Raw genomic sequence first — 70071 nt, 5'->3', positions numbered from 1 at the left:
CCCCACCACGTTGGAGGAGCTACACTGGACCGGGCTGGCCTTGTTAGGGGGCAGACGGTACCTTAACATGATGTCTTCATCTACAGCAGCCTCGGCCAAGTGTCAAGTGAAGAGATTTAGTTTCTTGATTCTAGTTTTTTCAAAAGTAGATCATCAATACTGAATATATATGAAACGGTCCCAGTACTCATTTCCACGCAGTAGTGATGTGTGTGTGTGTGTGTGTGTGTGTGTGTGTGTGTGTGTGTGTGTGTGTGTGTGTGTGTGTGTGTGTGTGTGTGTGTGTGTGTGTGTGTGTGTGTGTGTGTGTGTGTGTGTGTGTGTGTGTGTGTCTCCGACACCCAGCGCTGTGGCCATAAAGCCCCCCTCCTCTCATTCAATCACTGTGCAGTCTCTCGCAGTAATCGCTGGTAATTTTGCCGTCGTAACCATGTTATAGCCTTATATTTATCTTCTAATAAAAATCAAAAAATATATGCCCTCAATATTACCCCAGTGGTATCATATATGGTAGCTAATATCGATATTTTTCAAGATATCGTTTCCATGTTTGTATCCTAGGTTAGAAAGCCCCGCATCGTGACACTTGGGTCCAGGGTTGTTCCTGTGCCTTCAGATAGATAGCCTTCTTTCAGGACCACGGGAGGGCATTGGGTGGTGGTGGATGATGATGATGAAGATGGTCCATGTTCCTAACCAAATCATCTGTTCTTTCTCTCTGACATTTCTCCTCTTTTTTGTCCCTCATTCCCTGCCATCCTCATCTCTCTCTCTCTCTCTCTCTCTCTCTCTCTGTCTCTCTGTCTCTCTCTCTCTCCCTCTCCGTCTCTCTCTCTCTCTCTCTCTGTCTCTCTGTCTCTCTGTCTCTCTCTCTCTCCCTCTCCCTCTCCCTCTCCGTCTCCGTCTCTCTCTCTCTCTCTCTCTCTCTCTCTGTCTCTGTCTCTCTGTCTCTCTGTCTCTCTCTCTTCCCCCCCCCCCTTCCCGGGTCACTTCCTGCGTGCGGCGGCCCACTTCCTGCGTGCGGCGGCCCTCTTCCTGCGTGCGGCGGCCCTCTTCCTGCGTGCGGCGGCCCTCTTCCTGCGGGTGCAGAGGTGCTGGTGGAGTACGAGTACGAGGCGCTCCACGAGGACGAGCTGACGCTCCGCCCCGGTGATGTCATCGTGGGCGTGCGGCGGGTGGAGGAGGAGGGGGGCTGGATGGAGGGGGAGCTGGACGGACGCCGGGGGCTGTTCCCCGACAACTTCGTCAAGGTGTGTGTGTGGGGGGGGGGGGGGGGGTCTGTCTGTCTGTCTGTCTGTCTGTCTGTCTGAACGAACCTCTGTCTGTCTTTCTGTCTGTCTGTCTGTCTGTCTGTCTGTCTGTCTGTCTGTCTGTCTGTCTGAACGAACCTCTGTCTGTCTGTCTGTTAAAGAACAAGTTTGTCAGTCTGTCTGATAAAGAACATGGGTCTTGTCAATCAGTCTGTCTGTCTGTCTGCTAAAGAACATGGATCCGTGTGTCTGTCTGTCTCTCTGTCTGTCTGCTAAAGAACATGGATCTGTGTGAAAAGGAACGTGCGTCTGTCGGCCTGTCTGTCTGCTAAAGAACATGGATCTGTCTGTGATAAAGTGTGTGTGTGTTTCTGTCTGTCAGTCGTTCTGTCTGTTAAAGAACATGAGTCTGTCGTTCTGTCTGAGGACCAGATGAATAGTGACGTGTTATGAGGACGACTGCAGCGTTAGCGCGTGGGTTGTTCAGTCTATTGGAGAGCGTCCGTCTGGTGATTGGATGACTTTATCTGAGGATCTGGGGAACGTTTCACCGATCATCTTCAGTCAAGAGTCACGACTGAAGAGTCGTTTCCTCTCCTTGTCGCTGTCATCTTGATGGAGGCGGGAACTCGTATTTATATTGTTTGTTCCTTCTTTCAGTCTATGCCCCTCGCTCCCTCCCTCCAGTGGGATAGGTACTCCACTAATGGGCCTGTTCTTGGTGATCATCATCGCTTATCCATAAACCTCTGGCTGTGATGTCATAGCTGCTCTTTGCTCCCGGATATTCTTCTTCTCTCTCTTTCGTTTTCTCTCTCTCTCTCTGTCTCTCTGTATATACGTGTGTGTGTGTTTTGTCTGGTATCGTTGGATAATGTCTGAAGACGACCTCTTGTATTTAGAGCTGAAATGTCCCAGCCTCATTCCAGCGGATGAACAGGTGTGTTGTGTTGTGTTGTGTTTTGTCCCGTGTCTTTCTGCGCTGTGTGTCTTGGTTTCTGTGGTTTAGGGTGATGTGTGTCTGGGTTAATGTGTGAGAACACTTTATGTGTGTGTGTGTGATAGGTATAGAATGCATTTCCTTTTCAGCAAGGGAGTATTGCTAGTTAAGTATTGTTAGTTCAATATTGTTTTGTGTACTAGTTTATCATTAGTTTGGTATTGAGGCTTGTATTGTTAGTTTAGTACTGTAGAGTATTGCTAGCTTAGTACTGTTCTGTAGAGTATTGTTAGTTTAGTACTGTAGAGTATTGCTAGTTTAGTACTGTTTTTATATTGTTTATAGTAACTTGAGTGTTTTCGTCTGCGGTCCCGCCCACCTGACCTCACCTCTGGGAGTCTGGACCTTGAGCCGTTGCCACGGTGACACGTGATGAGTCATGTGGAACAAGCCTTGTTGGGCAGCGGGTTGCCAGGGTTACTGTTTGCTTTGGGTGGGAGACGGGGCAGTGGGATGGGAGACGTTGAGTTCAGGAACGCACTTGGCCGACATGCCTCCCGTTTGCCGGTCAGGAGTTCCAGAACGACCTGGGACCACGGGAGAGACGTCTCCGCCCACTGGTCAGGATACCGTAGACCTCTGAAGAATAGGCCCCGCCTCCGAGGCTCCGGGGCCCTCGGTCAGATGTCTATGGGTAATAACACGGGGTTCAGAATGATAAGACATAACCAACTCCGTAGGTGGCGAAGAAGTAAAAGCTGCGTCACGTTTTAAACGACACACTTTTTCTATCTATTGGATAGGATTGTCTGTGCCGTTAAAGTAGTAAAGGATTATTAAAGCTACTTTAACGGCACCGACAATGAAAAACCCAGTAGATAGAAAAAGTGTGTAGTTCATAACGTGACGCAGCTTTTACTCCTTTGCCACCTACAGAGTTTGTTATGTACGCTCATTCTAAACCCGTGTTATTACGCATAGACATCTGACCAGAGGTCTATGGTGTCGTTTAAATTAACTTAACTGAACTCCTTTACAAAGCATGAGCTGTGAATCACGTAGGGTAGTTGAGCTGTCAATCATATAGGGTAGTTGAGCTGTCAATCAAGTAGGGTAGTTTAGCCGTCAATCACGTCAGGTAGTTCAAACTAGGGATCGACCGATATATCGGTTGGCCGATATTATCGGCCGATATTCGCGTTTTTTACGTGTATCGGTATCGGCCGATACGCGGCCGATTTTTCGCCGATTTTTTTTATTTATTTTTTTTACTTGTTCTACCTCACCTGTTTTTACTATTAGTTAAATATAGTTTTTTATATTGAAGTTCAATAAATGTTCCTTTTTTTTAATTGAGACTTGTAACATTTGTTATCAGTGTAATTTTTATGATTGAGGGAGCAAAAAAAAAAAAAAAAAAAAATAGTATCGGCTCTAAATATCGGTATCGGCGTATCGGCTAAGGCTGATGAAAAAATATCGGTATCGTATCGGCCCTAAAAAATCCATATCGGTCGATCCATAGTTCAAACAGCCTTTGGTCTTGCGTCTGTACCCTCTGACGAATCAGGAGCATAAACCAACAAGTGTTGGGCGTAGTATTGGCGGCATATCCATGCCAAAATTCACGAGCAAAAACGTCTCAGACATCCGGGCACACATCATTATTACGAGCACCTTGACTGCCCTCCTGAGAGGCGATATTCCTCTGCTGCTAACCCAGCAATAAAGACTGAGAAGGAAACGATTTGTTGGACGAGCACATAAAGTGTTTTGCTGCTCGCTCTGATGTTATTTCTGCTCTCGCGGTGGTTATTGTTATGGCCCTAAGTGGGCGGACCCAGACACTCTATCTCTAAACGTCATTGGTCGCTGCTGTAACCTATCTTGTTGATTTCTCTGATTCCCGAGAATTTTGTTCTATTGTTCTATTTAATTTTTACTACAATATACATGAACACAGATGGCACTGATCAGTGAGATTTTAATAGACCATTGCTGTCATCATTACACCAAATAACTACGGCACTGGCTACAGCGGGTTAGTGCAGTATTCATTTCTCTGATGCATCCTACATTTCAATATTTATAATTCCTGGTCTGTTATATTATTATAACTTAACAATATAATCGGTCTGTTCTATTTACTCAAGTACTGCTCATCTTCAAGGCTGGCTATGGTTCACTGGCCCTGATAATCCTGCTCTCAGTAACGCTTGGTAACATGTTTTATTAAGAACTGCCAGTGGTCTGTGGTGCAGCGCTGGGCTTTATCGTTCTCCGCCGCGTGTTCTGAGACGCCTGCTCTGAAGCAGTCTTGGCTAATGTGGGCTTGATGTTACCCTAGGTGTCAAAGAGGGGTTTGGACCTGTCTGGCCGCATGTGATCAATCACAATCGGGGATACAACAGGAGGCAGAGCGGGTTGACTTAGAATCAGAAGGTTGCTAGTTTGACCCCAGCTCCTCCAAGATGATTGTTGAGTTGTTCCTGAGCAAGACACCTTACCCTGACTGCTCCAGACGAGCTGGCTTTCGCTGTGTGTGTGTGTGTGTGTGTGTGTGTGTGTGTGTGTGTGTGTGTGTGTGTGTGTGTGTGTGTGTGTGTGTGTGTGTGTGTGTGTGTGTGTGTGTGTGTGTGTGTGTGTGTGTGTGTGTGTGTGTGTGCGCACACTGGCATGGTTGACTCCGCCATATGTGTATGAATGGTTGTATGTTGCTTTGGCCAAAAGTGTCTGCTGAATGTTGTACAACGTCCACCTAGTACCATAATGAATCCCCGTGCGAGGAGAAAGAATATCAAGGCGTGCGAGAGAACACTTTGTGAGTGCGAGAGCAGAGTCAGCATTTGTGCACAAGGTGGCGTCAGTTTGTACTGCTTCTCTTCATGCGCAAATTAAGGATTTTTTTACTCTCAGGCGATTTACGTACAGGGAAAGGGCTTTTCCCTGTACGTTTTGTGCAGGGACGTGGCGACATATTCAAGGATCATTACCAGGACAACCGAGACAAGGCTCCATGTGGCGTACCTTCCACATCAAACTACAGCACTGAAAATGTACACAAAGTTGCAAACCCTTGCTTGGATTTGTAGTTGGCTCTGACTCCGCCCCCATGCCACTCTGACTCCGCCCCCTGTCGCTGTGTGTTCTCCACGATGCGTTAAACACTCGGGACTTCAAGGTTTCAGGTTTTGAACTCTCTGTTCATCTGTCTGACCTTTGACCTGTCGGCCGTTCCTAGGAGCTGAAGAAGGAGGAGAAGGTGGAGGCCAAGTTGGAGGCCAAGGTGGAGGCCAAGGTGGAGGCCAAGGTGGAGGCCAAGGCGGAGCTGTGCCAGGCGCGGCGGCGGGAGAAGCAGCCAGGGACGGTGGCCAACATGGTCCAGAGGATGAGCCACATCCCCATGGGCGGGTTCCAGCCCCACGGCCAGGCCTCCAAGAAGAGTAGGTTACACCACCCTAACCCCTCCACCTCCAAGAAGAGTAGGTTACACCACCCTAACCCCTCCACCCATATCCCTAACCCCCTCCCCCTCCAAGAAGAGTAGGTTACACCACCCCAACCCCCTCCACCTTTAACCACACCCCCACCCTCATCAGACCTCCACTCCTAGCCAGATATCCACATATGATTGATGTGTGTGTGTGTGTGTGTGTGTGTGTGTGTGCGTGTGCGTGCGTGCGTGCGCGCCAGTACCATAACGTGTTCATAAATGGAGGCGGTCAACATGCAGTGTAACCAGTTAGTGAAGGGAATCCATTGTCATGGCTCAAACCTCGAGCACAGAAATAGCCGCGCAGGGTATGACCACACAACACTCTGCTGATGTTGGAGGGGTCATGGTGCGTCTCAGTGTCTTAGAGCGCTAAATAGAGTGGAAGTATCACAATGAAGACAGCACTGTTGACTCATCTCTTGGAATCTCCCTGACCCGCTGAGGATAAAGCCATCCCACACTGCCCCCTGGTGGAGGCTGTGGTCTGCTGCACTACCACAAGCATTACAGCACACCGCAATATGAGGAAGTGGCAGGTAGGGGTTAGACAGTACAGAGACAGGTCATTAAGGAGCAGGTAGGGGTTAGACAGTACAGGGACAGGTCATTAAGGAGCAGGTAGGGGTTAGACAGTACAGAGACAGGTCGTTAAGGAGCAGGTAGGGGTACAGAGACAGGTCATTAAGGAGCAGGTAGGGGTTAGACAGTACAGAGACAGGTCATTAAGGAGCAGGTAGGGGTTAGACAGTACAGAGACAGGTCATTAAGGAGCAGGTAGGGGTTAGACAGCACAGAGACAGGTCATTAAGGAGCAGGTAGGGGTTAGACAGCACAGAGACAGGTCATTAAGGAGCGGGTAGGAGTAAGTCTGAGTGAGTCTGTCTGCAGTAGTAGTGAAGTATTATTCAGTATTATAGTTTGGCTCAGTGGGGTTTGTCCTCGGTGAACTTCACCTTGGCAAAAGCCCCACAATGCACTGCGGGTGAATGTGCAAACACGCCCGTGCGGGGTTGAAGTGGTAGAGCCGGTTGCGGAGATGTGTGGAGAAGGGGTGGAGCTGTGTGGGGAAGGGGTGGAGCTGTGTGGAGAAGGGGTGGAGCTGTGTGGAGAAGGGGTGGAGCTGTGTGGAGAAGGGGTGGAGCTGTGTGGAGAAGGGGTGGAGCTGTGTGGAGAAGGGGTGGAGCTGTGTGGAGAAGGGGTGGAGCTGGGTGGAGAAGGGGTGGAGCTGTGTGGAGAAGGGGTGGAGCTGTGTGGAGAAGGGGTGGAGCTGTGTGGAGAAGGGGTGGAGCTGTGTGGAGAAGGGGTGGAGTAGGGGTGGAGCAGGCGTCTGAGCGCCGGTGTTGTGTCTGCAGAGCCCCGTCCGCGACAGTGCAGGGTCCTGTACGACTACGCCCCCCAGAACCAGGACGAGCTGGAGCTGGCGGTGGGGGAGCTGGTGGACATCAACGAGGAGGTAGGACTCGACCCGAGGACGCACCTCACTCCTAGCACCCTGCCCCCTTTAGCCATGGAGCTGCGTGGCCTCGTAGCTTAGCCTCGCAGCTCAGCCACGTTGCTTAACTGTGTGGTTGAGGTTCTGGGACTGGAGCCCTAAGTCCACGAACTACCTGTAAACCTGTCTGTCTGTCTGTCTGTCTGTCTGTCTGTCTGTCTGTCTGTCTGTCTGTCTGTCTGTCTGTCTGTCTGTCTGTCTGTCTCTTGTCTGTCTCTTGTCTGTGTGTGTGTGTGTGTGTCTGTCTGTCTGTCTGTCTGTCTGTCTGTCTGTCTGTCTGTCTGTCTGTCTGTCTCTTGTCTGTCTCTTGTCTGTGTGTGTGTGTGTGTCTGTCTGTCTGTCTGTCTGTCTGTCTGTCTGTCTGTCTGTCTGTCTGTCTGTCTGTCTGTCTGTCTGTCTGTCTGTCAGGTGGAGGAGGGTTGGTGGAGTGGCTCTGTGAACGGCAGGTCCGGTCTGTTTCCCTCCAACTTTGTCAAAGAGCTGGAGGACGAGGAGACTGCCGAAACTGCTTCGGCATCAGACGAGATAGGTGAGACACACACACACGGACACACATACACACACAACACACACCTGGACACAGACCAGGTGAGGCAGGGACAGCAGAGGGGACATCAAAGCTAAGCTGGTGTTTGAATGCAGGCTCGTTCCTCAAGGCTAGGCTGCATGTGCTAGCATGCCGATGCGTTCAATCCGCATTCTGTTGATCCAGCAACGTTCCACCTTCAACCCCCGTCCCCGCCCGTGGTTTACAGCTGTTCCAAGGCCTCTCTTGGTATTTACGTCATTTAGTTTCTATTTGCCTGTAGTGTGTGTTAACGGCCTCTTCCTCTGTCTGAGCTGTTTGTTGGTTTATTAGCATGCAGCGCGTTCTCTCTGTGTGTCAACAGTATGCATTAACAGTGTGCTGGAGGTGTGGTCCCCAGAGAACAGGTAGAACACGCAGGTAGACAGGTGTGTGTGGAAGGGTTGTTAGTTTATGGGTCCCTTAACAAAGCTTCTTCCTCTCGCTCTCTCTCTCTCTCTCTCTCTCTCTCTCTCTCTCTCTCTCTCTCTCCTACTTTTCCTTCTTCTTCTCTCTCTCGCCTCCTTCCCCCTCCCTCCTTTTCCTTTGCATCTCTTCATCTTCCTCCCTCGCTCCCTCCGTCCTTCTTTCCCTCCCTTCCTCGCTCTCGCTCCCTCTCTCCCTCCCCTCCCTCCCTCCCCTCCCTCCCCTCCCTCTCCTCTCTCTCCCTCCCCTCCCTCTCCTCTCTCTCCCTCCCCTCCCTCCCCTCCCCTCCCTCCCTCCCCTCCCTCTCTCTCCTACTCCTCCCTCCCCTCCCCTCCCTCTCTCCCCCTCCTCTCCCTCCCCTCCCTCCCCTCCCCTCCCTCCCTCCCCTCCCTCTCTCTCCTACTCCTCCCTCTCTCTCCCTCCCCTCCCTCTCTCTCCTACTGCTCCCTCCCCTCTCTCTCCCTCCCCTCCCTCCCCTCCCCCCCCCCCCCCCCAGATGGTAAGGAGGTGCTGGACCCCTCCTCCCCTGGCCCAGGTAACGGGGTCGTTGTTCCCCCTAAGAAGGTCCTCGGCTTCGGCTTCGGAGACATCTTCAGGGAGGGGTCTGTGAAGCTCCGGACCCGCCCCCACAGTCCGGACAAGGAGGAGCGCCGCGACAAGGTGGGTCCTGGGGTCCCGTCTAGATTGGGTAGTCCTGGAGGTCAATCCGGTCCAGATTAGATAGTCCTGGAGGTCAATCCGGTCCAGATTAGGTAGTCCTGGAGGTCAATCCGGTACAGATTAGGTAGTCCTGGAGGTCAATCCGGTACAGATTAGGTAGTCCTGGAGGTCAATCCGGTCCAGATTAGGTGGTCCTGGAGGTCAATCCGGTCCAGATTAGGTGGTCCTGGAGGTCAATCCGGTCCAGATTAGGTGGTCCTGGAGGTCAATCCGGTCCAGATTAGGTGGTCCTGGAGGTCAATCCGGTCCAGATTAGGTAGTCCTGGAGGTCAATCCGGTCCAGATTAGATAGTCCTGGAGCTCAATCCGGTCCAGATTAGGTAGTCCTGGAAGTCAATCCGGTACAGATTAGGTAGTCCTGGAGGTCAATCCGGTACAGATTAGGTAGTCCTAGAGGTCAATCCGGTCCAGATTAGGTAGTCCTGGAGGTCAATCCGGTACAGATTAGGTAGTCCTGGAGGTCAATCCGGTACAGATTAGGTAGTCCTAGAGGTCAATCCGGTACAGATTAGGTAGTCCTGGAGGTCAATCCGGTACAGATTAGGTAGTCCTGGAAGTCAATCCGGTACAGATTAGGTAGTCCTGGAAGTCAATCCGGTACAGATTAGGTAGTCCTGGAGGTCAATCCGGTACAGATTAGGTAGTCCTAGAGGTCAATCCGGTCCAGATTAGGTAGTCCTGGAGGTCAATCCGGTACAGATTAGGTAGTCCTGGAGGTCAATCCGGTACAGATTAGGTAGTCCTAGAGGTCAATCCGGTACAGATTAGGTAGTCCTGGAGGTCAATCCGGTACAGATTAGGTAGTCCTGGAAGTCAATCCGGTACAGATTAGGTAGTCCTGGAGGTCAATCCGGTACAGATTAGGTAGTCCTAGAGGTCAATCCGGTCCAGATTAGGTAGTCCTGGAGGTCAATCCGGTCCAGATTAGGTAGTCCTGGAAGTCAATCCGGTACAGATTAGGTAGTCCTGGAGGTCAATCCGGTCCAGATTAGGCGGTCCCGGAGGTGCCATGAGGTTTCATAGGCTAGCTGGTTCATTGACGCTATGTGCTGCATGCTAATACGCTATCTCCGTGTTTAGTGTTCTTTTCTGTAAAACGGCTCTTTCATGTATAATGTGTGTTGTGTATATATGCTAGCTCCTTCCCTAGCATTCTGCGCTATAGGCTAGCTACCTTATTCCTGCTATATGCTAACCGTAGCTAACATTAGCTCTGTTTTCTGGAGCTGCTTCCCTAGCGTTGGATGCTATAGGCTAACAACAGCAGCATGACAATACTGTTCTGAGTGTCCTCCTCTCTCCTCCCCCACAGCACTCACACACTGCTGCCCCTCCCCCCTCCCCCCTCCCCCCTCACTCCACTCTCACTCTCACCTCCATCCATCACCTCCCCCCCATCTCCGGCCACTCCTCCGCCCACCTCGTCTGTCTCCTCCACCTAGCCTCCCCCCTCCTCCTCCATCACCTCCCCCCTCTCCTCCCCCCCTCCTCCTCCATCACCTCCCCCCTCTCCTCCCCCCCTCCTCCTCCATCACCTCCCCTCTCCTCCCCCCTCCTCCTCCATCACCTCCCCCCTCTCCTCCCCCCCTCCTCCTCCATCACCTCCCCTCTCCTCCCCCCTCCTCCTCATCACCTCCCCTCTCCTCCCCCCTCTCCTCCATCACCTCCCCCCTCTCCTCCCCCCTCTCCTCCATCACCTCCCCCCTCTCCTCCCCCCTCCTCCTCCATCACCTCTCCCCTCTCCTCACCCCTCCTCCTCCATCACCTCCCCCCTCTCCTCCCCCCTCCTCCTCCATCACCTCTCCCCTCTCCTCCCCCCTCCTCCTCCATCACCTCCCCCCTCTCCTCCCCCCTCTCCTCCATCACCTCCCCCCTCTCCTCCCCCCTCCTCCTCCATCACCTCTCCCCTCTCCTCCCCCCTCCTCCTCCATCACCTCCCCCAACCTCCCCCCTCTCCTCCCCCCACCTCCCCCCTCTCCTCCCCCCTCCTCCTCCATCACGTCTCCCCTCTCCTCCCCCCTCCTCCTCCATCACCTCCCCCCTCTCCTCCCCCCTCTCCTCCTCCATCACCTCCCCCCTCTCCTCCCCCCTCTCCTCCATCACCTCCCCCCTCTCCTCCCCCCTCCTCCTCCATCACCTCCCCCCACCTCCCCCCTCTCCTCCCCCCACCTCCTCCATCACCTCCCCCCTCTCCCTCTCCTCCTCCCTCCCCACCCCCACCTCCTCCACCTCCTTCCTCTCCTCCTCCACCTCCTCGTTTATGTCCTCCACTCCCTCCTGCTGTTGGGTTTACCTTCTTCCTTATAGAACCATCAACATAGAAACTCACCCTATAGAACGGGTCCTCAAAGAGCCCATAAACATGGAACCAGGTCACATAGAACCATTGCACATAGAACATGTATGCATAGAACCGGTCCATATAGAACATTTCCATATACAACTGGTCAACATAGAACCGGTCCATATAGAACATATCCACATAGAACCGGTCCATAAAGAACATATCCACATAGAACCGGTCCATATAGAACATATCCACATAGAACCGGTCAACATAGAACCGGTCCATATAGAACATATCCACATAGAACCGGTCAACATAGAACCGGTCCGTATAGAACATATCCACATAGAACCTGTCCGTATAGAACAGATCCTGGAGCCAGTGAATCCTCCAATATGATGTCACAGGTCTCCCCCCCCCCCCCCCCCAATCATCCAATCATAAATGAGGATATCATCTCCATCTGTGTGGTTTGCTTCATTCCAGCCAATCCCATCCTTACCATCCGTTGGCAAGCCAGGCCCCGCCCCCGCCGCCCCGCCCCCGCCCGCAGACAGCAGAGCTCAAGGTAACCGTGGCGACCAGAGACGGGATGCCGTCGTCTCCGTCATGCTGCCTGAGAACTGTGATGGATTGGTCCAACAGTACACTGTGTATAATTGTATTTATTTTTATCGATATCTGTTTTTGAATAATGTTTAAGATCCAAGTCTTCCATGACCTTAAAGCGATGCGCCCAGATATCCCTAAATCAGTTTGCCTGTCCTACCTGGTTTCAAACCAGTTGTTGAATACCAAACTCTTCTTTTGGGGGGTACAGTGGAAATACACTAAGAGTGTCGGTAACAATACAGCAGGACTATAGTTTGTCTACAGACTCGTGGATGATTCCGCACTATTTTCGGCACTGTGTATGTTGGGTTACCTGTGATGCCAGCTAACCGGTTAACCTCCGCCGAGATGAGCCAACACATGTAGCCCATTAAGCACGCTCCTTAGGATCAGTTATAGTAATTAGTTAAAAGTTATTGGTTATATCTGCTAGGAAGTGATCTCATTAATTTGTCAATTCTCTCACTCTTTCTCTTTGTCGTCTCTTTCTCACCCTTTATTTCTCCCTCTCCTCCCCCCCCCCCCCCCCCCCCCGCCCCCCCAGAATACTGCAAGGTGACCTACACGTTTGACTCGACCAATGAGGACGAGCTAAGTCTGAAGGAGGATGACATCATCCACATCCTGAGCAAGGTGCGCCCTGGGGTCAAAGGTCAAGCTCATAAGGGTGTTAAAAACAAACCAGGCTACTTGTTCCCATAGCAACGCGAAGAACGGATCTCAAGGCCGAGGTACCATGTAGAGCCTTATGAAATCTGTTTTATTTACGTCAACAATTTAATAATATATAACGGTACATTATTAACGATGTAAGATTTAGAACTATGGAACGATGGTTAACTAGATGGAGACAGCTCGTCGTTTGGAATATCACAACTTAAAAGCGGACCGCCCATCAAATGACGATGTTCAGAACGATCTTCTGTCAAACGGCCGTTATCGGTCGGTGCAACACACCGGTTAGGTGAGTCTGCCGTATGGTGCATTCATATTCAGGCAACGCGCTCGCCTGTTTGAAACGCTTCACTAGAGAAGAGCGTCGGATCTCTTCTAAAGGGTGTCAGACTCGCTGCCCACTGACACAAAAGCCCTGGATAATGTCTCGTCTTGAATTTGCGCATGTGCTTGCGATAAACAGTGGCTTGAGGAGGAATGCTGTTGTAACACAGAGCTGTTCCTAGTTCTTGACACGGGCTGCAGACTTTAAGTGGTCGACACATCCATTGTTATGAGTCCGATCAATAGTATGTTGACAGGATGGAATGAGACAGTTCCTCCCCGACGCAATATATATCCCGGTATTGCCCTGTTACTCTTTTGTCAGATTACAATTATTAAATCATCTAGGTTACTGCAATAATCAGGCCTTCCTTTGAGGATTATTATTTTTAAATTCAGGTAAATTACGGAAAATTATGCAAATTATGCATTTTCCATATGACTCAATTTCTAGTACAGATTTCCGCAATTTCCGCATCATGTAAATCGTAGGGCCTTAATCATGGTCTTTACAGCTACAGGTTTGACATGAAGGTGTACACTAGGGATGGGTCGGTGGCGAATGATTCGTTCACAACGAACGAATCCCGAAGGTGAACTACGAGAACTGATTCCCAAAACAAGAGAACTGATTCTTTGATTCTTTTTTTTTTTTAAACATAGAACAAAAATATGGTCATGTAAACAAAATATGCAAACGAACAGAGCTCCGTCTCCCCGCAACCTTATATTGATTAAGTCTAAAACGTTTCAAAGATTCAGCCAATGAGAGTACTACAGCAGGTAGCAATCGCGTCGCCATGGCACTCGATTAGGCCACAAGACGCCATTTAATTGTTACTGCACCCCATTATGAAAAAAAGGCACGTATGTGCTTTTATATACATGCTTAATATTAACATTTAACCTGGGTAATTTCGCCAGAACATGCCAAATGAAGTAACAGACCATCTGACTCAACGAACGAATCCAACAAACGAATCAAACAAAGGAATGATGATAGTGAACGGAACTGAAAGAACTGATTCCCGGAAAATATAGTTTTTTCCAATCGCTGCTGTACGCTGACTGGAACCAGCAGCAGGTGGTGCCCCCCCTGGTGGCCACCTGGTGTAGCACACGCATACAGTAGAGCACAGTTAGTACCGTTTGGTTTAAATGTTAGCTGATGTTAATGCACACAAGAACAAAGGCTGGCATTAGCATGTTAGCGTCAGTAAACAGACAATGTCTCGGTTAGAATAAATAAAAAAACATAACACCATGCTACACGTTCCCTGAAGAAACTCTTCCAATCTCTTATCTCCTCCTAATTAATCCCCTCCCGTACTGCTTTCTCTGTTCTCCTCCTCATCTTCTGCCTGTCTCTCTCCTCCTCCTCCTCCTCCTCCTGACTCTCTCCTCTTCCTCTTCCTCTTCCTGACTCTCTCCTCTTCCTCTGTTCTCTTTCTCCCCCTCTTCCTCCTGTCGACTCTGTCCTCCTCCTCCTCCTCCTCCTCCTCCTGACTCTCTCCTCTTCCTCCTCCTCTTCCTCCTCCTGACTCTCTCCTCTTCCTCTTCCTCTGTTCTCTTTCTCCTCCTCTTCCTCCTGTCGACTCTGTCCTCCTCCTCCTCCTCCTCCTCCTCTTCCAGGACACCGGTGAGCCCGGCTGGTGGCGAGGAGAGATCAACGGGAAATCGGGCGTGTTCCCGGACAACTTCGTAGCCATGGTTACCGACGCCGACAAGGAGGTGAGCCAATCCGATGGCTTGCTACGGTGTTTCAAGCATGAGGGGGCGTGGCCTTTTTTTAATGATCATGATCAACGCTTTAAAAAAGGTAGGGTAATTATGTTGGAGTATCTCGATTAGGCCACGCCTCTCTTCAGCGCTCCCTCCAAAACCACGCCCCCAAAAAATCGGAGACTAGCTCGCTAGCTTTAGCGGTAGCTCTTCCTAGCCTTGTAGAAGACTCTCCTCATGCACAACGAGCACAGTGAGTGTGAACAGATGGGCTGATCACAGTCCTGTCTAAAACACATAAGACAGTAAGCCCCCCAACCGACCCTGCACAACCCAACCCATCACTTCGGACTTCAACCTATTCACCTTCCACCAGCCTACACTCGGTATTCTCCCTACCCAAACCCACAGGGTTTATTTAACTTTTAAGAATCTATTTATTCTCGTGGATGATTCCTAACTATTTATTGCTGAGGTATGTCTTGTTTGTGTGTGCCTGACCACAAATGAGTTCTTTGATCTGATGGCCGACCTGAGCTCTAACCCCGCCTCATCCATGGTGGTGTGGTTCTGCCCCCAGGACCACGCCGTGAGGCCGTCGATGACACCCCCATCATCATCATCATCATCGTCATCCAAGCAGGAGCCAGAGGAGGTGAGTCCCCGGCCCCCTCAACATGGTGTTCTGTTACTGCCTTGCTCAAGGGCACCCGGGCATGTTTAACCACCCCATGGGAGGGACTGGAGGGCAGGGTGACCCCAGGGTGACCCCAGGGTGACCCCAGGATGACCCCAGACCGCTCAGTCAGCCCTCTCCACTCACTGCCTACTGCTTTAATGAGTGCATCTCTCTCTCTCTGTCTGTCTGTCTGTCTGTCTGTCTGTCTGTCTGTCTGTCTGTCTGTCTGTCTGTCTGTCTGTCTGTCTGTCTGTCTGTCTGTCAGAAGCCGAAGAAGCCGCCACCCCCGTCTAAACACACTGGTGAGTCTTTTTTTGCTGGTCTAGCAACGCAACCATCAATTCTCTTTTCTTGTCACAATGCTCCTGTTGCTAAGCGACGGCACAAGGACAGTATTGATCAAACGCTTTTCTTGTGGCCCTGCAAAATGGCCTCTTGATTGCTTTCTATCTTTGGGGGCCCTCATGTGGCCTGTTCCATAAGGAAACCCAGCTTAAGATGTTATCTTTCATAACGTTAAATAAAGTTTCAATCTAAATCACTTCACACCGCAGAGAGGTGTGTGTGTGTGTGTGTGTGTGTGTGTGTGTGTGTGTGTGTGTGTGTGTGTGTGTGTGTGTGTGTGTGTGTGTGTGTGTGTGTGTGTGTGTGTGTGTGTGTGTGTGTGTGTGTGTGTGTGTGTGTGTGTCTTGCTCCGGTCACCTTAGAGCCACAGGTGACTAGAGTCAGACCAGGGGCCGGTTGCACCAACTGGGCGTAAGCCTGGTCGTAACTACGCCTGGTCGTAACTACGCCTGGTCGTAACTACGCCTGGTCGTAACTACGCCTGGTCGTAACTACGCCTGGTCGTAACTTGGCGTTCTAAGTCCAACCTAACCGTTGCACCAACTGGGCTTAGCGTTCTTTTCACTAAGACCAGGCGTAAATCCTACGCCTGGTCAGGGGCAGGCGTAGAGTAGAAATTCCAGGCTGTTTCTATAGCAATTAGATCCAATCCAATGCAACTGCTCAGTACGCTTCACTAAACTGCATTTATCAGTTGCGAATGTTGTTTTAACTATGTTTATATGTTTTATATAGGCCGACAAATTAAACAAATCTCTCCTACAGTCTCAAAACAACTCAATTTAGCTCCGTGTCATTTGATGATGTTCAATGCATTGCTTCTGTCAAAAAGAACCATTCCCGTCTAAATGCCTGCTCGTCGTAAACCAGACATTACAAATACATATTTTAATTATATTCATTTGCAGTGTTTTATTGTTAGGCATTAACACAATTGATGAATGACAATGAGTGAACGAATGAATTATTTATTTCGGTGTCCAACAGCATGTCAAGTAAAATAGTAAACAGCTGTTGTCACGAGGTATCCTAGCAACGCGGTGATATGCGCATTCCATGGAACATTCACATGGCCGCGCATGGCTAAGACCGGGCGTAGTTAGGACCAGGCGTAAGTCCCGTTGGTGCAACCGGCGTTAGTTCCATTCTAACGCCAGGTCGTAACTAAGACCTACTTAGCAGTTACGACCAGGCTTAGTTACGCCCAGTTGGTGCAACCGGCCCCTGGTGACTAGAGTCAGACCAGGTGACTAGAGTCAGACCAGGTGACTAGAGTCAGACCAGGTGACTAGAGTCAGACCAGGTGACTAGAGTCAGACCAGGTGACTAGAGCCAGACCAGGTGACTAGAGCCAGACCAGGTGACTAGAGCCAGACCAGGTGACTACAGTCAGCCATAATTGTCTCTGGCTTCGATCTGATCCTAAATCCCGCTTTTCAATGTTTGGCTCTTCAGCGCTCCGACCCGACATTCCCAACACCGACCGGAAACCGCAGTTTGCCCGGTCAGAAGACAGAGGTACGTCTCCCCCCCCAGCCCTCCCCTGTCTCACCCCTCCCCTGTCTCACCCTCCCCATGCCTGCTTTAAACATTGAGTTGAACCTCTGAATCTGCCGTTATACAATGTGTGCGGTCGCTTTGAGTCTCAGAGGAGAGCTGAGTGGGGTACGACTCATACTTAACGGGGGTTTCGAAGGGGCTGTTTTCAGGCGTATATTGACCCGGTTGTTGCATGAGTCATCCATTGCAAGTATTCCAAGCGTGTTTTCAGATCAATATCTAAATGATCACACGACATCCCGATCCTATCTGGGTCCAGAAGGCCAGGAGACATAGCGCCAGTGTTCAGCAGAACGTTCAGGCCGACCCCTGATGTCTGCCCTGAGTCCATCCCAGTAAAGTGAAAGACTCTCTGTCCGGGGGGGCACAACATTCGATGCAATCTTTCCTCGGAGGAAATTGATTCTGAGTTGGAAACACTCAAAACACATCGTTCATGTGTTCGTTTATCACACGCTTTTTAGATGCACATTAGATCTTAATCAGATGTGTTTTAGCCATTTCTTAGTGCTATTATTCGATATGCACTACATGGGTAGTAGTCATTTATTCCAAGTGTATGAGACGTTAATTTAAAACATTTAATGTAGCCTATTTGTTGTTTAGACAGCACAGTGGTTCTCTACATTTTTTGACCTATCTATTTTGTGTTTGAACAACAGCAACAGGAAGGAGGAAAACGGGGTATGAAACAACATTTGATATTTTGTTCTTGCTATCAGCCAATAAATGAAACCAATAAATTAATATAGGCTATTTATTTCAGGTAGCAAAACCAATGAAAGTTTATAATCCCCCCCCCCCCAAAAATGGAATCACGTTCCAAGCGCCCCCCTAGGTTGTCTATCAGTGTCTGTGCACACAGTAAAGCGTGTATGGTTACATGTCCGGTGTGCAGACCAGTCGGTATCACACTTTTTCATGCTCATAGTCACCCATCGAATCGTGTCACTAAAAAGCACATTACCGGCTTGGACTAGTAGGTGGAAGAAATGGCTGCCGGCGGCAACATGGAGGCTGACGAGCTGGTGCCGGAAGAAACACAACGTCAATCACACGGTGTAAAACATGCTAGCTGGAAGTCGCTACTCCACACAGCATCACGGCAAATTTACATGAGTGCCTTAAACGGCCCAGAGGAAAGAAGGTCAGCTCAGGTCACTCTCCCGGACCTCGACAGCCAACGCCGTGGCGAGGCTGAAGTGGAGGCGGAGCCGTTTCCACTTGAGCTGGCGCTCCACTCAGCGCAGAGGAGCCTGTGGTCAGCACACGACTGAGCCCTCCTTCAGATCCACAGAGCGAGGTGGTGACGAGGACCTGGAGGTGAAGGGCCTCTGCCTGAAGACGTCCTGTTCTCCGAGGATCCGACCCGAGGGAACCTGGCCTGTGCTATGGCTCAGGCCTTCAGAACGCCTTCTTTGAGTTTGTTTTATTGTTCTGTTTATTTAATTCAGGTGTACTGTTGTGAAAATCGGTTTGAATGGCAGAAATGCCTTTATTTTGAAAAAGAAAGTCTATATATTTATTTAATTTGGGAAAATATTGTTATTTTGCAACATTACTGTACACATTTCTTAGTTTTTGTAAATTTTTAGCAAAAGTTTATTTGAATGTTGGAGTTGAGAAATAAACATTTCCAAATCATCCTTAATCTGTGTATTGTCCTTGAATAACCAAGAAGTTTGACTCATTTGTTTATTATATAGCAGGGTTACTGTAACCATCGCTAACCACAATAGGCCTTTTTGACGTGTGTGTGTGTGTGTGTGTGTGTGTGTGTGTGTGTGTGTGTGTGTGTGTGTGTGTGTGTGTGTGTGTGTGTGTGTGTGTGTGTGTTCTCCAGTGGACCTCAAGCCCTCCAAGCCCGCCGCCCCCCTGGTCTCCAAGAAGCCCCTCCCCCTGCCGCTGAAGCACCGTCTGAGCGGGGCGCCCCCCAAGAGACCGGACAAACCCCTGACCTCCATGACCTCCAGCCCCGCGCTGACCCCCAGCACCGCCGTGACCCCTGGAACCCCTCCCCCCACCGTCACCAAGTGAGACCCCCACTACAGGAAGACATGGACCTCAAACCATTGACCCCCGCCAGAGCCCTGCTTGGGAACAGTGCTCAGGTTAGGGGTGGTTAGTTAGTAGGGTACAGGTGGTTAGTTAGTAGGGTACAGGTGGTTAGTTAGTAGGGTACAGGTGGTTAGTTAGTAGGTTACAGGTGGTTAATAAGTAGGTTACAGGTGGTTAGTTAGTAGGGTAGTGGTGGTTAATTAGTAGGGTACAGGTGGTTAGATAGTAGGGTAGAGGTGGTTAGTTAGTAGGGTACAGGTGGTTAGTTAGTAGGGTACAGGTGGTTAGTTAGTAGGGTACAGGTGGTTAATAAGTAGGTTACAGGTGGATAGTGAGTAGGGTACAGGTGGTTAGTTAGTAGGGTACAGGTGGTTAGTTAGTAGGGTACAGGTGGTTAGTTAGCAGGGTACAGGTGGTTAGTTAGTAGGGTACAGGTGGTTAATAAGTAGGTTACAGGTGGTTAGTTAGTAGGGTACAGGTGGTTAATAAGTAGGTTACAGGTGGTTAGTTAGTAGGGTACAGGTGGTTATTTAGTAGGGTACAGGTGGTTAGTTAGTAGGGTACAGGTGGTTAGTTAGTAGGGTACAGGTGGTTAGTTAGTAGGGTACAGGTGGTTAATAAGTAGGTTACAGGTGGTTAATAAGTAGGTTACAGGTGGATAGTGAGCAGGGTACAGGTGGTTAGTTAGTAGGTTACAGGTGGATAGTGAGCAGGGTACAGGTGGTTAGTTAGTAGGGTACAGGTGGTTAGTTAGTAGGGTACAGGTGGTTAGTTAGTAGGGTACAGGTGGTTAGTTAGTAGGGTACAGGTGGTTAGTGAGTAGGGTACAGATGGTTAGTGAGTAGGGTACAGGTGGTTAGTGAGTAGGGTACAGGTGGTTTGTTAGTAGGGTACAGGTGGTTAGTGAGTAGATCACAGGTGGTTTGTTAGTAGGGTACAGGTGGTTAGTGAGTAGGTTAAAGGTGGTTAGTAAGCAGGTTATGGATGGTTAGGTATGGTACCAAGTAGGGCTGTAACGATACACAAACTCACGATTCGGTTTGTATCACGATTTTTGACCCACGGTTCGATACATCCCACGATTTTTTGAAATTTAAAAAGCATTTTATTTAAACAACACTTGTATACCAATTAACTTAATGTAACATTTAATAACAAATAATTTGGAACACTGAACAGATTTGAACAGAAAGAATACTATTAAAGTATAGCTAAATGAATAAGACATAACGTGTGGGAGGATGCTTTTTTCAACTGTTTGGTTGGTTTAGTCAAATATCCTTATTAGCACTTCTTATTAGGCTATGTAGCTTAAATAATGACATAATCAGGCCGTATAGAATGCAACATGTTTAATAGCCTAACTTTCAATAGATGGAGAAAAACCTGAAGGTCATGAACGTCGCAATAACGAGGCGTTACGAGTAGCATATGTGTGTGCGCCAGAATGGCAATGTGCGTATGCGTGTGTGAGTGACGTCAGCGAGTGAGTGGACGAGCGAGGAGAGCGAGCGGTAGCGCGTGTGTCTAGTGAAGAAGCGAACGAGTCCGGTAGAATAAAGTACCCATCCTGTCAATAATCGGTGGCCGCTTCATTCCGACCTATAAGCAGACAAACTGCCAGTCAAATCACACAAAACACTAGAGACAGGATCACACAGGCCCCCTCTGGATAAATGTCGTTCATATCGCATATGAGCACTTCGACGGCTGTGGAGAAATGCGATCCTCCGTAGCCACGGAGGATTGCAGTCATACTTACGGCATCGATAGGAGGGGGCGCTGTCAGCAGACTATTATTTAGACAAATTATTAGCAAATTTCAATCGGACAATTTGACCGCAGAGTTAGAAAGGGCGTATTGCAGTTCTGCCTTCTCACACCGCGAGACAGGATCGTGGCTTTGAGTATCGCGATTTTCGGTTTGATACGCGTATCGTTACAGCCCTAGTACCAAGGCCTCTTCTCTTCTGCAGACACAATGGAGAGGTGGGTTCCCTGAGGCCCAAGTCGGACCTGGAGCCTCTGGTCTTCCCCAAGCCCAGGACCACCTCTGGAGACTGGGCTGAGAAGAGTCCCGAGAGCGGTAAGGAGAGGAGACATCTAGCATCACAGACTAGAGCTAGCATCTAGCATCAGAGACTAGAGCTAACATCACAGACTAGAGCTAACATCTAGCATCACAGACTAGAGCTAGCATCATAGACTAGAGCTAGCATCTAGCATCAGAGACTAGAGCTAACATCACAGACTAGAGCTAACATCTAGCATCACAGACTAGAGCTAGCATCTAGCATCAGAGACTAGAGCTAACATCACAGACTAGAGCTAACATCTAGCATCAGAGACTAGTGCTAGCATCACAGACTAGAGCTAACATCTAGCATCAGAGACTAGAGCTAGCATCACAGACTAGAGCTAGCATCACAGACTAGAGCTAACATCTAGCATCATAGACTAGAGCTAGCATCACAGACTAGAGCTAGCATCTAGCATCACAGACTAGAGCTAGCGTCTAGCATCACAGAGTAGAGCCAACATCACATACTAGAGCTAACATCTAGCATCACAGACTAGAGCTAGCATCACAGACTAGAGCTGGCATCTAGCATCACAGACTAGAGCTAACATCACAGACTAGAGCTAACATCTAGCATCAGAGACTAGTGCTAGCATCACAGACTAGAGCTAACATCTAGCATCAGAGACTAGAGCTAGCATCACAGACTAGAGCTAGCATCACAGACTAGAGCTAACATCTAGCATCATAGACTAGAGCTAGCATCACAGACTAGAGCTAGCATCTAGCATCACAGACTAGAGCTAGCGTCTAGCATCACAGAGTAGAGCCAACATCACATACTAGAGCTAACATCTAGCATCACAGACTAGAGCTAGCATCACAGACTAGAGCTGGCATCTAGCATCACATACTGTACAGAATGTAGAGATAACCTCTAACATCACATACCTTCTACAAACTGGAGGTGAGCTCTAACATCACATGCTCCCCGCAGAGGGACAGATTTACTTGGTGCTCTGCTGATTGTAATGGGTTTTCTGGAGGCCATTCGATTTCTCAGAACTTGCATAAACATCACTGATTGATGCCTGGTTGCGCTCCTCAGAAACTCTGCTCGGGTTGAAGAGTGGGTTTATTCTCGGCCAATGGCATGCTCTGAATGTTGTTTGGCCCCGGGGTAACGGCGTCAGCTGGCCCCGGCCGTGCCTCCCTGCGTCTCCTCATTACCCCACGGCCTCTTATCTGCTCCTCATCTGCACTCCCGGAACAGGCCAGCGTCTCTCCGGGCCCCCCACTGAGGACGTCATGTGACGTCCTCATTGGGGGGGGGGGTCTCAGCAGGAGGGATGGTAGCCCCCCCCCCCCCCCCCACTGCCTGACTCGCTCAGATCCCCACAGCAGGGGGTTAGGGTGAAGGAAGGGACGGAGGACTGGGTTCGCAGGTCCCAGTGCAGCATAACCATGCATGTAATCACGCATGATTACATCGTGAATGTAATGCCATGATTAGATCACAGTTAAACTGGATCTGTGTTCAACCGGCCTCTGGCTAGTTTGCTGCTAGCCTCCAACTTGCCTCCAGTTAGAGTCCAACTAGCCTCCAGCTAGCCTCCAACTAGCCTCCAGCTAGCCTCCAGCTAGCCTCCAACTAGCCTCCAGAGAGCCTCCTACTAGCCTCCAACTAGCCTCCAGTTAGACTCGAACTAGCCTCCAGCTAGCCTCCAGAGAGCCTCAAGCCAGCCTCCAGCTAGCCTCCAACTAGCCTCCAGCTAGCCTCCAGCTAGCCTCCAACTAGCCTCCAGAGAGCCTCCTACTAGCCTCCAACTAGCCTCCAGTTAGACTCGAACTAGCCTCCAGCTAGCCTCCAGAGAGCCTCAAGCCAGCCTCCAGCTAGCCTCCAACTAGCCTCCAGAGAGCCTCCAGCTAGCCTCCAACTAGCCTCCAACTAGCCTCCAGCTAGACTCCAGCTAGCCTCCAACTAGCCTCCCACTAGCCTCCAGCTAGTTTCAGAGAGAGATGGAGGTAGAGAATCAGTTGGAGGTTTAGAGAGAGAGAGAGAGAGAGGGTTGGAATGGACGATGGAATCATTCGTCTTCGCCTTCCCATCGTCTTATAAGTATTCTGTCTCTTACTCTCTCTCAATCCGTCTCTCCCCATCTCCCTCCCTCCCTCCCTCATTCCTCCCCCCCCCCTCTCTCCAGACCTGATGAGTTTTGATGCTCTCTCGGCCTCTTCAGAGAAGCTCTCTCACCTCACAGCCAACAGGCCCAAGATGCCCGGTCGCAGGCTCCCAGGGCACGCTGGAGGACAGGTGCGCGCACACACACACACACACACACACACACACACACACACACACACACACACACACACACACACACACACACACACACACACACACACACACACACACACACACACACACACACACACACACACACACACAACTGCACTCAGTCACACAGACAACTACAATCACTCACTCACTCATACACAACCTCACTCTCTCTCTCTCGCTCTCACGCGAGTTAATTGCTTGTATGCTACATTTAAATTAGGAAATTCAGTAAGAACAAAGACACAATGTAGGGTCCAACACCGTTCTGCAACCGCCAAGGGACCCATACAGGGCAAGCATTCACCGATAGTTCAAACCAATCAATTCAACTCGCACTCAATTAAAACATAACTGTGTTAAAACGCTGATTAGAAAGTCCCTTGGCAGTTTGAGTCCAGCTTGTTTTTATCTCCAAAAAGCTCAGAATGTCTTCAGTTTGACCACTCCTGCCCATGCACCTGTTAACCAACACTAGCAGATACCTTTACTCCAGTATTGGTATTGATTTATTTAAGGTGGTTAGTTAGTAGCTTACAGGTGATTAGTTAGTAGGGTACGGGTGGTTAGTTGGTAGGGTACGGGTGGTTAGTTGGTAGGGTACAGGTGGTTAGTTAGTAGGGTACAGGTGGTTAGTTAGTAGGGTACAGGTGGTTAGTTAGTAGGGTACAGGTGGTTAGTTAGTAGGGTACAGGTGGTTAGTCACGGTACAGGTCTCTTCCCTCTGGCTGAAGGGGCCGTCGGTTCTTCCGTGGGATCAATGAAAGAGTCAACAAGGTTATGGTTATGCCTATATCCGGGATCAATAAAACGTGCGACACGTTTATGGTTATTCCTCCAGCTGAGATCAATGAATCACGAGAAACGTGGCGCTTCACGCCAAATTTGTACCGGGTGCCAAATTTGTACCGGGTGCCAAATTTGTACCGGGCACGTCATCAGCTGTCCGTTGCCTGGCAACGGACAGCTGATTACGTAAGGGTTGTCCGTTGCCGGGCAGGTTTGAAAAAACATTCGCGCTCATGTTGCCAAAGACGAAATAACATTATACAGAAAACGGCTCGGTAGATAACACTTGTTTTTACTCTATATTTGTATTGTATTTAATTGTTTAATCAAATTTAGCTAGTAAACTGAGTGTTTAAAGCAGGTCAAGGACGAAATAGCACAATACAGATAACGGATCGCTAGATAGAAGGTTCACGAATGTTCGTGAACCTTTCACGTCATTCACCGCGATCGTCCGTTGCCAGGCAGGTTTGGAATGGATTACGTATGGATCACGTGCCCAGTACAAATTTGGCACCCGGTACAAATTTGGCGTGACAGCGCCATGTAGCTCACGTGGTCACCGGGAGGTTGCCAGTTCGATCCCCGGCTCCTCCTAGCTGGGTGTGGAGGTGTCCCTGAGCAAGACGCCTCACCCTGACTGCTCCCGACGAGCCGGCTGTCGCCCTGCGTGGCCGACTCTGCCGTCGGCGTGTGGTTGAATGGTGGTCAGTCACTTTGGATAGGGCATCAGCAAAATCCCCTAAATGTAAAATGTAGATGTTATGGTTCCTCCTATTGCAGAGATCATTGAAACGGTCCCCGTGTTTACAGTTAAGTGAAGCCTTCCTCTACTGAGGTCGGTTCGAAGGAAGAAGGAAAGGCCTTAATTATCCTGACGGAACATAATTACGGGCGGCCTGAGGACAAAAGGTTTGGAGGCGCGTGATCGGCTTGCTAGCTGCCATCAGACAATAAGGTGTGTGTGTGTGTGTGTGTGTGTGTGTGTGTGTGTGTGTGTGTGTGTGTGTGTGTGTGTGTGTGTGTGTGTGTGTGTGTGTGTGTGTGTGTGTGTGTGTGTGTGTGTGTGTGTGTGTGTGTGTGTGTGTGTTCTCAGGCCAATAAGGAGGTGGAGGAGGAGCAGGAGGAGACCAAGCCGAAACTATCAGACACCAAGAAGGTACAGACGCATCCTCTCCTCCCAGATGCCTCCTCTTCTCCTCTCCTCCCAGATGCCTCCTCCATCCTCTTCTCCTCTCCTCCATGATGCCTCCCCTCTCCTCTTCTCCTCTCCTCCATGATGCCTCCTCTCTCCTCCTCTCCTCGTAGATGCCTACTCTGCTCCTTCCTTGCCTCACTTTTAATATTAACGGCTAACTTTGTGCTATTTATTTTGTTTTGTTTTTAAACTGCTCCGGCAATTTAGATTTTTATGATCCTTGACAATGAGCTCACTCTCTCTCGCTCTCGCTCTCTCTCTCGCTCTCTCTCTCTCTCTCTCTCTCGCTCTCGCTCTCGCTCTCGCTCGCTCTCTCTCTCTCTTGCTCTCTCTCTCTCTCTCGCTCTGTCTCCGTCTCTGTCTCTCTCTCTCTCCTCCACACAGCTTTCTATGAGCTCCATCGCCGGCCCCCCAGCAGGGTTCCTGAAGCCCAGCCCGGCCACTACAGAGTCCAGGGAGGGGGGGGGGTCTGCGCCCTGGGCCGATGCCCCCTCCCTGGCCTCCCCCAGGCGTGAGGCCCCCCCCAGGGGCCGGCTGGAAGCTGAGGACCTGGGCTCCCAGATGGAGGAAATGAGGAACCAGATGAGGGACCTGCTGATGTCCGTGGACCTCATCAAGAACCAGCAGACGTAAGGAGAACCGGCCCGGAAGGTCTAGAGTGACTAGAAGGTCTAGAGTGAAGGTCTAGAATGGCTAGAATGGCTAGAAGGTCTAGAGGGACTAGAGTGACTAGAAGGTCTAGAGTGAAGGTCTAGAGGGACTAGAAGGTCTAGAGTGAAGGTCTAGAATGACTAGAAGGTCTAGAGGGACTAGAAGGTCTAGAGTGAAGGTCTAGAATGACTAGAAGGTCTAGAGTGAAGGTCTAGAGGGACTAGAAGGTCTAGAGTGAAGGTCTAGAATGACTAGAAGGTCTAGAGTGAAGGTCTAGAGGGACTAGAAGGTCTAGAGTGAAGGTCTAGAATGACTAGAAGGTCTAGAGTGAAGGTCTAGAGGGACTAGAAGGTCTAGAGTGAAGGTCTAGAATGACTAGAAGGTCTAGAGTGAAGGTCTAGAGGGATTAGAAGGTCTAGAGTGAAGGTCTAGAATGACTAGAAGGTCTAGAGGGACTAGAAGGTCTAGAGTGAAGGTCTAGAATGACTAAAAGGTCTAGAGTGAAGGTCTAGAGGGACTAGAAGGTCTAGAGTGAAGGTCTAGAATGACTAGAAGGTCTAGAGTGAAGGTCTAGAGGGACTAGAAGGTCTAGAGTGAAGGTCTAGAATGACTAGAAGGTCTAGAGTGAAGGTCTAGAGGGACTAGAAGGTCTAGAGTGAAGGTCTAGAGGGACTAGAAGGTCTAGAGTGAAGGTCTAGAGGGACTAGAAGGTCTAGAGTGAAGGTCTAGAATGACTAGAAGGTCTAGAGTGAAGGTCTAGAATGGCTAGAAGGTCTAGAGGGACTAGAGTGACTAGAAGGTCTAGAGTGAAGGTCTAGAGGGACTAGAAGGTCTAGAGTGAAGGTCCAGAGTGAAGGTCTAGAGGGACTGGAAGGTCTAGAGTGAAAGTCTAGAGTGAAGGTCTAGAATGACTACAAGGTCCAGAGTGAAGGTCCAGAGTGAAGGTCTAGAATGACTACAAGGTCCAGAGTGAAGGTCCAGAGTGAAGGTCCAGAGTGGAGGTCTAGAATGACTAGAAGGTCTAGAGTGAAGGTCCAGAGTGAAGGTCTAGAGGGACTGGAAGGTCCAGAGTGAAGGTCCAGAGTGAAGGTCTAGAATGACTAGAAGGTCCAGAGTGAAGGTCCAGAGTGAAGGTCCAAAGTGAAGGTCTACATGCTACATGTTAAGAAAATCTTTCCTTGCATGATGTTTTGAACTAGGTGTGTGTGTGTGTGTGTGTGTGTGTGTGTAGGAAGGAGATGGCGTTGCTCCGAGCTGAGCTCGACGAGGAGAGGTTGAAGAGGCTGACACTGCAGGTAACGAACATCGCCATCCCAATTGTGACAAACATCTCCATCGCAGTGGTCACAAACATCTATGTGCAATAGTAACAAACATCTCCATCACCATGGTAACAAAACCTCCGTCACCATGGTAACAATGATCTCCATGGTAACAAACTCCTAGACGCTAGCATCATGTAACTAGATAAACGCTAGAGAGGCAGTATGCTAGCTGTAGGGCTTGTGCTAGCTTAATGTAGCATGAGCTACCTTAATGTAGCAGGAGCTAGCTAAACACGCTGAAGTTGCCTAAATGCATAGTGCGCTAGTGTTATTTATAATTAGAAATATAATGGCTGAATTGTCTGTCTGTCTGTCTGTCTCAGATGGAAATAGAGAAGCTAAAGCGGGCGGTCCAGTTGACGTGAAGTCAGCCTCCAATCAGCATCCAGCTTCCAGGTCACCTGCTAGCCTTTTAACCAATCAAGGAGGAGGAGGGCGGTGACCAACCCGCGGGAGGCCCTCTGTGATTGGTGTTTCTATATAAATATGAATTATTCTCCCACATCTGTAACAATTACCTTTTGCACATATAGTTGTTTTTTCTAACTAGAGCTTCAAGATGTATTTCCTCTTTCTGCCATTCCTAAAAGAGATGCTCGGCCCGTAACCATGGGAACGCTCCGGGTGTGAGGCAGGGGGCGGAGTCTCCATACTACTGACAGATTCGCTCATTTGTTTTGGGGGTGCATTTTTATAAAAAATGAAATGAGATGTCGTTAGCCTCTAAGATAATCACACGACACGACTCCAGCGGGGGGGGGGGGGGGCCTCGCCGGCCTAGCGCCTCTACTGCTGCTAGCCTGTCTGATGCAATGAGCATGGCTAGCTTGGCTAGCATGGTTAGCCTGTCTGACACACTTAGCTTGGCTAATACGGCCAGCTTGGCTAACACGCCTAGCTTGGCTAATACGGCCAGCTTGGCTAACACGGCTAGCTTGGTTAACACGGCTAGCTTGGCTAACACGGCCTGCTTGGCTAACACTTCTGGCCTGGCTAAAACTGCTAGCTTGGCTAACACTACTAGCCCAGTTGCGACGCTACGGTGGGCAACAATACGATTGGGTGTCTTGTTTTTTGTATTGTCTGTGTTTTCTACCAACACTACTGTGCCTGTTGTAAAGAATCCACATCACGTGTATTGGGAGTTTAGATTCAAGTATCTTCATGTCTTCTGGAAGTCCTATATAAAGCTATATAAATGTATATCTATATTTTTAAAGAGTCTTCTGACATTCCTACTCCAAGTTTGGACCATCTTCTTCTTTGTTTTTATTGAGTTGTTTTGGGGCGTGCGCCGATTTGAACCATTCCTCCGAGACCCAGCTGAGACTAAGTGACCGAGACATCTCTCAGTCGCCTCTAAAGCAGGGCTAGTCCTTCATCCCCTCATCTCCTCCTCCTCCTCATCACTCCTTCCTCAGTGGGTTCCCTCTCATGTACACCCCCCCCCCTCCCCCTCCATCTCCAGTCCCCGCCGTCTGAATAAACGGTGCGTTGTGGTGCTCTGTGAAGCATCAGATGAGATGTCTCCCCCTCCTCCTCATATCCACCTGTTTGAGTGGACGCCTTCAGCTCCCTTCTGTCTCATCTTCCTCTGCACACCTTTGAACTCAGACCCTCCCATCGGCGGCTGTATTATCCTCATTCCTGTTATTGCATGAGCAGATGGTTTCAACAATAAATGACATCTTTATTTAATGTCACGGCTTGGTCTCTCGTGTGTGTGTGTGTGTGTGTGGGTGTGGGGGGGGGGGCTACTTGAAGCATTTAATAATGGAAGAGCAAGCTAGAGACTGAGACACGGAGAGACGGAGTGAGACACAGACCGAGGTAGACACTCAGACTCACTTAATCGTTCATAGAGTTCAGCCTGATTATGTCTTCATCGGTTGTTATCGTCCTCACTCCTAAATGAATACATGACTCCTCATTCACGCCTAGCTCGGTATTAACTTAAATAGGTTATATTCATAATGTCCCACTTGGGATCAGTATACAGTTCTTTCATATATTGGTGAACATACCTTTACCTGGCCGACCGTACTCTCTCCCTTTCTCTCAGCTCCCAGACACTAATGACGGTATCTCTCTCTGTCTCTGTCCCTCTCCTCCCCATATCTCTCTCTCTCTCTCTCTCTCTCTCTCTCTCTCTCTCTCTCTCTCTCTCTCTCTCTCTCTCTCCTCCCCTTCTCTCTCTGTCCCTCTTTCTCTGTCTCTGACTCTGTCCCTCTCCTCCCCTTCTCTCTCTGTCTCTCCCTCTCTCTGTCCCTCTCCTCCCCTTATTTCTCTCCTCCCTCTCTGTCTCTCTCCCTCTCTCTCTGTCTCTGTCTCTGACTCTGTCCCTCTCCTCTCCTCTCTCTCTCTCTCTCTCTGTCTCTCTCTCTCTTTCTTTGTCTCTGTCTCTCTCCCTCTCCTCTCCTCTCTCTGTCTCTCTCCCTCTCCTCCCCCCCTCCCTCCCTGCCGTCAGGACCACCTGCTGTGTTGCCTCTATTTCATGCTACATTAGGTGTGTGAGTGTCTGTGGAGGGCATGTGCACATGCATGTGACATGGAGGTTGCAACAGTTGTCCTTAACAACCATCTTCAGGTCCGAACTATTAAGTTCATCAGAATGTAGCGATGTACTGTTTTGTGGGAGAGAGACGGAGAGGTCTCGCCATCTCCCCGCTCTGACGCTATTTTATCCCAACTACGATTCCCAATGAATAAACAAACAGGCTTCTGTGTTTATGTGAGCATGTGTTAATATAAAACACCTCTGCACTCACACACACACACTCACACTCGGCTCTGGGTGGTGAGATAATTAAAATGCTGAATCAACGGTTAATTATTCTATTCGTATCTCCCAGCAAGTCGTTTAAATTCCACGCCAGCTTCGGTGAGCGTGAACACGACTATCCACGGACTAACCCAGACTACTAAACCCAGTGACCAGACTACTAACCCCAGAGGCTTACCCATATATCCCCAGAGACCAGACTGCTAACCCAAGCATACTAACCCAGACTACTAACCCCAGACTACTCCAGACCCCTACCAATCCCTCTTTTAATGTGATGGGCGTGATTATGCTGACTGTATGTCTCGGTCCAACTCTCCCCGTGCGAGAACCTGATTGGCTGATCTGCATTTGACTCCCTGTCTCTTGCGGGCCGATTTACATCTGCCTGCTCATATTCAGTTGTAAAAAGAAACTTCAAGCTTCAAGTAGAAAGACGGGTCATCAGCCAGTAGAAGTGGGCACCGCCTCCTGAGCGCGGCAATCCTGCGCTCCAGTCGCGCGCAGCGCCGCTCTCCAATCGCGCGCAGCGCACGGAACGCATCCTGCTCGCCAGGAAGACCTCCGTCTCTGTTTGCGTGTTCACGTGTTTCTTCTCACCGGGAGGACATTTCCTTCGTCTTCTAGAGACTCTCCACCCAGCACGAGGTCCGCTGAACAGACCCGATGAGAGGAGATCTTCGCTGAGAAGGCGAGTAACACACACTGTGTTGGGAACCACCGGGGGACCTTTAAACCCTGTGTTTGGGACTACTGGAGGACTGTTATGTGTTCTGCCGTTTGACCCCTCCGTGCTGGTGAGTGCCTGCCTCGTAACCATCCCGTCATAACCCTGAGAGATCCGTGGATTGAACCCAGAGTCGTTCCCTCTTGTTGGTCTTCCGCAGGTGATCATTAAACCCGCTGATGGGGATGAGCGATACCTGCGCTCTGACGAACTGCGGTTTGACTTTTAGATTGATGATAATAATTGGGTTCGATTCCTTTTGTTGGATTGTTTTGTCTGCCTGTGGCCATGCGTGCGTCTTGTTTGATGCGGCGTCTAATCAAATCATTGGTAAGGGCTGCAGTGAAACAGTTTGAAGCCAAAACAGATGTTGATTAAAATAAATACATGAACGAACTTTCCGCTGATTCAAAAGCATAAGCTCGTAGGAGGTCGTTGAACTCACATCACGGAGACGCGGCATTTTCAGAGAGCCTACGACGGAATGGTGATGTGATCAGAATAAGGTTTAGGAAGTTGAAAGGTCACAATCTATTATATGCATGCATATATAACTATCTGCTTGCATATATATACATGGTGATCGACCAGCTAATCTCATAACGGACCCGAGGAGACTCTGTGCTGTAGGTCACACCGGGCTTACTGACGACACTCAGATGGATTGAATAACATGAAACTGTTGTTGCACCCGCCGACACCAGGTTCATTCAAATCCGCGTCTCAAAGTTAAACTCAGGTTAGGATGGGTAGACGACAGCTCCTCTCCTCCTCCACTCCCCTCTCCTCCTCTCCTCTCCCCTCTCCTCCTCTCCTCTCCCCTCTCCTCCTCTCCTCTCCTCCTCCACTCCCCTCTCCTCCTCTCCTCTATCCTCTCCTCCTCTCCCCTCTCCTCCTCTCCTCTATCCTCTCCTCCTCTCCCCTCTCCCCTTCTCCTCTCCCCTCTCCTCCTCTCCTCCTCTCCCCTCTCCTCCTCTACTCTCCTCTCCCCTCTCCCCTCTCCTCTCCCCTCTCCTCCTCCTCTCCTCCTCCCCTCTCCTCCTCTCCCCTCCCCCCTCATTGGCTGAGTGGCATCATGTGTGTTGAGTCTCAACCACCACTTATCCTGATGAGTTTCCTGAAGAGTTTGAAGCACTTTGAAGGCTTTGGGTGTTTTCATTAACTGTCATTTATTCCGTCAATTTAAGCCAATCCCGGCGTGCGTGGGAAGAGGTTTTCGGTAGCGGGAGCCACCAACTCAAACCCAAAGTTTAGATTAGAGAGCCTAATGAGTGACGTTAGCTCATGTTCTCAGGGAACCAATCCTTCAATTTTCCGGTTGCGCACAACAGACGCTGCATTGTGTTACGACAACCGTGTGTGTGTGTTTTTTTTTTCTCAAAAAGAGGTTGTGTTTTAAATTTTAGGTACTATGTTTCGTTTGTTCTAAAAAATTTAGGAATAGATTTACAGCATCAATAAATATTAAATCTTACTCATGACAGTCTTTCTCTCTCTCTCTCCTCCCTAACTCTCTCTCTCCTCCCCCTCCATCTTTCTCTCCTCCCTCTGTCTCCTTTTTCTCTCTCTCTCTCTCTCTCTCTCTCTCTCTCTCTCTCTCTCTCTCTCTCTCTCTCTCTCTCTCTCTCTCTCTCTCTCTCTCTCTCTCCCCCTCTCTCTCTCTCTCCCCCTCTCTCTCTCTCTCTGTAAGCCAGGATTAACTCCACCTGACTGCAACAGGATTACTGCTGTTTGATTGTTCGCATGATGTCATCCGCACTATCTGATCTCCTTGTCTGGGTGGGATGAGGAACATATGAGTTACATTAGCTCTGGCCTGGTTCGTTACGAGGAGCCCAGGGTTAGGTCAGGGCTAGGCCCCGATAACCCCCTACCCAAAATGGCTGAACCGCATGGTTTAGCCAATCGCATCAGAGCCTACACACCATAGCTTGGTCGTGTGTGCAAGGCGTGCGGGTATGAATATGAATATGTATTGGCCCTCTAAGCTGCTAGCCCCCACATGGCCAGCCCTGGTGCTGCTCTAACTGCCCTATTTATCCTGGAGCGGCTCCAGCCGTGAGGAGGAACCTGAATGGGACCACACGGGGAGCTTTGTGGAGGATCAGCGTGGGCCCCGTGTCATCTGGAGCCTGCGCCTGCCTCCTGTCAACCCCGGCGCGCATCGCGTCCTCTGGGACGCGCAGCGAGCGCACGCACGCACGCACGCACGCACACACACGCGCGCGCACCCACGCGAGTACGTACGTACGCACGCACACACACACACGCGCACCCACGCGAGTACGTACGTACGCACGCACACACGCACACACACACACGTGCGCACCCACGCGAGTACGTACGTACGTACGTACGCACGCACACACACACACGCGCACCCACACGAGTATGTACGCACGCACGCACACACACACACACGATTACGTACACACACACACACGATTACGTACACACACACACACACGCATGCACGCACGCACGCACGCATGTTTATGTACACACTTGCGTACGAGGCACGCAGACGCTGGTGTACGATCAGGAGCTGGCTGCCGTGCCGACCCCAGCCCGAGGACATACCGGCGGAAGCGCGCCAATACTCGTGCAAACACGCGGTAGCAAACACACACCCGCCATGCGCTGGACACACGCCCCCACGAGCGCACACACCGGCCTGCACACCCCGCCGCAGGGCCCTGTGTCCGCGCTCGTGTGCGCCGCCACGCAGGCGGGGGGATCAACGCAGCGCCCTCGGCCAGAGCCGCGTCCGTCCTCCGCCAGTGGAACCGCCGCGCTGAACCGACCGCTTGTCTCCGTCGGCTCCTCAGCCTCCAGGGGCTGTCAGGTGACCGCGTCATGTGACCTCTCCACCCTCCCTCCCTCCCTCCCTCCCTCCCTCCCCCCCAGCAGGAGGCCCTGACTCCCCCCCCCGCACCCCAGCATGGGGAACGAGAGCCTGGGCCCGCCGGGCTACCTCCCCCACTACCTGCTGCGGGGAGACCCCTTCGCCTCCCGCCTCTCCCCCCTGGCCGACATCATGGCGGCCCTCTACATCGGCATCATAGGTAAGAGGAGACCACGGCCCCCCAGGGAGGAGGGGGAGGAGGAGGGGGAGGAGGAGTAAGAAGATGAGGAGGAGGTGGAGGAGGAGGAGGGGGAGGAAGAGGAAGAGGAGGAGGAGGAGACAACGGCCCCCCATGGAGGAGGTCTGGAGGAGGGGGAGAGGGGAGGAGGAGGAGGTGGAGGAGGAGGAGAAGTAAGAAGATGAGGAGGAGGATGAAGAGGAGGAGGAGGTGGAGGAGGAGGAGGAGGAGGAGGAGGAGGAGGTGGAGGAGGGGGAGGAAGAGGAGGAGGAGGAGGAGGAGGAGGAGGAGGAGGAGGAGGTGGAGGAGTAATTGAACAAGAGAACAGAGGTCCATCCACCGGTTGCAGGGTGAGTGTGTACGTTGAGGTGGAATGGTTTCTCTGTAGGCTCAGACTCGTATGAGGACCTGATGGAGGCCAGGCTGGCTCTGATTCAGCTTCAGAGCTCTGGCCTCTGGCAGCGTGACGGCGTGTTAGCCCTCATATCCTCTCCTGAGCTGCATTCCACATCACGCTCAGACGCCCCTCATAACAACAAACAGACGATCTACAAACGCGTTCCTCAATGAGTGATGTGTGTTTGATATTGAATAATGTATGTGTGTTTGATAGTGAATAATGTATGTGTGTTTGGTAGTGAATGAGTGATGTTGGTGGTGGCCCCAGCCTCCAGGCGCGTGCGTCCACCGGGTTGGGGCATTGGGGGGTTGGGGAGTTGAGAGGAGCTGACTGCCTTGTGATCTCCTAGCATCACGCTCCACCAGTAAGGCTAACACCCACTCTGGTGAGCTCCTCGAGGGCTTCAGCTGAGGCCTTCCAAGGTTCAGGTCCTTGGAAGGCCACAATCACCACCTCACAACTCATCACCACTTCATAACTCAATCACCACCTCATCACACAACCACCACTTCATAACTCATCACAACTTCATAACTCAATCACCACTTCATCGAACAATCACCACTTCATCGCACAATCACCACTTCATCGCACAATCACCACTTCATCACTCAATCACCACTTCATCGCACAACCACCACTTCATCGCACAATCACCACTTCATCACTCAATCACCACTTCATCACACAATCACCACTTCATCACACAATCACCACTTCATCACACAATCAACCCTCCATCACACAATCACCACTTCATCACACAATCACCACTCCATCACACAATCAACCCTCCATCACACAATCAGCACTCCATCACACAATCAGCACTCCATCACACAATCACCCATCACACAATCACCACTTCATCACACAATCACCACTTCATCACACAACCACCACTTCATAACTCAACCACAACTTCATCACACAACCACCACTTCATCACACAATCACCACTTTATCACTCAATTACCACTTCATCACACAACCACCACTTCATAACTCAATCACCACTTCTTTTGGTGATTGAGTTATGAAGTGGTGATGAGTTATGAGGTGGTGATGGTGATTGTGGCCTTCCAAGGACCTGAACCTTGGAAGGCCTCAGCTGAAGCCCTCGAGGAGCTCACCAGAGTGGGCGTTAGCCTTACTGGTGGAGCGTGATGCTAGGAGATCACAAGGCAGTGACAGGGACACGGATAGGGAACAGGATGTTATTTCTGAGTCAAAGCTTAGGATGTTGGCCTGTGGAGACTGAAAAATGAGGGATGGATGGATGGATGGATGATGAGTGGAGGATGATGGAGAGACATAATAATGATAACAATAATTTGTTAATTGTATGATTATCATTGTTCATAATTTAATTAAGAAGAATAGCAGCATGTGAACCTGGCCTTAATGACAATGTGCAGCCCCTCCCCATCCTTCCTGCCCCTCGTTAAGGTGACCATTCCGTTAATGGTGACTCCTCCCTGCCCCTCGTTAAGGTGACCATTCCGTTAATGGTGACTCCTCCCTGCCCCTCGTTAAGGTGACCATTCCGTTAATGGTGACTCCTCCCTGCCCCTCGTTAAGGTGACCATCCCGTTAATGGTGGCTCCTCCCTGCCCCTCGTTAAGGTGACCATCCCGTTAATGGTGGCTCCTCCCTGCCCCTCCTTAAGGTGACCATTCCGTTAATGGTGACTCCTCCCTGCCCCTCGTTAAGGTGACCATTCCGTTAATGGTGGCTCCTCCCTGCCCCTCGTTAAGGTGACCATCCCGTTAATGGTGGCTCCTCCCTGCCCCTCGTTATGGTGACCATCCCGTTAATGGTGGCTCCTCCCTGCCCCTCGTTAAGGTGACCATCCCGTTAATGGTGGCTCCTCCCTGCCCCTCGTTAAGGTGACCATCCCGTTACTGGTGGCTCCTCCCTGCCCCTCGTTAAGGTGACCATCCCGTTAATGGTGGCTCCTCCCTGCCCCTCGTTAAGGTGACCATCCCGTTACTGGTGGCTCCTCCCTGCCCCTCGTTAAGGTGACCATCCCGTTACTGGTGGTTCCTCCCCCAGCCCGGAGTGTCTCTCAGCGTGGTCTCAGTAGGAGCCGAGTCTACTCAACGCAACACTCACAGTATACGAGTTACATATCCAGATGTCTGTGTGTGTGTGTGTGTGTGTGTGTGTGTGTGTGTGTGTGTGTGTGTGTGTGTGTGTGTGTGTGTGTGTGTGTGTGTGTGTGTGTGTGTGTGTGTGTGTGTGTGTGTGTGTGTGTGTGTGTGTGTGTTGGGAGATAATGTGTATGTTTGTAAGTGTGTGTGTGTGTGTGTGTGTGTGTGTGTGTGTGGTGTATCTAGGCTCTTATCTTGATGACCTCTCGGTGTGATCATGAGATGTTGCTATGACGATGTTGCTACTAGGCCAGAAGCTACCCTGTGTTATGGTCTGTTGTTCCGAGATGTTTTGCCCATTTAAGTTTTCATTGCATCATCACCTTCATCATGACGCAACATCACGACAGCATCATCATCATCATCATCATCGGGGGGGGGGGCCGGGGCTGGAAGCTGTTGCTCCGTAGAAGGATGGAGGAAGCAAGCTATTTAGGCTTACCATGGCGTTATCACACACACACACACACGTTATCACACACACATGCACGCACGCGCGCGCGCGCGCGTGATGAACAGGGAGCAGACAATATCACTGTTTATCCCAAATAGCTTGCTTCCTCAATCCTTCTACACGCACGCACACACACACACACACACACACACACACACAGGTAGCTATGGTAGGCCTGTGGCCTCTTCAGGAATCCCCGGCTGACTCTCATCATAAATCACCACGGTAACGATTGCCTCCAGCAAATCGTTACTTAATGGCCCCTGATTGGCTGAATGGTCACCGAGGCAACTGCTCGGAGTGGACCAGGGATGAGTTGTCAAGGTGATTAACGAACCCAGAGGGTCCATCAACATCTTGAACCTCTGGTCAATAAGGACCAGACAGGGGTCAGACGATACTGACAGCTAATCACAGCTCTCTCTCTCTCTCTCTCTCTCTCTCTCTCTCTCTCTCTCTCTCTCTCTCTCTCTCTCTCTCTCTCTCTCTCTCTCTCTCTCTCTCTCTCTCTCTCTCTCTCTCTCTCTCTCTCTCTCTCTCTCTCTCTCTCTCTCTCTCTCTCTCTCTCTCTCTCTCTCTCTCTCTCTCTCTCTCTCTCTCTCTCTCTCTCTCTCTCTCTCTCTCTCTCACACACCAGGTATCCTGTCAGCTACAGGTAATGGTTACGTTATCTACCAGTCCTTCAGACGCAAGAGCAAGCTGAAGCCCCCAGAGATGATGACTGTTAACCTCGCCATCTTTGACTTCGGCATCTCAGGTTACTAAACACACTAACAACACCTACCTGTACAGGTAACTAAACACACCTCTCTGCTTTATAAGAGTAGAACAAGCACGATTTCTTCATGGTGTCTTGACCTTTGACCCCTGACCCTTGACCCCATAGTGTTCAGCAAGCCGTTCTTCATGGTGTCTTGACCCTTGACCCCACAGTGTTCAGCAAGCCGTTCTTCATGGTGTCTTGACCTTTGACCCCTGACCCCATAGTGTTCAGTAGGGATGAGTCGGTCGCGACCGATTCGTTACAACGAACGAATCTCGAACGTGAACGACAAGAACTGGTTCCCCAAAACAAGAAGAACTGGTTCTTTGATTCTTTTTTTTTAACATAAACCAAAATATGGTCACGTAAATATGGTCAGAGCTTCGTCTCCCCGCGACTTATATTGATTGAGTCTACAACGTTCTCAAAGATTCAGCCAATGAGAGGTAGCAATGGTGTTGCAATGGCACCTGGGTAAACAAATGACAAGGCGGTACCGTCGAATATGCGCGCTTTCTCTGTCTGACGTATCTTGGGTCATACAATTCGACGTGGGGCCACTCGTATATCCCCCTACATCTTTTCGAAAATAGACTTGACCTCCATCTGTTTATTGGATAAACGCATTTCCCAATCCCAGGAGTCTTTGCTCCATTCTACGTCAATTTAAGATCAAACAAAGAAATTAAACTGCAGTTGTATTTTTTATTTATGACAATGAAAGTTCTGTAATGCCTGAACGCTGAAGAATTAAATGTAAAGTAAAATAACATTATAAATGTAAAACCATGAATGAAATATAGAGAGTAAGTAAGTGGTATAAATATTGGTGGGACGTTCAGTTATACTATTTAGTATATCTTCTCGATTTTCACGGGGGTTAGAGCCTAGAAGTGGATTAAATTATGCTCACGGCCGTCTCGCGGGGGGGGGGGGGGGGGGCAGACACCAATTGACGTAATCTGACGTAACGAACGAATCAAAACGAACTAATCAAATAAACAAATCGTTATAGTGAACTGAACTGAAAGAACTAGTTCCCGGAAAAGAATCATTTTGCCCATCCCTAGTGTTCAGCAAGACGTTCTTCACGGTGTCTTGACCCCTGACCCCACAGTGTTCAGCAAGCCGTTCTTCATGGTGTCTTGACTTCTGACCCCTGACCACAGTGTTCAGCAAGCCGTTCTTCATGGTGTCTTGACCCCTGACCCCACAGTGTTCAGCAAGCCGTTCTTCATGGTGTCTTGACCCCTGACCCCACAGTGTTCAGCAAGCCGTTCTTCATGGTGTCTTGACCCCTGACCCCACAGTGTTCAGCAAGCCGTTCTTCATGGTGTCTTGACCCCTGACCCCACATTGTTCAGCAAGCCGTTCTTCATGGTGTCTTGACCCCTGACCCCACAGTGTTCAGCAAGCCGTTCTTCATGGTGTCTTGACCCCTGACCCCACAGTGTTCAGCAAGCCGTTCTTCATTGTGTCTTGACCCCTGACCTCAGTGTTCAGCAAGCCGTTCTTCATGGTGTCTTGACCCCTGACCCCTGACCCCACAGTGTTCAGCAAGCCGTTCTTCATGGTGTCTTGACCCCTGACCCCACAGTGTTCGGCAAGCCGTTCTTCATGGTGTCTTGACCCCTGACCCCACAGTGTTCGGCAAGCCGTTCTTCATGGTGTCTTGACCCCTGACCCCACAGTGTTCAGCAAGCCGTTCTTCATGGTGTCTTGACCCCTGACCCCACAGTGTTCAGCAGGCCGTTCTTCATGGTGTCTTGACCCCTGACCCCACAGTGTTCAGCAAGCCGTTCTTCATGGTGTCTTGACCCCTGACCCCACAGTGTTCAGCAAGCCGTTCTTCATGGTGTCTTGACCCCTGACCCCACAGTGTTCAGCAAGCCGTTCTTCATGGTGTCTTGACCCCTGACCCCACAGTGTTCAGCAAGCCGTTCTTCATGGTGTCTTGACCCCTGACCCCACAGTGTTCAGCAAGCCGTTCTTCATGGTGTCTTGACCCCTGACCCCTGACCCCACAGTGTTCAGCAAGCCGTTCTTCATGGTGTCTTGACCCCTGACCCCACAGTGTTCAGCAAGCCGTTCTTCATGGTGTCTTGACCCCTGACCCCACAGTGTTCAGCAAGCCGTTCTTCATGGTGTCTTGACCCCTGACCCCTGACCCCACAGTGTTCAGCAAGCCGTTCTTCATGGTGTCTTGACCCCTGACCCCACAGTGTTCAGCAAGCCGTTCTTCATGGTGTCTTGACCCCTGACCCCACAGTGTTCAGCAAGCCGTTCTTCATGGTGTCTTGACCCCTGACCCCACAGTGTTCAGCAAGCCGTTCTTCATGGTGTCTTGACCCCTGACCCCACAGTGTTCAGCAAGCCGTTCTTCATGGTGTCTTGACCCCTGACCCCACAGTGTTCAGCAAGCCGTTCTTCATGGTGTCTTGACCCCTGACCCCACAGTGTTCAGCAAGCCGTTCTTCATGGTGTCTTGACCCCTGACCCCACAGTGTTCAGCAAGCCGTTCTTCACGGTGTCTTGACCCCTGACCCCTGACCCCACAGTGTTCAGCAAGCCGTTCTTCATGGTGTCTTGACCCCTGACCCCACAGTGTTCAGCAAGCCGTTCTTCATGGTGTCTTGACCCCTGACCCCTGACCCCACAGTGTTCAGCAAGCCGTTCTTCATGGTGTCCAGCTTCTCCCACCGCTGGCTCTTCGGCTGGCAGGGCTGCCGCTGCTACGGCTGGACGGGGTTCTTCTTCGGCTGCGGGAGCCTCATCACCCTGACGGTCGTCAGCCTGGACCGCTACCTGAAGATCTGCCACCTGTCCTACGGTCAGCAGCTCCCCTGTACCCCCCTGTACCCTGTCCTACTGTCCATAGTACCCCTGTACCCTGTCCTACTGTCCATAGTACCCCTGTACCCTGTCCTACGGTCAGCAGCTCCCCAGTACCCCTGTACCCCCCTGTACCCTGTCCTACTGTCCCCAGTACCCATGTACCCTGTCCTGTACCCTGTCCTACTGTCCCCTATACCCTGTCCTACGGTCCACAGTACCCCTGTACCCTGTCCTACGGTCCACAGTACCCCTATACCCTGTCCTACGGTCCCTAGTACCCCTGTACCCTGTCCTACGGTCCACAGTACCCCTGTACCCTGTCCTTTGGTCCCTAGTACCCCTGTACCCTGTCCTGTACCCTGTCCTACGGTCCCTAGTACCCCTATACCCTGTCCTACGGTCCACAGTACCACGGTTCAGTACCCTGATTGAAGGATCTAAGCGCTACATTTAGAATTGTTTCAGAATTTTCTTTCACTTTCTGGATTCAGATCTGTAGTCCTGGTTCCTCAGGTTCTAGATGTAGTCCTGGTTCCTCAGGTTCTAGATGTAGTCCTGGTTCCTCAGGTTCTAGATGTAGTCCTGGTTCCTCAGGTTCTAGATGTAGTCCTGGTTCCTCAGGTTCTAGATGTAGTCCAGGTTCCTCAGGTTCTAGATGTAGTCCAGACTAGGGGTTCTAGATGTAGGGTTCTAGATGTAGTCCAGGTTCCTCAGGTTCCTCAGGTTCTAGCTCTGGTCCTGACCCGGTCCCTCCCTCAGGCGCGTGGCTGAAGCGCCAGCACACCCTCCTGGTCCTGGCGGCAGTGTGGTTCTACGCGGCCTTCTGGGCCACCATGCCCCTGCTGGGGTGGGGGAGCTACGCCCCGGAACCCTTCGGGACCTCCTGCACGCTGGACTGGTGGCTGGCCCAGGCCTCGCTGTCCGGCCAGACCTTCGTCCTGTCCATCCTCTTCTTCTGCCTGGTCCTGCCCACCGCCATCATCGTCTTCTCCTACGTCAAGATCATCATCAAGGTCAAGGCCTCCATCCAGGAGGTGTCCAGCTTCGACGCCCGCATCAAGTCCAGCAACGTCCTGGAGATGAAGCTGACCAAGGTGAGGGTCGGGGGCGTCTGAAGGAGCCGGGACACGGAGGTCCTCTGAGGATCGATACGATGCAATCACAATACATAAGGGACGGGGGTCCGATATTATGGAAGCAATATTGTATTCAAGGTTGAGAAATCAATATTATATAATACATATTATATAAAGGGTCAAGGAATCAATATTATATCATCAATATTTAATAAAAGGTTGAGGAATTAATATTATATAATCAATATTAAGTAATGGGTTAAGTAATCAACATTATATAATCAATTGTATGTAAAGGGTTAGCTTAACTTAATCCTTCTTATTGAAGGTGGAGAGGTCAGGGTGGTGTTCATTCTGCAGTATGAGTGGTGTTCATTCTGAGGTTAGGGTGGTGTTCAGCCTGAGGTTAGGGTGGTGTTCAGCCTGAGGTTAGGGTGGTGTTCAGTGCGGAGCAGTGAGACTGTGTGCTGCTGCTCCGTCTCTCCACCAGGTGGCGATGCTGATCTGCGTCGCGTTCCTGGTCACCTGGATCCCCTACGCCGTCGTGTCGGTGGTGTCGGCGTTCGGCCAGCCGGACTCCATCCCCATCGCCCTCTCCGTCATCCCCACCCTGCTGGCCAAGTCCTCGGCCATGTACAACCCCATGATCTACCAGGTGATGGACCTGAAGAACTCCTGCAAGAACCTGTCCTGCTTCCAGAACATCAAGAAGAGGACGCACTTCAACACCTCCAGGTACCCTCCTCCCTAACTCCTCCCTAAAGGTTAGCTAGCTGGTTAGAGAGTTAGCTGGTTAGCTAGTAAGCTGGTTTCATAGTTTGATAGTTGAAGAACCATGAAGAACCACAGGCCTTCGCTCAAACACCGGTGAAACCTCCTGGTTCAGCTCTCTGGGATAACTCACTGGTCCTGAAGCCAGCTGAGACGGTCTGTAGGCTCTAGGTGGTCTGTAGGCTCTAGGTGGTCTGTAGGTTCTAGGTGGTCTGTAGGCTCTAGGTGGTCTGTAGGCTCTAGGTGGTCTGTAGGTTCTAGGTGGTCTGTAGGCTCTAGGTGGTCTGTAGGTTCTAGGTGGTCTGTAGCTGTAGGCCCTGACTCCGCCCCTCTCTCCACAGGTTGTATGCTGTGTCCTGCTCCCTGAAAGGCCGAACGCCAGCCAATGAAACGCCGCTGGAGGCGTGACTACAGGACGGACACCTTGATCACACACACACACACACACACACACACACACACACACACACACACACACACACACACACACACACACACACACACACACACACACACACACACAGCCTATCCACATCAGCAGCGAATTGTCTCTTCTTGGCTCCTCCCACTGCCAGTCTCTACCCAGAATGCTCTTTTCAAGGTCATGTGACAGATCGGCTCAAGGCCTCAATGTTTGGAAGATTCAAAATTGACCCCTAGGAGACTTGTTTTGAAGCGGGACTCTTAAGGAAGGCATTTGAACCTCTTGTGTTCGTTCGTCTGCCCCAGGTTCAAAGTTCAGAATCAAACTTTTGTTGAATGTGATTGACTACACCCCCAGGCGCCGAAAAGGGGGGGTAAAGGAGACGGATTCTAGGGGCCCATGATGGAGGGGGGCCCAGAGAGGCCCCTAATGATGATGAAATTATAATACAGAAATTATTATACTGTTCTTTTCATGGGGCCCAAAATCCCTAGCGGCGCCCCTGTGCGCCCCAGGAGATGCCCGGGATGTATCCGCACAAACAGACACTTTAGCACAAAGCCTGCCCCCTGGTGGTCACGTTAACGTGGGGCGGACGGTTCAACGGCAGCCTCATCTCAAGCTGCAGGTCAAGGGTCAGAGTTCAGGTGAGTGTTGAGGTTCAGGTTTCAAGCTTCCCGGTTAAGGCTTTAGTTTGAGATGGATGGTGGTTTCTCATCTCAGACCCCAACCTGCTGCCGAGCTTATGAGGGATGAACTATTGCAATATGTACAAAGTCAGTGGAAGTCTTGGAAGATGGTGAATGGACTGCAATAACCGGAACACACGCTGGGTCGGGTAGTTCTCCTTTCCCTTGAGTGGAACTGCAATTATGTGACCGTTACTTCACCGCTTTACCACTATTGACATTTGAACACAACTGCGATAGCCTATAGACACTAGTATTTATAACAAATAATGAATGCTTTGTTTCTTGCACTACTGCACAATCGGAACTGCAACGTATACACATAATAAAACATAAAGAAAGGAGAAGACACGGGTGATGGTCGGCCTTATGCGGCTCAGGCCTCTGGCGCCCTCTTGTGGTAGAAATATGGAACACTGGTGGGAATTTATATCAACATCCGTTCTGGGATTCATTGCATTATGTGTATCATTGGGAAATAAATAGATATAAAGTGCATTTAAGATTTGCTCATGACTTTACCTGGGTAAATATTCAGATAAATGTTCATCCGTAATTTGAGGTTCGATGTCATTAATGTGGAAGGCATATTCTTTGTTAACAAACGAAATAACATGTCCGAAGGCCTGCGGCGACAGACGGATACGAAACAGCACAAGATCAACAATGTGAACATTATCGTATCATCCGACAAGATCACTGGATATATCCCAGGGAAGTGAATCCGGAACACCTGCGATAGGTGAACGGGTGGAAGTTGTGTTCCCACAGACGACATGAACAAGTAAGTCAATCTAAATGGGTGTGTGAGCGGGTTAGTGTGTGTACCTGGCCGAACGAATCATGTGTGTACCTGTGTCTTACCGTTCTGTGCTGAAAAAATAAAAATGGTCCTCTATATTGAATCACTGGAGAGCGTTAAGGAGATGATTCGTGAACCTTTGGATCTTAGCTGTAAGTTGCTGTAGCGGTTTAACTTTAGTTTGGTGCGTCACCTCGCTCTGCCGCCAGGGGGCGCCTCGGCTCCTTATTTGGCAGCGTGATGCAGAGATCGGTAGTACCGGCCTGGGAGGATTTATAGAACTACTGTCTGGTTTGCATAATGATACTTATTTTATATCACTATTGTATCCTTCACCACCTGTTTTAGCCGATGGTTTCTGCCTATTTTCTAGTCCGGTTTAAATGGTGTGTGTGTGTGTGTGTGTGTGTGTGTGTGTGTGTGTGTGTGTGTGTGTGTGTGTGTGTGTGTGTGTGTGTGTGTGTGTGTGTTGTTTGGTTAAGTAGTTCTAGTTGTAGGTCTATGTTTGTGTAGTGATGAGAATTGGGTTGATGGGTATTGATGACATGATTAGCCTCAGAGTTCTGCTCTCTTTGACTTAGACTGACCTGCTGGCCAGGTGGACTCACCTGTGGACCAGGTGACCCCTGAACCCTGGGGTCACTCTGCATCGCGCGGCACTAAGTCAATGATTCTGATTATTAACGCGACCCCCCCCCCGTCTGAATCTGATCTGAGTAAGCCAATCGAGGAAGGTGTACGTTGGTCCTACAACGCGACTAAAACACTGCCAGCAAAACCTGCTGGCTTAACACCGCCAGCTGTACCTATTAATTAGACAGCGGCAGCTAAACATGCTAGCTAATCGTCGCTGGTTAATCCTGCTCGCTAATCCTACTAGCTAAAGACTGCCATCCAAACCCAGCTTTATGGTTTTCATAGAGAGCAGATGGAATGTCAACACAAAACGCTGGGACAGATCTGTGACACACTGACGCATCCTCATTAACATCCCAATAAACCTCTCAAAATAATCTCTGATATTAGGCTCACCTAGATGGTTAAGATAAAATACTATTTCATAAGTATCTCAACATGGGCGGAGGAAGAGAAAGCTCAGAGTATTTTTTTGTTTTTTTTATGTTTCAATGGAGAACAAATGATTTCCTCATTTGTATTTAATACAGAGAAATCAAAGAGAGAGGGAGGTAATATTGCATTGGAGACAGAGAAACACGGCGGAGCCGAAGTCGTTCGGCGGAGCCGAAGTCGTTCGGCGGGCCTTCCCGTTACCGCCACTGATGTTAGTTACGTTCATTACCTGGCGCCGCCGCTAGAGGGAGACAGTGAGCGACGGCTCCTCTCCGCTGGCTGGCGGACGTGCAGGAGAGATGGGAAACAATATCTCGGTAATACTTTCCTCCGGGCTGTTGTTATGGAGCAGGTTATTCAACACACCATGCGGGAATTGCCAAAATGTATTGTCCAGGGGGCTTTTATTTTTACAGTCGCATGGAAAACCTTCCTGCGCATGATCGGCCGTGGTGGAAAGCTCCTGGCTCCCAAAATAAGAGTCCTTCAGCTTGAGGTCGGACCTGGTTCTACACCTAAGATGTTGATTTGGTGGAGGCATCTGTGGACTGGGGGGAGGGGAGGGGGGGAGAACATTAGAACCAGAAGAGGGACCGTGGAACACGACCAAGGGCATCTCAGGATGTTCCGCGTCTGGGAGTACGAAAAGCCTCTTAATCCCCTGGGTAGGAGAACGCAGGAGGACCATGTGACCCCAGAGCCATACAACCCCCAACCAAACCACCACCATGGTCTTCCATGGCTGGGGTACTGAGAACTGAGGGGTCCTCAAGGTGGAGGAGGTGGAGGTGGAGGAGGGAGGAGGTGGAGGAGGAGGGAGGAGGTGGAGGTGGAGGGGGGAGGAGGTGGAGAAGGAGGGGGAGGAGGAGGAGGAGGAGGAGGAGGAGGAGGAGAGCAGACCTGCTCGTGAGGAACAGGACAGTACAGAGCCGTGACGATATCAACGCTTTGCTTACACTCTTAAAGACTTCAAAATGTATATTTTATTGATATTTATAGTTCTGCAGCCTTCCGCCAATAAAAACTATCACCAAGCCTGATTTACACGTCTGGTTAAAAAAGAGGCTGTGAAGTATTTCCCTGTATTATACCGACCGGGTGGCCGTCGGAGAACGAGTTAAATAGAGACATAAATAAAAGACGTGAGAATCCAACCGTTCTCCGTCCTCAACGTCAACAAAGGGACACAGGGTGTGCAAGGCGACCATCTTGAATTTAATATTCACAGTCCACTCTTTATTACTGGCCTACTGTGCTCCACTGGCTCTGTTTTTTTATTGCTTTTTGTAAGAAAACTATGTGATAGAAAACGTTATAATTTGGAGTTTTTCTTAGAAAATATATAAAAGAATAATGTACATTTATAATACACGGGAGAGTGCTCTGGCTTTGTCGTGGAACATACATGTGGTGTTACAGGGTATGCATCAAAACAACAGATATAGGTCACTACACCGTAGCAAGGAACCAAGGAAATACGCAGACTCCGTACAAAAAACTCAAATACATGCATACATACGATACAGTGCCATGCATACAGTCCACTTAGGGCAAAGTACATTATCTGGTACTTTCGCACGTCTTTCCTTTTAATTGAGATTTGTCATGCCTTCTCGCTGTACATACTTGGCAGGGGTCTACGTGATGCTCTAGCCTAGCCTAGCCTATCATGGTGTAGCCTAGCCTATCTTGGTCTAGCCTAGCCTATCTTGGCCTAGCCTAGCCGGGCCTATCGTGTCCTAGCCTAGCCTATTTTGGCCTAGCTGATCTTAGCTTAGCCTAGCCTATCTTAGCCTCCTCTATAGAGAGCCTCTGGTCTATTTGGACTGGAGAGTGCTAGGACGTCTCCAACGTCGGAAACCGAATCTGAACGGGGATGAGGGAGTGCTGGGGACAGAACCGCTGTATGCTCAACCCATCTAAACACTGAGATGCCTCCTGCTTCAGTGGACCACAATGGGAAGAGATGGCTCCTCTCACTGGTCAGCGATCCCCTAAACCGTTCCTATCGGGACGGAATGAACCCCTTTCATTTGCTCTCCACTGAGACGCAGTCCAAAGCTCCGCCCCCTCAGCTCTGACATGTCAGCTCCGCCCTTCACCGTCCCAACTGACCAATAGGGAGGTCCAGGAGAGACCCTGCACCACCACTCTGATCACCTCTATCGTCGTCTCCCGGCGGAGCTCTGCAGACCTCAGCTCTGTGTCGCTATTGGCCGGGCGCCGCCACTGAGCAGCCTTTACCGTCTTGTCTGCCGTCAGCTGTCCTAGCTCATACCGTCAACCCTCTAGGGCGGGGCCTCCATCGAGGACTGCTTTGGTCACTTATAATGAGGACTGCGTGGATGCTGGGATACAGTGTTTCAAACTTAAGATGGAGAAGCTAGCTATACGCCAACTAGGAGCTAGCAACAAGCTGGTTCGCCATATTTTTCGTTTTACGAGCGTCTAGACCTTAACCAATTGTACAGTGGGATCCTGATGGCTGCTGCTTGCCCCGTGCGTTGTCCCCCCCGGTGTGAACAGTTCACCCCCCTTATTGATGATTTTAGATCGAGGTTTGGTTTTAAATCATTCTGCATAATGAATGGATTCACAAATGGTCACAGTCCTACACAAATCCTACACAGATGGCACTAATGTCCGTCAATGAGTCTCTCTGCTGAAGCCAGCTTCTTCCGGTTATCCACGCAGTCCTTCATGAGTTCAGGTCAGGGCCAGTCCGGGAGGAGGCTAACGTTCATGCGCTCAGACATCCCGCCGCTCGTCTCAGGAGACGAGGAGTCCAGTCCTCTCACTGGTCACAACAGAGTTGATCCTTGACAGGGAACCCAGCGGGGAAACACAAAGGGTTATATGTTCATCTAGGTAGGTCATGCGTTTATCGTGTGACAGAACCAGCCGGCTGTTCCCTTCCACCTCGGGGGGCACGGCGGTGTTCCTCGTCTGGAGACTCCGCTCCACGCCCTGAATAACAGACAGCTCTTCCCCCTCGCTGGTGGCCTGCAAAGGGAGCTCACCCACAAAAGTGAACGAAAGTGAAAGTGAAACGAAAGGGGGGCCACGAAAGTGGCACCCCTTTCGTTTCACTTTCACTTTTTTTCACATATGAAAACCGAAAGTGGCCCCTGGACCTAGCACTGACATGGGCGGGTTGGGGGTGCCGCTCTCTCCTCCATCACAGGCTTTAGCTCCACCTTCCACAACGAGATGGTGTCCTCTATCGATGTCTGAGGAGGAGTTCGAGGAGGCCGTCCGTCCCCTTCGGAGGCGCGTCTGGCCGTCGTTCCGTCAGAGGCTGGCTATGAATTGCTTGTGATTATTTGGTTTTAACGTATGTTTTTGTTTTCTACGATGCTGAAGCTAATATTTCCGTGTGGATCGTCGCTCGGTCTTCAGCCTGTGAACCGCGAGGGAGTCGGAGCATTGTGCCAATGAGATGCACCCTCTGTACCGAAGGACTGGCCAATGAGGCCCCTCGCTTTGACCAGCCTGACTCCTATTGCCTGGGGGCCCACAGTGGTGCCCGCCCCTGTGACGTCACGGGACGTTTCCGGGCCCTGGGAGGGGCCAACGCCTCTCAGCCTTCCCGATCACTGACGGATCCCTCGCCCGCTTGACAAGATCAGACGTTGGTCACGTGATCAGGGTTTTCCCGCACTTCGATGCACTCGATCTCCTCCCGCTCCCGCTCCCTCTCGCGCTCCCTCTCGCGCTCGCGCTCCTTCCGCTTGGCTCGCTTCTTCTTCTTGTGCCTCTTCTTGGACGGCGGGAAGAAGGTGAGGAAGACGGGCAGGATGACGAAGCAGTGCAGCACGGTGCAGCCGGCCGTCAGCAGGGAGCATTTGAACAGCGTGTAGGTCAGGTTGGAAGGCACAAACACCAGCGGCACCATCCCGATCACGAAGCAGGACGCGTTCTGCAGGATGGCCGCGCCGTGCTCCTCCAGCGCCAGCTTGATGCACTGCGTCCGCGTGTGCTCGGTGGCCAGGACGAAGGTGTACAGGTGCGGCGCACAGTGGTCCACGGCGAAGTTGAGAGTATAAATAAGGCACAGGATGGAGATGCCGTCCATGCCCACGTTCCACAGCGTCATCAGGCCCAGGACGCCCAGCTCCACCGAGGTAACGGTGAGGATCAGCCACAGGTTCCCCAGCGGGTTGATGACCAGGAAGAAGGTGAGGATGAGGATGGTGAGCACGCTGAACCCTGAGGTGAGGATGGGCGAGATGACGGAGGAGCTGTAGCGGTCCATGAACACGAAGGTGGGGTTGAAGGCGATGAACTTGATGCTGTTGATGAGCATCAGCGGTCGCAGCTTCTCCAGCAATTCCACCACCTCCTCACGCTTCTTCTCCGCCGTCCGCGCCACCAGGTACATGCGCGAGGCGATGATGTCGTACTCGTCGCTCTCACGGTTCTTGGAGAAGATGATGTCCTCCGTGAAGTGCTGGTACTCCGGGCTGCGCAGGAAGGAGCCCTTGAGGATGTGGATGAACTCGTTCTTGGTGGACGCGCTGACGTTGGCCACGCGCAGGTAGTGGTAGAAGTTGTCCATCCAGGAGATCTTGTTGAAGCCGTTGCTCAGCGTCTTCAGGTGCTCCTGCACCGTGGAGTTCCAGTACTCGATGGGCTCGTAGATGTAGAAGCCGATGACGGGGCTGTAGTTGCTGAAGTACTTCTGCTGCGTCAGCGCGTACGAGACGCTGGGTGAGTTGCTGGCCAGCAGGTTGACCACGTTGGAGCCGTCGCTGATCTGCAAACAGCCCATGAAGGAGAAGGAGGCGTAGATGAGGTACAGGATGACCACGAAGGGTTTGACGTAGGTGTTGGTGATCCACTCGGTATAGTGCTCCCGCAGGAAGTGCTGGATGAAGTGGTTCTGGTAGGGAACGCTGTCGTGGTGCGTGGACAGGTCGTGGCCGTCGCTCATCATGGTCTTGAACCAGGTGGGCTGGCGGGCCAGGTACTCCACCGACGGGATCTTGCAGCAGAACACGCTGTGGTAGCGGTTCTGCTCCAGCTGGCCGGCGAACACCAGGCAGGAGCCGTAGAAGGAGAAGACGTAGAAGTAGTTGACCAGGACGGCCACGCACATGCTCTGGCAGAAGATCTTCACGGACTCGATGTTGGTGAAGGGGCTTGCGCCCATGCCGAAGGTGATGATGTAGAGCGAGCTGGTCATGGTGTAGCACACCATCACGTCGGCGAAGGCGTCGGCCACGCGCTCCTTGAAGGGCAGGTTCTCCCGGGTCCGCCGCCAGCCCGCCAGCAGCTCGAACACGCCTTTAGTCCCGTGACCTGGAACACAGGGAGGTCAGAGGTCAGAGGTCGTCAGGGGTTCCATGCACACTCGGAAGGAACGTTGGATTATTTTACAGTGACCATATTAGGTCACGGTCATCAAAAGGTGTGACGGGACCTAAGAAAGAATAAAGGATCAAAAGTGGAGCAGAGTTATTTTGGCTATGCGCATCATGTAAGGTGTCTTCTCACACGTTCAGTCCCTCGTGTCTAATTTGGAATGCCTAGCCGCTACAATGGTCACTGTAGAATAATCCAACCACGTTCCTTCAAAGTCTTCACAGAGAGGGGGGGAAGTCACAGACGGCCCTCTGGCATTGGGTCGGCTGGAGAGAGCGAATCAATGTGCTGCATGTAGCTCTACAATGACATGACATATTACTGACTTTTTAAAAAGTAGTCAATGTATGGGAAGCGCTATCGATCGGGGGGATGATGAAACGACGGGCCGAGGGAGGTCGATGTGAGCGGAGCTCTGCATTAGCCTGGCTGCTGGCCTGAGCCTCTGGTCAGAGCAGCACATCGTAGCAGACCGGACCGACGGAAAGGTACATCCGACCTACAATAGATGAGGTCTCTACTGGATTTCTGTTTCTGCAAGTTTCCAAGGATGTTCTGGGTTAAAGGGTGCATTTAATGTGTGTGTAAAGAGTTACCGGGATTAATCTACATGTCTCTCTGGGTTTGGACGTTGTCTGTAAAGATCGGGATGTGAGTTCACAACCCAACAAACTAACAGACAACTCACAACATTCAATTGTCAGAAGCAGAGTTCACATGTTTCCAGGCAGGGTATCCTTACACTGTTGTTAATTTCCTGGATGTACAAAGTTAATTAACTATAAAGGTAAGGGAAGGAAGTAGATAAGTTAATGAGTTAATCAACTCTAAAGGCCAATAAATAGATTAGGCCGATATAACGAGTGGAAAGCTTTTAGTTGTATTAGGCTGTCAGTTGATTGGCAGAGAGAGAGAGGGAGACGTATGAAACGCATGCTTGGCTTTGTTCGTCAATGATCAATATTGCAACATTCAATGAAGCTACATTTTCTTTCCTTCATTTGGGAAAGTATAGAAAAGAGCAGCTGGTGATGGCAGAATGAAATGGAGAGAGACACACACACACACACACACACACACACACACACACACACACACACACACACACACACACATACACACGCATACACATACACACGCATACACACACACACACCGCCCCCTCGTACAGCAGAGTGTGTATGCGTGTTATAGTGTATACTGTCTAACCCACTTAATGACCTGTCTCTGTACTGTCTATCCCCTACCTGCTCCTTAAAGACCTGTCTCTGTACTGTCTAACCCCTACCTGCTCCTTAATGACCTGTCTCTGTACTGTCTAACCCCTACCTGCTCCTCAACGACCTGTCTCTGTACTGTCTAACCCCTACCTGCTCCTTAATGACCTGTCTCTGTACTGTCTAACCCCTACCTGCTCCTTAATGACCTGTCTCTGTACTGTCTAACCCCTACCTGCTCCTTAATGACCTGTCTCTGTACTGTCTAACCCCTACCTGCTCCTCAATGACCTGTCTCTGTACTGTCTAACCCCTACCTGCTCCGTCTCTTTGGGTGGCAGTGCTTTCCTCTACGGTAGACTCCTAGCTGTCCGTCAGTCTGATCGGGGCTCTCCCCAGCCGTGGTACTAACCCCCCCCCCCCCCGGAGAGGAACCCCTCCCAGGGAGCTTCTGAGGGTTGTTCCTTGTCGCCGCGGAGACGAGCACACTACTTGAGCTGTCATGATTCACCGTCCCCACGGAGACAGGCGTGCCGCTGAGCTGTCATCATTCAGCGTCGCCATGGAAACCAGCATGCTATTGAACTGTCTGTCGTGATTCTCCGTCACCACGGACACGGGCCCGCTGCTGAACTGTGATGATACGCCTTCGCCACCTTTGACCTCTGGGTACCCTCGGCGACCGTTACCATGGTGATCCCCCAGCCCCCCCCCCCCCCCCCCCCCCTCCCGGCCCCCGGTCGCGGTGTCAGCCCGTTGCCACCGGAGACCGACGTGTCAGTTCCACTTTGAGTCTGAAGCCTTCCTCCCAGACCTTACTACGGTCACCGTCGTCAGGACAACCCTCGGCTACCGACCGACATGCTAACCACGTGCCTGGTTGTCATAGTAACGGACGTTGACGACCACGTGGCGCTGTGATCACGCTCGCAGGAAACACAGCCAGATAATTAGTGTACACACACACACGTGCATACACATACGTACACGCACACCTGCACATACCTTCAAACACACACACCCCTTCAGACACACACACCTACACGAAAACCCACCTCTTCTCTCTCACACACACACACACACACACACACACACACACACACACACACACACACACACACACACACACACACACACCCCCCCCCCCCCTCTCCCGGACTCACCCATGGCGAAGAAGGGGACCCCCAGCAGCGTGGCGTTGAACTTCCCGTCGGAGATGACGAAGATGCCGGCGGCGGTGACGCTGGCGATGCAGATGGTCAGCACGCCCAGCAGCCCCAGGAAGGGCTTCCCCCGCAGGCAGTCCCGCATGGAGGAGGACACGGTGGCGGCCAGCAGCACCAGCACCAGGCTCACCAGCACCTCCCCCTTGGCCAGCACGCCGGTGCGGTGGAAGTCCCGCCACAGGCTCCCTGAGGTGAGCGACTGCACCTGCAGCTGGTCGGTGGCGTGGGGGGGGCGCAGGCGGGCCAGGCGCCGCACCAGGGCGCAGAACTCGCTCTCCCAGCGCTCGGCGATGGCGTCCTGCACGGGCGGGCCATGGTTGCGGAGGTAGTAGGTGATCTGGACGGCGCGCGCAAACTTCACCTGCTGGTCGCGGCTGTTGGGCGAGAAGGACACGCCCCCCAGCTGGTGGGCGATGAAGGACACGCGGCCGGTCTGCGGGGGGGGGGAAGGGGGCGGGGGGCGGGGTTAATGGCGGTACAACAAACCAGCAGAACACCTGAGGAGGACCTGCCGGCTCCTCCTCACTCCCACCTCTCCTCGCCTCCTCTACTCTTTGAAACAGACGACACCGTTAGCTGTAGCTAGCCGCAGCTGAGGCTAGCAGCTATTAAGCTAGCACGCCGCTGAGGCTAGCTGCTATTTAGCTAGCCCATCGGGTGCGTTACGATAGCAGCGCTAAAGCAGTCAAGTAAGATTTTGAGGAGTGATGTCATGGTTTTAATGATGACATTTTTTAATGATGTCGTGTTTTTAATGATGTCATGGTTTGAGGACTAATGTCATGGTTTTAACGATGTCATGGTTTTAATGATGTCATGGTTTGAGGAGTGATGGTTTTAATGATGTCATAGTTTGAGGAGTGATGGTTTTAATGATGTCATGGTTTGAGGAGTGAGGTCGTTGTTTTAATGATGTCATGGTTTGAGGAGTGATGGTTTTAATGATATCATGGTTTGAGGAGTGATGGTTTTAATGATGTCATAGTTTGAGGAGTGATGGTTTTAATGATGTCATGGTTTGAGGAGTGAGGTCGTTGTTTTAATGATGTCACGGTTTATATGATTTCATGGTTTTCATGAAAGTTTTGAGAAGTGATGCCTTCAATGTGTCCTCCTGCATTGAGGGGGGTGTGGGGGTTTTTGAGCAGGTGTTCCCACGCAGTGAGGAGCAGTAGAAGCGGTAGGATGTTATGCAGGATCGGTATAATGAGGTCGTCTCATCAGCAGAGCATCTGTCGCTTCACAAGAGGAGGTCCTGACGTCTGATTCTCCTCCTCCTCTCTCCCACCTCTCCTCAGTCCTCGTTCAGCATAAAGAAATATCTCAGGTTGCACTAGCAGTGAAACTTGGTGGCTGGGAGTTGTAGTTCAGAGGTAGTTGTTGTTGTAGTCCTGCTACAGTTGCTGCTCTTTGAGCTACTCCTATAGATAGTTTATGAGAGGTCCTTATACTTGTTTTATTTTTTTTCATTTTTTATGCTTTATTATAGAGAGAGATGGAGAGGACGGTATGGGAGACAGAGTGGAGGGTATGGGAGACAGAGGGGAGGGTATGGGAGACAGAGGGGAGGGTATGCGAGACAGAGGGGAGGGTATGGGAGACAGAGGGGAGGGTATGGGAGATAGAGGGGAGGGTATGGGATACAGAGGGGAGGGTATGGGAGATAGAGAGGAAGGTATGGGAGACAGAGGGGAGGGTATGGGAGACAGAGGGGGGGGTATGGGAGACAGAGGGGAGGGTATGGGAGACAGAGGGGAGGGTATGGGAGACAGAGGGGGGGGTATGGGAGACAGAGGGGAGGGTATGGGAGACAGAGGGGAGGGTATGGGAGACAGAGGGGAGGGTATGGGAGATGGAGAGACATCCACCAAACGATCACGAGCAGGATTTGAACCCGGGTTGCTGCGTTCAGGACTGTGCCTACATGGTTTGCGCTTTAACCCGGGACGCCACCAGGTCTTTATACTTCTGATCAAATGCTATTTTATACAAGTAGTTACAGGTGAACAGGTGTAACGTCACCTGTGTCCGCGAAAGACTCAAGACTCACTTGTTCCGACTCTGAACCAGACTAGACTCTGCATAGCCTCCCCCCGTTTGTCTTTCTTCTGACAAATGTAATCTGTGCTCTAAATGTACAATGCAAATGTACTCGTGTCATTAAGGTCACGAAGGTAAAGCTTCTGAGGGAGACTCTAACTTTGACTTCAGGAAAGTTCAGTAAAGTTTTTTCTACTTCTCCCACGAAGCGTCTGTCCTCGCGCTAACACCATGTTAACGTCCAGGCTAACCTCCCGGGAAGCGCTTGGCTGACGTCAAGGCTTATGCCACACTATTGCCATGCTAGCACCCAGGCTTATGCTAGGCTATAATGAGAGTTACATTGGGCTAATGTGGAGCTAACTCTGGATGGTTCAGGCTGCGTTTGTGTGTCTTTGTCTGGCGCACACAACGCAGCTGTGTGAATGTATTGTTTCCGAGCAGAGTGTTTGTAACGTAATCGTCGGTAATTGCTCGGGGATCTCAGACGGCTCAGGCTCTCGTTGCCGTCGTGTAATTGGTTGAATCTCAGATTAATCTAAAGGACTTTCACAATGAGCTCTCATCGTGGACTGGCTAAAAATCACAGCAGCTGGAAGACCTTAGTTCTCAATTTAAATAATGCCGTTAGACACCACCCAATGAACACAGTGCATCATAACGTAACTCCGCCCACTAGCTGATGGGTTCCTCATCATCTCATCGTTGGCGCTAAATTAACTAAATGTGTAAGAATCGACATGGTACAGTACATACATAGTACACAGTACAGCACACTTAAAGTATCTAACTAGTGTATGTTATATAATGGTTTAAGAGTTACAAAGGGATAAAATGTAGTTGCAGATAAGATATTCACCTTGATCAACTCTAAAACATCAGAAGTTGGCAATTAGCAATGCTCCAATGTTAACATTACATGCTATACATGCTAAATACACACAGACCCTAATCGGAGGAGATTTCGTGCACCGCTTGCTAAATCACTCAACGGTCGTGACTCATTCACATTCTCGTCCTCCAATAGGGTGCCTCCGTCTCCCGTCGTCACGGAGATGAGGCTCTGCCAATAGGGTTATGATTTATGAGGTCATAAAGCACGCCGCGACCTCCGCGTGACTTTGCTGAACTGCCTGGTGACGTCCAATCACGGTCAACCCTTACCCCCCCCCCCCCTCCCATCCCCACCCACCTGACCACATGGTATATAAATATACAAGTACTTCTGTAATACTTAACATTGCTCTATAAATACACTTCTATGAATATTTGTTGGCAACGGTGAAGCATATTCTGGGATACGAGGTGCCAAGCAATATCTTAATGAACTTCCTTGCTGTGCTCATATTTGGGTTAATATTGTTCCGATGTATGGCTACCCTGCTGTGAGATGATATATTGGTATGCTACAGTGCTAGCATAAGATGGCGTCATCAAGCTAACTCAGTCCTACTCAGCACAGTATATCCATACACAGTGTATATGTAATGTAACCTAAAACACAGTTTAAAGTGTCTGACTGAGGTTTAATACCGTGTTTAGGTTTAAGTACTTTATGAATGAAATTAAAGTATGGCTTATTGGCTTTATAGCGTGAGAGCAGAGGCTTAGTTATCAAATAAGGCCCCTCTGGTATTTCTCTGGCCGTTATTTTGAATTACACTCAAACTGAATTGAATGAGATTTGAATGCTGTAGGGTATCATGAAACTAAATCATTATGTTGCGTTTGTGTCGATATATTTCAAAGGATACCTGAAAGTCTGGTGGACAGTGTCTCTGTGAATGGTGACAGAGTTTAAGTTGTAGCTCCATTATGAAATTAAATTGAAGATATATTTGTATTAATATAGTGGCTGTGTGCTTGGCTTCTGGGTATTACATCCAAAACACATTTATGAAAGGACTAGTAAAGAGATTAGACAACGAGAGATAGAGAAGACAAACTACAAGAGATAGATAGAGATGACAAACTAACAGACACGAAGAACCCAAACTACTAGTGATAGAGATGAGAAACTACGAAAGAAAGAGATGAAAGACAACTAGAGATAGAGATGACTAACTACTAGAGATAGAGATGACAAACTACTAGAGATAGAGGTGACAAACTACTAGAGATAGAGGTGACAAACTACTAGAGAGATAGAGGTGACAAACTACCATAGAGATGACAAACCAGAGATAGATACTGATGACAAACTATAGAGATGGCAAACTACTAGAGAGAAAGAAGACAAACTACCAGAGATAGAAAGACAAACTACTAGAGATATAGATGGCAAACTACCAGAGATAAAGAGGACATACCAGAGTTAGAGCTGACAAACTACCAGAGATAGAAAAGCTAACTACTGGAGATGGAGATGACAGCTACACTGTTATATTTAAATGGCTTCTCCCCATCCTTTCACTATCTGCACATTAACTAGTAAAGTACTACACAGTACACACGGGAGTACTCATCTCTGCTCATTAAAATAAACGTAAAGTGACGTGTGTGTTATAAAATATAAAACATGAACTCACAACCTTCTCTGTACTGCAGTACAACTTTGATCTGCGGCTCACAGACCAACAAACCAACCTTATCTGTAGACCGTTATGTTCCGAACAGACCATGACATTATTCATCATGAGAGAGGGAGAAAGAGAGAGAGCAAGATGTTCTATCGCTTCTCCAGTTCGGTTTAAACGGCGGAGAATGAGCCCCCCCCCCCGCCCCCACTGCGCCAGCCTCACACGGAGTCCCGCTGGAGACTCGCTGCATGGGGCCCTCAGTCTCTCCCCCCCCCCCCCCCCCCCCCTCACCCCGCTCGCTCCCCCCGGTTGTTTAAGAACAAACCGACCGACCGACCGTTCCATAACCCCCGCAAGGACCGCTCTGGTGCTGCAGCCAAGACACACACACACACACACACACACACACACACACACACACACACACACACACACACACACACACACACACACACACACACACACACACACACGACCCCCGTTCATTCACAAAGACAGCCCTAGCCAACCGCTGCAGCAGCAGCAGGAGCATTTCTCTCATTATTCACTCACTCACTCACTCCCGCGTTCGCGACGGCGGTGACGTCAGCCAGACGGTTGGAATAAAAAAAAGCCTCTTTAACGTGTTAGCGTGCGGCCCGCGCGACGCCGCCGGTTTAACCGGGTGCAGAGCGGGGTACGGGTACCGTCTCCCTCTCGGTGGTCGTCCTCACCTTGAGCGTGGTGTTGGGGTATCCGAGCGGCACCTTGTGCACCGAGCTGTTGGCCAGCACCGCAGACCGGATGTCCTCCAGCACCGTGACGATGTCGTCCCGTAGGCAGCTCTTGTCCCGGTGGCTGAGCACGCACAGGTGGGCGAAGGTGTAGTTGAAGCCCTTATAGTTGACCTGCAGATCCAGCACCTGCTGGTGCACGAGCAGCACCTCCCGGGCCAACTCCAGCACGTTGCCCCCGGCCCGGGCCAGCAGGATGAGCCGGCCGTAGCGCCCCGGGGTGTGCAGGTCCGAGTACAGCTTGTGCTTGGACTGGTCGATGGGGAACAGGCTGTTGGCCAGGCTGCGCTCGATCTTGGCCAGGCTGTGGGTGGGCGCCACGAGCGCCTCCAGGTCGGTCTCGGGCTCGAAGCGGCTGAGCACCGTGAAGCCGAAGATGATGGTGAGCACGGCGGGCACGGTGAGGAAGAACACGGGGTGCCTGCTGACGAACAGGCCGAGCCAGTAGAATGACGCCTTCAGCCCTCTGTGGAGGACCTGCCGCAGCATTCTCCTCCGACCGAGCATCCACGCGCCTCATCCGCCTCGCGCCGAGCCAACACACACGCAGACACGCACGCGCACAGCAGCCGCTACGTGCACACATGCGCGCGCGCACACACGCACACACGCATGCCGCTACACCTGGAACACAGCAATGCAGCAATTCGCGGAGGAAAGATGGACGCAAGCGACGGACGGAGGGGTTTGATGCGGCGTCAGTCGACGGGAGCGGACCGTGTGAGGCTCGCGACGGGCCATCCCGCCTCCGGTACTCCCGCTGCTGCCGCCTCGCGACGCTGGGCTCTGCATGCGTGCGTCGGCTCGCCTCCACACTGGTGCACACGCGCAGCCACACTCGCGGTACCGCGACTGGTTTCTGTGTTTAACCGAGTCCATGTGGTGGGAGGAGACAGGGGGGGGGGGGGGGAGGGATCGGGAGGAGGGGGAGGAGGAGGTGGCTGCTGGTTATTTTTGGTCCAGCGCTCGTGCAGCGGCGGGAGAGTTGTGAAATATTCCCGCGCTGCAGGATGGCGGGATGGAGTTGGCGGGGATCCGCATCATGAATGGATGACAGATCTCACCGGACGACCCGACTCGGTACCTGCTGCGCGAGGACTCGGACTGTACCGGACCGGTGTAGGGGATGATGTGTTCTCAAGGGGACGCGCACAGCCCGCGGACACGGCTAAGCCCTTAGCTCCCCCCCCCCTCCCCTCTGTCATTGAGTGTTTGCTGATAAAGTGTTTTATGTAGCCCCGCGAGACGTGGACGCTCAATGTCATGTGATGACGGGGTGTTTTCATCCAGCAGATGTTCCCGCCCCCTGGAGGCAGGCGGGGGGGGGGGGGGGGGGGGAAGAGGAGGGAGGAGTGGACAGAAGGGAGGAGGATTAGAGAAGATGGATGAGGAGGAGATGGAGGAGAAGGAGAGGAGGAGGAGAGGAGATTCAGAAGAGGAGAGGAGGAGAGCAGAGGAGATGGAGGAGGAGGAGAGGAGGAGAGGAGAGGAGAGGAGGAGAGGAGGAGGAGAGGAGAGGAGAAGGAGAGGAGGAGGAGAGGAGGAGGAGTAGGAGATGGAGGAGGAGAGGAGAGGAGGAGAGGAGATTCAGAAGAGGAGAGGAGGAGAGCAGAGGAGATGGAGAGGAGGAGAGGAGAGGAGGAGAGGAGGAGAGGAGAGGAGAGGAGGAGAGGAGGAGGAGAGGAGAAGGAGATGGAGAGGAGATGGAGGAGAAGGAGAGGAGGAGAGGAGAGGAGGAGGAGAGGAGGAGGAGATGGAGGAGGAGGAGAGGAGGAGATGGAGGAGGAGAGGAGATGGAGGAGGAGAGGAGAGGAGGAGAGGAGAGGAGATTGAGGAGGTGAGGAGAAGAGAAGAGTATTCACGAGCCCTGTAGAGGGATGCCATAAGTTGAATGTAAAGTGTGCTTCAGTCTAAGTCCTCTCTTGACATTGAAGTCCATCCTTTGAATGGAGAGTGTGAAACACACTTCACCCCACAGTGACATCACCACAGGCTAATCCCCACCTGGAGGGGCTAACAATAGGGAATTAGAAAAGCAGAAGGTTAATACCTAAACTAATGCTAAAAATACCTATTAAAGACATTATAGCCTTTATTGGCTAAACAATATACTTGTGAATGAATGTATACGTTAAAAGTAATAATAATTAACAGTGCTCAGCAATATTAAATGTAAAAATACTCAAAAACCCGACAGCCACCAACTATAGCTTATGTTTAAAATAGAGAGGAAAATATACAATTTCTTTATATTATTTTTATTTGTATATTATATCATATTTATATATATATATATATATATATATATATATATATATATATATATATATATATATATATATATATATATACATAATTAAATAATTGGGTTTTTGTCAATACCCAAAGAATACTACTACCAATATTAATAACATCCCCCCTCTGTTAAAGGTCCAGTATAACTACCAGACACACGTGCTATGATATGAACCCATCCAGCTGTAACGTGTTCTTAAACTAGGCTCCACTACTTGAGCCCATGAGTCATGTGATGATGTAATGTGGGCGTGTCCTCCGGGCTGAGACCTCAGTGTTCTTCTGCATCGTGACAACATGAACTCCTCACAGACTCCCGTCATCACTCTCATTTAGACTCTGAATGCACGCCAAGGCACACCTTCAGCAGATCCTACTGATCTAGAACATAGAGCTCTGATTCAGCATCATAGAGCTCTTTCTCCTACTGATCTAGCTCTATAGAGCGCTGATCTAGAACCATCTGATTTAGCACCATAGAGCTGTCTCCTACTGATCTAGCTCTATATAGCTCTATGTCTCCTACTTATCTAGCTCTATAGAGCTTTATCATACTGATCTAGAACCATTGAGGTCAGATTTAGCACCATAGAGCTGTCTCCTACTGATCTAGCTCTATATAGCTCTCTGTCTCCTACTGATCTAGCTCTATAGAGCTATCTCATACTGATCTAGAACCATAGAGCTCAGATTTAGCACCATAGATCTGTCTCCCTCTCATCCAGCACAGTTTAGGCTGCTATAACTGATAGACTGAGCTGTGATGAAGACCAGACTGCTACTGTGATAAAGGAAAGTCTTTCACTGTGATGGAGAACACACTCTCACTGTGATAAAGCGCTGACTGTGACCCATAAAGGACAGACTGAGCTGTGATGGAGAACACACTCTCACTGTGATGAAGCGCTGACTGTGACCCATAAAGGACAGACTGAGCTGTGATGGAGAACACACTCTCACTGTGATGAAGCGCTGACTGTGACCCATAAAGGACAGACTGAGCTGTGATGGAGAACACACTCTCACTGTGATAAAGCGCTGACTGTGACCCATAAAGGACAGACTGAGCTGTGATGAAGACCAGACTCTACTAATTAGCTTTGAAGCTTAGGAGCTGAGGTGTGTGTGCGCTCTGAATTTTGCTCATAACCCACATTCCTTAATCACTTTGAACGACTGTGTGTGTGTGTGTGTGTGTGTGTGTATGTGTGTGTGTGTGTGTGGGGGGGGGGGGGGGGTAAACAATAAAAGTACTGGAACAAGACGAAGGGAAAATGACCCATTTCCTGACAGTTCTAAAATTAGATAACTGATGCAGTGTTTCTTTAATCCTTTGGTTTCTATAAATATGAGCGGGGTGTAATATGTAATTCTCCTTTATTTGTTGCTTTCAGAATGAAATACCTCTGTCTCTGTCTCTGTTTCTGTCTCTGTCTTCCTCTGTCTCTGTCTCTCTTTGTTGGTCTTTCTCTGTCAGTCTCTCTCTGTCTCTTTCTGCCTGCGTCTCTCTCTCTCTCTCTCTCTCTCTCTCTCTCTCTCTCTCTCTCTCTCTCTCTCTCTCTCTCTCTCTCTCTCTCTCTCTCTCTCTCTCTCTCTCTCTCTCTCTCTCTCTCTCTCTCTCTCCTTCTCTCTCTTTCTCTCTCTCTCGTCCAGATAATGCCTAGCTTTCCAACCCTCGTTCGTAGACAGACCACTAGGGAACCGGGGGCTTAATTATCTATAGTGTTACGCTAATGTTAGCCCAATGTTAGCCAAATGTTAGCTCAAGGTTAGGTTGATGTTAGCTTGTTGTAAGTTTAATGTAAGCTCAGTGTTCGCTCAATATTAGCTTAAGATTTAATTATGGTTTGCCTAATTTTAGCATATTGTTGGTTCAGTATTAATTTAAGGTTCGATCAGTATTTGCCCAAGGTTTGTATTATCAAATGCGGAGACGAAAAAGTAGAAATTTCCAGAATCTGACGTGCATGACCAGAGTCTTCCACAAGCCCGTTTCAGCAGCGCAGCAGAATCACAGAAGAGTCGGCTTAGGAAAATAGTGACCATTGCAGGCAAGCTGGTGGCTACTAATTTAAATAATCTGGAACACACCTGCAGAGAAAGAGTTCTGAGTAAAGTAGACAACATTTTAGCAAATACAAAACACCCATTTTTCACCACCTTTGAACTATTACCCTCAGGTGGCTGGTGTAGATACCCAGCCCTCTCCAATATAGGACAAAACACTGATTCATCCCACAATCCATCAGCTTTTCAAACCGACATCTAAAAATAAGGTTTTAATTCCCCTGCTCAGCGGGTTTGACCAGGGAACACAATAGCCTACTGTCTTACATGACATGTTTTTTACCCATTATATTTATTTATTCTGATGGCATGTGAAATACTTGCCACTATGCACTTGCGATCTGTTGCCAGGGGATTGTGTGTTGGTGTCAGCCTGTCACAAGTCTAATGTCCTTATGTGTGTCCTTGTATTACCTGGGAAATAGGATTTTGGGGTCTTGAAAGTGGTTTGTTTTTTGATGTTGTTGTCGTGTTTAACGGTCATGTGTCTCTATCTCATTCACTGAGAGAAGATTTCCCCAAGGGGTTAATACATCAGGGAGCACTCACACTAGGCCATCTGTACTGTGCCCAAGTCCGTTTCACACCTGTACCGTGCTCAAGTCTAGATCCCTTGGCTAGTTTAGGCACAATTACAATTAGGGCATTTAGCAGACGCTTTTATCCAAAGTGACTGACATCTGTTAATACACACATAGACACACCGACGGCAGAGTCCACCATGCAAGGCGACAGCCAGCTCGTCAGGAGCAGTCAGGGTTAAGTGTCTTGCTCAGGGACACATCAACACTCAGCTAGGAGGAGCTGGGGATCGAACTAGCAACATTATACTAAGCACGCCAACCGTACTGAAGTCCACTTCAATTCTGTGGCTTGAGCACACTTGGGAGAGCTTTGCTCAGGCCACGGTACAGATGCTAATGAGTCGACACGCGCACACGCACTGCTACGCAACCTGAGCTGGATGAAGTATAGTCCATGTGACCCTTCCATCCCATTAAACAATAGTGGTGCGATAGTGACGAAATACCCCGTTCGTCACAGCCCGGGCTTTCTTGGTTCACTGGAGAAGGCGGGGCTGCGCACGGAGTCTAGAGCTCTTTAGAATAATTTGCACACTCCCGAATGTTTTTATTTTTAACTAACATATACACATATCTTTATTTTGCTGACCACTTGTTTTTTATCCAGGTCAGTTCCGCTGCGTCTCTCTCGTAGATCGCACCATCTTTCAACGTCTTTGTTTAATACGACTGCATCACCTTCTCTCACATGATCAGCATTTCGCGTACTTCCCTTTCTCTCAAGTTAGAAGTTAACTGCTCATGATCATATCGCTGCGTTGTCTCTGTTGTGACAGCGGATCAACACCACTACCCAAGCCCACCCCCCCCCCCCCACCCCCCCGGAACCGCAGAGCCGTCGCATCTACAACAGAATGGAACCCAATAAACCGCCAATGTGTGCAGGGCCCGGGAGGGTTAATCAGGGTTCTAGCTCAAGCAGGCAATTTTCCTCGGGGAGTTTAAACGTGCGCACCCTGATGCGAAAAAGGCGTGCATAAAACAGCCTATTTGGCAGTGCAAAGACGCTCAGTGAGAGAGGGCTGTATCTGAGTAGAACGGCTCCAAATAAGCAACAAAGTCAGTATAGTGTCAACTGTGTTCTCTGTGTTGTTCTACAAAGCAGCAGACGCCCGGTGGTGACGTATTACGTTGTGATGATTGCCTAGTGTGAGCACAGGCCAGCGCACAGCGGGGTGGGGGCGGGGGGGATCGGACCTGAGCACGGTACAGGTGTGAAACGGACTTGGGCACGGTACAGATGGCCTGGTGTGAGTGCGCCCTCAGTGTTAGCTCAGTGCAAGTCTAGCTTTAGCTCAGTGTTAGCTCAGTGTTATCTTAATGAGCGTAGCATGTTTCGGTGACTAAGCTCTCCATTGTGCTGATGAAGGATTCTTCAGTGCGGACCACTTAACCCCGACCACTTAATTCCTCATCAATCCCTGACCTCAGGCGTAAAAGCTTTTCGTTTCGCCTCTGCCCGTTAGAGAGTGACGTGTGTAAAATGAGGGTACAAGGATGGAATACATTGAAGTTATGTCTGTAATGTGTGATGCTAGGGTTATTATCTGGTGTGCTGCAGGAAGGACGTGCTGGCCATCGCCCCCACCCTCAAGGACTCACTCGTTACTTATTGTTGTCTGTACTGTTTTTATTTCTGCTCATACTGCAGTGTATCTCGTGCTGCTGGATGATGAGCTTTTGTCCTTCCAACGCTAGAACCTAGGACCTGTACGAGGTGATAAATGGTAGAGAGTGCTCTCACCTTGAGTCAGCCTCTAATGATGAACGTTCATCTCGAGGCAGCCTCCAATGATGGACTAAGAACTCTCTTTTGAAGCACTGAGTCAGCCTCTAATTAAACAACTGGATAACCTTGAGGCAGCCTCTATGTTTATGACTTCATTAGGGCTAATATCAGAAAGGTTTGGCCTAAATATCACCAGCACATGAACTTTCCATCCTGTGGTGAATCAGACTATGCGTGAGTTAGTGTTAGTCCATGTGTGGGTTAGGGTTTGTCTATGTAAGGTTAAGGGTTGGTCTATGTTAGGGTTAGTCCATGTGTGGGTTAGGGTTTGTCTAGGTAAGGTTAAGGGTTGGTCTATGTTTGGGTTAGTCCATGTGTGGGTTAGGTTTAGTCCATGTGTGGGGGTTAACTTCAGTTAGGGGAGTTCTGTCCTGTGATTGGCTGCCCAGTGTGTCAGTCGGAACACGTTCAGTAGATATTCATTCAGACGTTCAGTTTCCCTCCTCCAGACTGACGGAGTGGGAGGGTAGAGCCTCCATCAGCTCCACCTGAATTAATGATCACACTGAGGTGGTGGGGGGACAGAAGGGGGAGGGGGGAGTGTGTGTGTGTGTGTGGGAGTGTGTGTGTGTGTGTCTGTGTGTGAGTGTTTGTGTTTAGGTACGTGTGTGTAGTAAGGTGTGCATGTGTGTGTCTGTGTATGTTAATGTGTGAGGGCTTAGGTGTGTGTGGTGGCTCATTATATTTTGTGCCTCGTTAACTCAGTTACGGTGACACGGCTCTTCTCAACACACACACACACACACACACACACACACACACACACACACACACACACACACACACACACACACACACACACACACACACACACACACACACACACACACACACACACACACACACACGGGTTGAGATGATGTCATTGTGTTCTGAAGGATGTCCAGATGGTTGAAATAACTTTCGGAGTTCCTGCTGCCAAGTATGTTCACGTCCTTAAAGGGTGTGAAACACACACAGACAGACACGCAGACAGACAGACAGACGGACGGACGGACGGACGGACGGACGGACGGACGGACGGACGGAGACGCATGTAAAGACACAGGTTGGGGAGTCACACACTGATGGCCAACAACACTCACACAAACACAAACTCGAGTGCACATACACACACTCACACAAACACACACACAAGCAAACAAACATTTACACATACAAAGTGAACTGCTGGTGTCATCCTGATAGTTTTCATATTCCGTCTTCCTATTCGAGTGTCCCGGTTCTATGACCGTCCTCCCTGCTGGCTGTCTGGCTGTCAGCCTCTCCTCGCCTCCCTGCTACCCTGCTGCTACACCCCCCGGGCGGCCTGGATCAGACGCCCCGGGGCACTGGCTCAGTGCTAACACCAGGCTAGCAACGGGCTAGCACCGGGCTAGCACTGGGCTAGCAGCGGGCTAGCACCAGGCTAACACCGGGCTAACACCAGGATAGAAGCAGGCTAGCAGCCGACTAGCAACGGGCTAACACCAGGCTAGCAACGGGATAGCAACGGGCTAGCAGCGGGCTAGCACCGGTTAGCACCGTCTAGCAGCGGGTTAGCAGCAGACTAGCAGCGGACTAGCAGCGGGCTAGCACCAGGCTAACACCGGGCTAACACCAGGATAGAAGCAGGCTAGAAGCCGACTAGCAACGGGCTAACACCAGGCTAGCAACGGGATAGCAACGGGCTAGCACCGGGCTAGCACCGGTTAGCACCGTCTAGCAGCGGGTTAGCAGCAGGCTAGCAGCGGACTAGCAGCGGTCTAGCACTGGTTAGCACCTGACTAGCAGCGGGCTAGCAGCGGGCTAGTAGCAGGCTAGCACCGGGCTAGCAGCGGGCCAGCAGCAGGCTAGCACCGAGCTAGCAGCGGGCCAGCAGCAGGCTAGCACCGAGCTAGCAGCGGACTAGCAGGAAGGTTTCTGTTGCGTCGAGGCGTCACCGTAACAACGTTTGACTGACAGGCGATCTCTCCCTGGTAACGGCCTCTGGGGGCCTCGGTCCTGGAGATATATTTACATATATATAAATATATTTATAGACTCATATACATGATGTTCACCTCATTCATTGAATTATTCACGGTTTCTTCAGCACTCAGCACTTTACCCATCAACACTTCTGTTCCCTACAGCCCTGTGCCTGGAGGGAGAGCTGCTCCTTCTCTTTTTCTCCTCCTCTTCATGCCGCTTCTCCGACTGCTTCTCCTCCTGCCCATCCTCCTACTCATCCCCCTGCTCCTTCTTCTTCTGCTCCTCCTCCTCCTGCTTATTCTACTCCTCCTCCTCCTCTTCCGTCTTCTCCTTCTCCTCCTGCTCCACTTCTACCTCCTTCTTCACCTCCTCCCGCTTCTTCTCCTCGTCCTCCTCGTCCTCCTCCTCGTCCTCCTCGTCCTCCTCCTTCCCCTCGTTCTCCTCCTCGTCCTCCTCCTCCTCCTGCTCCTCCTCCTCCTGCTCCTCCTCCTCCACCTCCTCCTCCTCCTCGTCCTCCTCCTCCTGCTCCTCCTCCTCCACCTCCTCCTCCTCCTCCTCCTCCTCCTCCTTCTTCCCAGACATTACGAGGTAAAGCGTGGTCATGACCCTAAACAGAACAGGGCTGGTGGTGTTGCTGGCGTCTGAGCTGTGAGCTACATCATGTTTTACTCTTGGAGGTCGCGGGATCATCTCCCCGAGCAGCTCGAGGTCATCTCCCCGAGCACCTCGAGGTCATCTCCCCGAGCACCTTGAGGTCAGGGCTGTTAGAGGAGACACTGCGCGGCTCTCTGTAAGTCTGGAGGAAAGCGGGTTTCGCCCTCTCATAGTTGGAGCGCAGCCACTGAACGCCTGCAGCTACACTAGAAGAACCAGGTCTACAGCAGAACCAGATCGAAGAACCAGATCTACAGCAGGGTGTCCAAGGTTAGTAAGATCTTCCTTGCTGACCAACGAACCTCACTGTCCATTAACAAGAGTCTCTCTCTCGCTCCCCCTCTCTCTCTCTCTCTCTCTGTCTGTCTGTCTGTCTGTCTGTCTGTCTGTCTGTCTGTCTGTCTGTCGCTCTCTGTCTCTCTCTCTCTCTCTCTCGCTCTCTCGCTCTCTCTCTCGCTCTCTCTCTCCCTATCTCTCTGTCTCTCTCGCTCTCGCTCTCGCTCTCTCTGTCTCTCTCTCTCTCTCGCTCTCGCTCTCTCTGTCTCTCTCTCTCTCTCTGTCTCTCTCTCTCTCTCTCTCTCTCTCTCTCTCTCTCTCTCTCTCTCTCTCTCTCTCTCTCTCTCTCTCTCTCTCTCTCTCTCTCTCTCTCCTGTTGTTGCCTCTAGAGGTTGTAGAGGAGTGTGTGCTGTATAGTTTGTGTTATAATATAGATATGAATTATTTAGTGACAAAACACTTTCCTCCTCTAGGAATCTAACCAGGGAATTTGATAGAAGCAAGTCTAGTTTAGGCCGCAGTCTGACCTCTTTCTGAAAGGATCATTATAAGTTCTCTGATGTAGGTAGCGTAGCTTAGCTAGGATCTAGGTGTGGTAGTTGAGCTTGGAGATAGCTTAGGTAGAAGCTAGGTATGGTAGCATAGGTAGGAGCTCGGAACATTAGTTTAGCTAGGAGCTAGGTTGCGTAGTTTAGCAAGGAGCTAAGTCGTGTAGCATGGCTCCTTGCTAGGCAACCAAACTGAGCTCCTAGCTAGGAAACGTAGCTTAACTAGGAGCTAGGTATGGTAGCTTAGCACGGAGCTAGGTTGTGTAGGACACTAGCTTATCCATCCTGTCCTTGATACCACTACCTCCGAGGGTCACCATGGCGATGGCCCTTCTTCATCATCAGGGGGAGGGGAGGAGTCAGAGGTAAATTACAGTAACCACGGTGATAACATCAAAGGTAACCCCACTGTTTAGGAAGAGAGGATTAAGTCAGAGCAGCAGAGCGTTCTGGAGGTCTCTGATCTTTAATCCCCCTGTGGGGGAAACACACACACACACACACACACACACACACACACACACACACACACACACACACACACACACACACACACACACACACACACACACACACACACACACACCTACACAAAAATACACACACCACACACACACACACACAGTGTCCACTATCTAGAGCTTATGTTAAGGTGGAATTAGTTTCATCTGATGATGGTATTATGGTCTGTGTGTGTGACTGTGCTGGTGGCCTTAACGAGCTGACACGTGTTGGATGTCATGCTGTGGGAGCTTATTCAGAAATGTGCCAAACCGTGTCTGTGGGCTCGGTCTGTTGACAATGAAATCCCCTTTGCATCATGGGATAGAGTGAGCAAATAAGTCTGCATCTGTTGTTGTTTTACGGTCAACGCTGGGATTTAAAGACGTGCACGATATCGGGATCCAGATTTGGTTCAGTGGAGTATATATATAGCACGAGTGGAGCAGCTCTAGCACTACTCGTCTGACCTTTGACCCTGACTCGAGGTTAAACCGGTCCTGAGGCTGAGGAGTCCATAGAGGCTGATGGTGACAGACAGCAGCTGGTCAGGGTTAGCAGAACTGCACACGCTGTCTAGTCCTCCTCCTCTCCTCCTCTCCTCCTCTCCTCCTCTCCTTCCCCCCTCCTCTCCTCCTCTCCTTCCCCCCTCCTCTCCTCCTCTCCTTCCCTCCTCCTCTCCTCCTCTCCTTCCCTCCCTCCCTCCCTCCCTCCTCCCTCCCTCCCTCCCTCCCTCCCTCCCTCCTCTGTTGTCTCTCTTTCT

At 50.5% G+C, this 70071-nt stretch overlaps 3 protein-coding genes across 5 annotated transcripts in view; 2 read left to right on the top strand and 1 right to left on the bottom strand.

Annotated features, from left to right (window-relative positions):
• cd2ap (CD2-associated protein) overlaps positions 1–29175 on the top strand; it is a 35996-nt gene extending 6821 nt beyond the window's left edge. The window contains exons 2-19 of one of the 3 annotated variants that reach the window (XM_030345134.1): positions 1090–1250; positions 5432–5633; positions 7039–7139; positions 7587–7707; positions 8666–8829; positions 11663–11744; positions 12333–12421; positions 14420–14518; positions 15090–15164; positions 15457–15490; positions 16989–17051; positions 18937–19126; positions 21128–21237; positions 23376–23485; positions 25395–25457; positions 25881–26125; positions 27379–27442; positions 27796–29175. In XM_030345134.1, the coding sequence (XP_030200994.1) occupies positions 1090–1250; positions 5432–5633; positions 7039–7139; positions 7587–7707; positions 8666–8829; positions 11663–11744; positions 12333–12421; positions 14420–14518; positions 15090–15164; positions 15457–15490; positions 16989–17051; positions 18937–19126; positions 21128–21237; positions 23376–23485; positions 25395–25457; positions 25881–26125; positions 27379–27442; positions 27796–27837 (2015 nt within the window). In that variant the 3' untranslated portion in view covers positions 27838–29175. Of the gene's footprint in view, positions 1–1089; positions 1251–2038; positions 2191–5431; positions 5634–7038; positions 7140–7586; positions 7708–8665; positions 8830–11662; positions 11745–12332; positions 12422–14419; positions 14519–15089; positions 15165–15453; positions 15491–16988; positions 17052–18936; positions 19127–21127; positions 21238–23375; positions 23486–25394; positions 25458–25880; positions 26126–27378; positions 27443–27795 lie in introns of those variants that run through there. The other 2 variants (XM_030345133.1, XM_030345135.1) reach the window with 2 other exon arrangements.
• A 4719-nt stretch (positions 29176–33894) lies between these two features.
• opn5 (opsin 5) lies at positions 33895–44762 on the top strand. Its single transcript, XM_030345225.1, has 6 exons — positions 33895–34046; positions 37709–37828; positions 40494–40664; positions 41429–41763; positions 42236–42480; positions 42858–44762. Exons 1-6 carry the CDS (start codon positions 33923–33925, stop codon positions 42922–42924), a joined length of 1062 nt encoding a protein of 353 aa, XP_030201085.1. The 5' UTR covers positions 33895–33922; the 3' UTR covers positions 42925–44762.
• Positions 44763–46462: 1700 nt separating this feature from the next.
• On the bottom strand, positions 46463–59497 carry ptchd4 (patched domain containing 4). Its single transcript, XM_030345130.1, has 3 exons — positions 58582–59497; positions 53247–53742; positions 46463–50803 (listed from the first exon to the last, which is right to left on the bottom strand). Exons 1-3 carry the CDS (start codon positions 59146–59148, stop codon positions 49128–49130), a joined length of 2739 nt encoding a protein of 912 aa, XP_030200990.1. The 5' UTR covers positions 59149–59497; the 3' UTR covers positions 46463–49127.
• Between the last annotated feature and the right edge of the window lie 10574 nt (positions 59498–70071).

This window comes from Gadus morhua, chromosome 21 (assembly GCF_902167405.1).
Source record: "Gadus morhua chromosome 21, gadMor3.0, whole genome shotgun sequence".
NCBI lineage: Eukaryota > Metazoa > Chordata > Actinopteri > Gadiformes > Gadidae > Gadus > Gadus morhua.
Note: the sequence above shows the minus strand (reverse complement) of the source record. Positions and strands in the feature narration are given on the sequence as shown.

What these genes read in the sequence shown, in the direction of transcription:
- opn5 (XM_030345225.1), top strand. Translation starts at nt 33,923, where the DNA reads ATGGGGAACGAGAGCCTGGGCCCGCCGGGCTACCTCCCCCACTACCTG. An exon ending in CTTTGACTTCGGCATCTCAG is followed by an intron (nt 37,829 to 40,493) that starts GTTACTAAACAC and finishes CTGACCCCACAG; the next exon opens with TGTTCAGCAAGCCGTTCTTC. An exon ending in TGGAGATGAAGCTGACCAAG is followed by an intron (nt 41,764 to 42,235) that starts GTGAGGGTCGGG and finishes TCTCTCCACCAG; the next exon opens with GTGGCGATGCTGATCTGCGT.
- ptchd4 (XM_030345130.1), bottom strand. Translation starts at nt 59,148, where the DNA reads ATGCTCGGTCGGAGGAGAATGCTGCGGCAGGTCCTCCACAGAGGGCTG. An exon ending in ACCCCAACACCACGCTCAAG is followed by an intron (nt 53,743 to 58,581) that starts GTGAGGACGACC and finishes CCCCCCCCGCAG; the next exon opens with ACCGGCCGCGTGTCCTTCAT. An exon ending in GGTCCCCTTCTTCGCCATGG is followed by an intron (nt 50,804 to 53,246) that starts GTGAGTCCGGGA and finishes CCTGTGTTCCAG; the next exon opens with GTCACGGGACTAAAGGCGTG.